Source organism: Zingiber officinale, chromosome 7A, assembly GCF_018446385.1.
Source record: "Zingiber officinale cultivar Zhangliang chromosome 7A, Zo_v1.1, whole genome shotgun sequence".
In the NCBI taxonomy this organism is placed as follows: Eukaryota; Viridiplantae; Streptophyta; class Magnoliopsida; order Zingiberales; family Zingiberaceae; genus Zingiber; species Zingiber officinale.
In genome coordinates this window covers 67,726,890-67,798,978 of record NC_055998.1, presented here as the reverse complement: position 1 = coordinate 67,798,978, position 72,089 = coordinate 67,726,890, and the positions used below count along the sequence as shown (strand labels likewise).

The window sequence follows — 72,089 nt, the reverse complement described above, 5'->3', positions numbered from 1 at the left end:
CATATTGTCCTCACGCTTCCAAATGACTTCCTTGTGCTTCTAGTTCTGCCAGATGACTTTCACTAGTGGCACTTCTTTATTTCTTAGTCTCTTGACTGCTCTGTCCACTATCTGTGTAGGTCTGCTCTCATAACTAAGATCTTCTTGGATCTGCACTGACTGAGGCTGAATCACTTGGCTTGGGTCGTGGAGACACTTCTTTAGCATAGAGACATGCAATACATTATGTATTGCTGACATGTCTTGTGGTAAGTCCAGCTTGTAAGCTACTTTCCCAATCCTTTCTGTGATCAGGTAAGGTCCTCCATAACGAGGATTAATTTACCCTTCTTGCCAAATCTCATCACTCCTTTCATAGGAGTGACCTTGAGAAAGACTGAATCCCCTACTTTGAATTTGAGTGGCCTACGGCGTGTGTCAGCATAACTCTTCTATCTACTCTGGGCAGTCTCAATTCTCTTTCTGATTTTCTAGATCGCCCGAGTAGTCTCATCTATCAGCTCTGTCTGAATGCCCAACTCTACCTCCATTTCTTTTCTCTCACCTGCTTCTTGCCAGCAAATGGGTGATCTGCACTTCCTGCCATACAACGCCTCATAAGGTGCCATCTTGATGGTAGCCTGATAACTATTATTGTAGGCAAACTCAGCTAAGCATAGATACTTGCACCAACTTCCCTTGAAATCTAATGTACAAGCCCTGAGCATATCTTCTAAAATCTGATTTACTCACTTTGTCTGTCCATCAGTCTGAGGATGGATGTGCTGAACATGAGTTTGGTGCCTAGTGCAGTCTGAACACACTCCCAAAAGTGTGAGGTGAAACGCCCATCTCTATCAGAAACGATAGATTTAGGAACTCCGTGAAGTCTGATCACCTCCTTAACGTATAGTTGTGCCAACTACTCTATGGAGTGAGACACCTTGATGGCTAGAAAATGAGCAGACTTGGTCAATCGGTCTACTATTACCCATATCGCATCATATCCATTCGTGGTTCTTGGGAGACCTGTTATGAAGTCCATGGATATGTCTTCCCACTTCCACTCTGGTATAGGAAGAGGCTGTGGAACTCCTCCTGGTCTCTGATGTTCTACTTTGACCCTCTGACATGTCAGGCAGGTACTGACATACTTAGCTACTTCTCTTTTGAGTCCAAACCACCAGAATCTCTGTTTCACGTCTTGGTACATCTTGGTAGAACCAGGATGCATGGAGGAGGGTGTGCTATTTGCTTCCTCTAAAATTTTATTTCTCAGCTCTTCATCATTGGGGACACAAAGGCAGCTCCCCTGATAAAGAATTCCACTGTCTGATACTCGAAGCTCCGAATTTTCTTCTTTCTGTATCCCTTGCTTGATCTTCTGGATATCTGGATCTTCACTTTGCTTTCTCTATATATCCTCAAGCAAGGTAGACTCTAGGGTCATTGCAGAGAGTTGCCCATATATAATTTCCATTCCAAAGTCTGACAACTCCTTCTACAGTGGTAGGGCTAATGATGACAAAAACATCTGGGATGCACTGGATTTTCTGCTTAGTGCATCTGCCACTTTATTAGCTTTGCCTGGATGGTAGAGGATTTCACAGTTATAATCTTTGACCAACTCTAGCCACCTACGTTGTCTCATGTTTAAGTCCTTCTGAGTGAAGAAGTACTTAAGACTCTGATGGTCTGTGAAAATTCTGCACTGAACGCCATACAAATAATGTCGCCAGAGTTTTTGTGCAAAGACCATAGCTGCCAGCTCAAGATCATGAGTGGGGTAGTTCTTTTCATAGTCTTTGAGTTGTCTGGAAGCATAAGCTATCACTTTTCCTTCCTGCATGAGTATAACTCCTAAGCCCATCTTGAAAGCATCACTGTAGATGTCAAAACTCCTGTCACTTTCTGGAACTGTAAGGATAGGAGCACTGGTCTGTCTCTTCTTGAGCTCTTGGAAACTCTACTCATATTTATCTGACCATTCAAACTTCTTGTTCTTCCTGGTGAGGGCTGTTAGTGGAGAGTCTATCCTGGAAAAGTCTTCCACGAATTTCCTGTAGTACCCAGCTAAACCAAGGAAGCTTCTGATCTCGCTGGCGTTCTTGGGTCTACTCCAGTTGTTGACCGCTTCTATTTTGGCTGGATCCACCTGAATGCCTTCTTTAGAAATGATGTGACCTAGAAATGCCACCTGATCTAACCAGAATTCGCACTTTGAGAATTTAGCATAAAGTTGTTTCTGCGGTAGGGTCTGCAGTACTATTCTCAAGTGTGTGTCATGCTCCTCTGGGGTCCTTGAATAGACTAGAATGTCGTCGATGAATCCGATGACAAATTTGTCAAGGTATGCTCTGAACACTCTGTTCATTAAGTCCATGAACACTGCAGGTGCATTAGTCACTCCAAAAGGCATGACTACAAATTTGTAGTCTCCAGATCTGGTCCTGGAAACTATTCTGGGTGTATCACTTTCTTTCACTTCCAACTGATGATACCCAGAGCGCAGGTCTATTTTAGAGAACACTATTGCCCTTTTTAGCTGATCATATAGATCATCTCTTCTAGGAAGAGGGTACTTGTCCTTAACTGTTTCTCTGTTCAGCGTTCTAAAATCCATGCATATCCGCATATATCTGTCTTTCGCCTTAACGAACAACACTGGAGCTCCCCTGGGTGAATGACTAGGGCGGATGAAACCCTTGTCAAGTAGCTCATGAAATTGTTCTTGTAACTCTTTTAGCTCTGCTAGAGAAATTTGGTACAGAGCTTTTGAAATTGGGCTGGCGTCAGGAACCAATTCAATTTCAAACTCTGCTTCTCTTTTGGGAGGTAGTCCAGGTAGCTCTTCTAGAAATACCTCTGGATATTCACAGACTACCCGAACATCTTCCTGCTTGGGTCTTTCTTGTTATCTTTGTCCTTCCAGTTCTGATAACTTGACTGGGGTCTCTGCTTCCCCATTGTCTTGTATTCGATCTTGACTGACTTGTGTTGCGTTTGTTGTGCCTTGATACTGTTCAGATAGTGCTCACTAATACCCTGCTGACCAACTCTTCACCAATCTGTGGTCGGTGAGTTTCATTACTTACATTAAGTGCTATTTCTGGCCTCAGCCTTCGGAGCATCAGTCTGACTCGTTCTTTCTCTGTACTTACTAACTCTAGGCAAAGACGAGCTAGCCCGTTGAATCATTTGACCGCTTCTTCTACTGGTAGGTCACTTGGTCTAAATTCTATAAACTCCTCATAATGTTTATTGATGATCCCTTGGCGGAAGAACTCTTCATAAAACCCTGTCTCAAAGTTAGCCCAGCTCATCTGGTTGACTGCTCTCTTACTCTTAACTCGCTCCCACCACATACAAGCATCTCTAGATAGGTAGAAAGAGGCACACTTAACTTTCTCGACTTCTGGCCAGTCAAAAAGCTCCATTGTGCTCTCAAGTGTCTTGAACCAAGCCTGGGCATCCCAGGGCTCAGTAGTGCCTGAGAAGCTCTCTGGTTTCAGCTTTAGCCATTGTATCAGGTATGCTTCTTGTCTTCTAGGTGCTGTGGAGACTTCCAGGGCAGCTGATGGGACTTCAGTCACCACTGGGGTCTCCACATTGATGGTTGGGGGAGTGGGAGGAACTGGCTGTTGATTGGTCATCAAGTTAGCAATCACTTGTTGCTGCTCTACTACTTGTCTTTGGAGTTGAGCAACAACTTTAGAGAGATTGGGCTCAGTTGATCTAAGCTCTTCGTTACCAGGATTCATAAACTCTAGTACTTAAGCCTGGACGTTTAGAGTTCGAATCCTGGGGGAGGCAAAAATCCACTGACCAGGGGTGGAAAGTCCTAGTGAGTAACGGCATGGCTAAGGGTCGTCGGTCGACGACATTAGAGGTCGCCAAATGGGCCGACGACATAAGGGTTGACGGTCGATGACATGAGAGGTCGCCAAATGGTCCGCCAAATGGGCCAAGAGGGCCGGGTCGTTACAATAAAAATGCACCTTTTTATTGTAACGACCCGTCCCTTTGGCCTCTTGGGCAGCCCTTGCGGCAGCCCACTGGCGGCCCCTTATGTCGTCGGCCCATTTGTTGACTTCTAATGTCGTCGACCGAGGCGCTCACTTGGCTACCAGGATTCATAAACTCTAGTACTTAAGCCTGGAGGTCTAGAGTTCGAATCCTGGGGGAGGCAAAAATCCACTCGCCAAGGGTGGAAAGTCCTAGTGAGTAACGACACGACCAAGGATCGTCGGTCGACGACATTAGAGGTCGCCAAATGGGTCGAGGACATAAGGGGCCGCCAGTGGGCCGCCGCAAGGGCTGCCCAAGAGGCCAAAGGGTTGGGTCGTTACATGAAATGCATCAAGGTTGCTATCCTCTCTTGAAATAGTCCCTATATATTTTTGAATACATTTATGTTATTCTGAAAACCCATATTAAGAAAAGCAAGTTCAATTTAAGATGCTATCATCAGCATAATCAGACTTGTAAATCTACTAGATATAATACTCAATTTAGGATGTCATCAAGGAATTAGTTAATTAATTTTTCTTTATTATAGAATCGTTAATTTTCTTCTTTTTAAAACAAGACAATTTGTAACATGTTAGTTGCTTAAGTTTTAGATGTCTTATTTTAATATGATATCATTGATATGTTTTAGATATATATATATTTTTTATAAATGTTAGTTATTATTCATTTGTAATTTGATGCAGGAAAAGGAGAACGAAAAATGGAAGAAGGTGCATGAAGCTCCCGAAGTATGACGATTAGTATTTTATTTTATGCTTTAGATGCTTTGATGTATCTGCTATTTGGATTATGAGTTTTTGAACCAAATTAGTTCTTGTTTTCATGTGAAAATATGATGTTTGTTGAATTGACATATTTGAATGTAAGATATGGGATGTGTGGTTTTGTTTTTTGGATGTGTATAAATATGATGCATGTTGAAGTTTGGTTAATATATTTTGAATTTGAATGTATTTGATATGTAAAATAGGATAAAGAAAATAAAAATGTATGGGTTCTGGTTTAATATATTTTGGTATAAAATTTGGGACGAACTAGGGTTCGTCCCAAATTAGGGGGAAGCGCTTGATAAGCTATGAATTGACATATTAATTTTAGGTTAATATTTGGTGTTCCTTACACATTTGCACATTTTAATTTCCAATTTTAATCATATTCTTCAAACAAAGTCTTTTAGGAGCTTTATGTTATTTTTCCTTTTAAATGCATGTTTATTTCTCATTATGTGAATTTGGTCTTGTAGGGTACACATGGACTCATGAATCAAGTGGAGGCTTGGTTCACTCAACCAAATGGACTCCAAAACCCTAATTGACCAAGTGAACTCAGACTCGAGTTACACATGAGCTGGACATGAACTTAGGTCTCAATTGGAAAAAAACCCTAGGTATAAAATCAGAGTTTGGCACGGTGAACAGTGAGCTCACGCTACTGTTCATCGTGCCAGCTTGTGTGACGGCGCGGACGCGGCTCCCTTCCTTCTTCCAAATCATCGAGCAAGCTTGTCCTCATCGGCGTGGAGTTCCTCATCTTCCAGCAACCGGGTTCCGACCTTCAGCGCCTCTCCAGCGAGCATTTTTGCAGGCGAAGTACTGTAGCTGTGGGGCGCGATTTCCAGCTCGGACCAGCGGTGTTCTTCTGGTCTGGGTTTCCATTTCTTCACGGGATTATCGACGGTGGTCCTCCGGTGATTCTGAGCCTTCTCCGATAGCACCTCAACGTTCCTAGCTTCATTTCTCAGCTCGCGACTCCAGATCAGGAAATGCAGAAGCGTGCAACAGAGAACCATTTCAGAAACTGACTTCGTTGAGTATTTGTGAGCTGGTACAAGGAATCTGAGATTGTCTTGAAGCTTGAGAACACCAGATCGATTTCTGTTGGAGTGTTCTCTGCAGATTCCTTGTGTGACGGCAAGGAGAAGACAAGTTTGGTTTAAGATTTGGTGTAGGGATGTTAGATTTTCTTTACAGTTTGTTTCTAGTTTAGGTTTACTTGTTTCTGCACCCTTGTTTCTGAATCTGGAAGTTTATAGATTAGATTTATTTGCAGTTTAAATTGTTAAACAAATCTGTTCTTTCTTTTGTTCTGTTTTCGTATTTTGTTAGCCTCGTTTTGTTCTTGTGTTCTGCTTAGTTCGATAGACTCAACTGTGTTTTTGTTTAAGTCATTCTTTATTTGATAGATAAGTTCGTAGATTGAGTAATTAATTTCTAGTATGCATATTTAGAGGTAATGCTAGAATTTGGTTAAGTTGCAGTTTTAAATGAATAAGCTAGAATTCTGTGTTGTTGATGTCCAATTGGTGAATTGAGTTGGTTAAGTAGATTGAAATTTTGCATTTAATTCAGTAGTTGAAGAGTCGTTTTCTAGTTGTTCTCTCTTAATTTAGAATTAGGAAGATTTAATAATTGCAATTAGGGTGAGTATCATTTAGTGCAAGTTTTATTTGTAGTTTGGTTCTTTTGGATTATTCAGAATTATTTCTGCAGTAGGATAATTGTAGAGCTTGCAATTTATTTCTTGGTCTAATATTCCAGTTTTACTACAAAACCCCATTTCATAACTTGAAAACCCAAAAAGAGTGTTCGTAATCCAAGACAAGCATGTTTCTAGCATAATCCTTGAAAAATTCGACTCGGGCCTTATACTAGAACAATTCTTTGTGTAGTTGTGGTTTTTCGATCATAAATTAATTTGGGAGTTTATTTGTGACATCTACTTAGAGAGCTTACCAAATTTTGGCGCCGTTGCCGGGGAGACACTAAAACTTTGCTAGAATTGTTTGTTTGTTTTGGATTGTGAATAATTTTCTCAGCTTTAGTTTGCTGATTTTATTGAATATTTACTGAATTTTGATTGTTTATTGGCTTGCATGACTAGGTCTTCCTTTGCAACATTGCTTGAACTAGACCCGGAGATTGAAAGAACCTTTTGGGCTTTAAGGGGACAAGCTAAGTCAGCAGCAACTTGTGAGAGTAGAATTTCAGAGATGGATAATCAGATAACAGAAGGGGATCGAACTATGAAAGAGCTTGCAGCACCAGATGTGGCTTATAAGTACTCATGTATCACTTATCCAGATTTGGCAGGAGATTTTGAACTCAGATCAGGACTTATTCATCTGCTTCCCAAATTTCAAGACTTATCAGGAGAGGATCCCAACCGCCATCTACATGAATTCCATGTGGTTTGTTCCACCATGAAGCCACAAGGGATTTCAGAAGAAGACATTAAGTTGAGGGCTTTTCCATTCTCTTTGACGGGAGCAGCTAAAGACTGGTTATATTGCCTTCCAGCTGGATACATTACGAGTTGGATTGATATGAAGAGAGCCTTTTTGGAGAAATTTTTCCCAGCTTCTAGGACTGCAACTATCAGGAAGAGCATTTGTGGTATTCAACAAGTAGTGGGAGAGACTCTTTATGATTATTGGGAGAGATTCAAGAAGCTGTGTTCGAGTTGTCCACAACATCAAATTAGTGACCAGCTCCTTGTTCAATATTTTTATGAGGGCTTACTTCCCATGGATAGGAGCATGATAGATGCAGCAGCTGGAGGAGCTTTGGTGAATAAGACTCCAAATCAAGCAAGAGAGCTAATTTCAAATATGGCGGAAAATTCACAACAATTTGGGAGTAGAGCTCTTGGTACTAGAGTGGTTAATGAAACTCATTTAGTTTCAACTGAGCAACAAGAAATTAGGAGCAATTTGCAAGAATTAACTTCTCTAGTAAAGCAAATGGCGTTGCAAAATTCGAGTCATGTTTCAAATTTTCCTTTACCAATGATGAAGTTGTGTGGAATTTGTTCAAGTCAAGATCACTCTTCGGATCATTGTCCTAATCTACATCAAGATGAATCAGTTGCAGCCATTTCCAGACCTCAATTTCAGCAACATAAATATGATCCCAACTCTTCAACTTACAATCTGGGATGGAGGGATCATCCAAATTTGAGGTATGGGAACACATTTTATCAGCAGCCAACACAAACTCAGATTCATCAGCCATATTACCAGAATTCACAGAATCAGCATCATTACCAGAATCATCCAGCAAGTCATTCTCAGCAATTTTAGCAATATAAGCAGCCTCAATTTCAGCAAAATTTCAGCCAAAATCAGCAATTTCAACCATTCCAGAATTTCCAGCATGTTCAGCAACCTGTGCAGAATTTCCACCAGCCAAATAGTACAAATCAGCACCAATCTCAGCTTGCACTGCCTTCTTCTACAAGCCCAAGATCAATGCAACCTCAGCAGAATTTTAGCCGCTCAAAAATTGAGGATTTGATGCAGTAAGTGCTACAACAGCAACAGCAAATGATGCAACAGCAGCAACATCAGCAGAGGACTGATACAACATTGCAAAGCATTGAAAGGCAGATTGGGCAGCTTGCTAGCAACATTAATCAGATGCAAAATCAAGGATAATTACCATCACAACTGACTCCAAATCCTAAAGGAAATGTGAGTGCATTAACTCTTCGAAGTGGTAAAACAATTTCAGACCCAAATTCGAATTTTTCAGCTAGATCACAGCAGGGCATATCCAGGACAGCTTCAGATTTGACTCAACAGAAATTCCAGAATTTTCCAGCAAATTCAGAGCAACCAGATTCTGCACAGCAAGGGATTGCTGGAGCTGATCAGCAACATTTCAATCAGCCTGCAACTTCAGATTATTATCAAATTGATGGAGAAGATTTCGGCTTGGATTTTACTCCAACAGCAGCTCCAAATTCAGCTCAAAATTCAGCACAGGACCTGGGAAATTCTGGGCAGAATCGGGACAGAACTTTTAACCAGTAAGAAACCGAGCATTCCACTCCATTACCTTTCCCTCAAAGAAGTGTACAACCAAGAAAAGAAATGGAGGAAGAAAAGGCTAGGGAATATCAAGAATTGGTGAAATTATTCAGCAAGGTTGAAGTGAATGTGCCTTTGCTTACCATGATTAAGCAAATTCCAAAATATGCCAAATTCCTAAAGGATCTTTGTGTTCACAAAAAGAAATTAAAGGGGAATAAATTGATAAGTATGGGAAAGAATGTCTCAGCATTACTTCAGCCAGTTCCTCAGAAGTGTGAAGATCCAGGAGTTTTCACCGTGCCTTGTGTTATAGGAGATTGTATTTTTGAGGATGCGATGTTAGATCTTGGAGCTTCTATTAATGTGATGCCTAAATCAGTTTTTCAGTCATTAAGAATTGAACCTTTGCAGCCTACAGGTGTAGTGATTCAGTTGGCCAATAGAAGTCAAGCACACTCAGCTGGAGTGATAGAAGATGTATTGGTAAAAGTGAGGGAGTTAATTTTTCCTGCAGATTTTTACATCTTAGACATGGAGGGTGATGTGCTTGCAAAAAGGGCTCCGCTTATTCTTGAACGTCCATTCTTGAAGACTGCTAGAACGAAGATTGATGTGCATGCTAGAACTCTTTCTATGGAGATAGGAGACACAGTGGTTAGATTCAGCATTTTTGAGGCTATGAAGCATCCTAGAGAGGATCATTCTATTCTTAGCGTGGATATCTCAGAGGAGTTGGATGGCATGGAGTTCCTGTCAGATATTGATTCAGACTTAGAGGTTTCTGATTTTGGTCAAGAGAATGAATTTGTTTCTTTGTTGGAGGATATTTTAGAGGTGGAAGAGGTATGCGTAGGGGATTGCTTAGGAGAAGCATTACCCCTAGGATCGCTCAGAGAGGAAGAGGTATGCGTAGGGGATTGCTTAGGAGAAGCTCTACCCCTAGGATCGCCTACAGTTGACCCGACACAGGAGGAATTGAAGCCATTGCCTCAATATTTGAAGTATGCCTATTTGGGAGAGAATCAGCAGCTACCTGTCATCATAGCTCAGAATTTGGAACCAGATCAGGAGGAACGATTGTTAGAGATTCTGAGACAGCATAGGAAGGCGATTGGATGGACTCTGGCAGATATTCCTGGGATCAGTCCTTCCATTTGTATGCATAGGATCTATTTAGAGGAGGATGTGAGGCCAGTGAGACAGCCACAGAGACGACTAAACCCATTGATTTTGGATGTTGTAAAGAAGGAGGTGACTAGACTTGTACAGGCTGGCATCATTTATCCGATTTCTGACAGTAAATGGGTCAGTCCCATCCATGTGGTTCCGAAGAAGTCAGGGGTGACAGTGGTAGCTAATGAAGAGAACGAATTGGTGCCCACGAGGGTGAAGAATTCCTGGAGAGTATGTGTGGACTATAGAAAGTTGAACCAAGCAAGCCGAAAGGATCATTATCCACTTCCTTTTATTGATCAGATGTTAGAGCGGCTGGCAGGTAAATCCCATTATTGTTTTCTTGACGGTTATACTGGTTATTTTTAGATTTGCATCGACCCAGAGGACTAGGAGAAGACTACCTTCACCTGCCCTTTCGGTACATTCGCATATCGTAGGATGCCATTTGGATTGTGCAATGCTCCAGGTACTTTTCAGCGATGCATGGTGAGTATTTTTGGTGATTTATTAGAGCATTGCATGGAAGTATTCATGGATGATTTTTCTGTTTATGGCTCTTCTTTTGATGCATGTTTGGAAAACTTGTCTCGAGTTTTGAGTAGATGTATCGACACGGATTTGGTTTTAAATTTTGAAAAGTGTCACTTTATGGTAGAGCATGGCATTGTTTTAGGTCATATAGTCTCTAGGAAAGGCATTGAAGTAGATCCTGCTAAAGTTAGCGCTATATCTTCTTTATCTTACCCCGCATGCGTGCGGGAGGTGCGAGCTTTTCTTGGTCATGCAGGATTCTACAGGAGATTTATTAGAGACTTCAGTAAGATTGCTTTACCATTGTCTCAGCTACTTCAGAAGGATGTTTTGTTTGATTTCGATCAGAGCTGCAGAGAGGCTTTTGACAGATTGAAGGAGGTTCTTACTTCAGCACCGATTATCAGACCCCCAGATTGGTCCTTACCCTTCGAGTTGATGTGTGATGCTTCAGATTATACAGTGGGAGCTGTACTAGCACAGAGAGTGGATGGAGCACCACATGTTATTTGCTATGCTTCCAAGACTTTGGACTCAGCTCAAGCAAACTACACAACAACAGAAAAAGAGCTTCTTTCTATTGTTTTTGCTTTAGATAAGTTCAGATCATATCTTCTTTGTTCTCATGTGATTATTTTTTCTGATCATGTAGCTTTGAAGTATCTCCTCAAGAAGCCTGATGCAAAGCCTAGATTAATCAGATGGATGCTTCTGCTTCAAGAATTCGACGTAGAGATACGTGATAGGAGCGGGAAGGAGAACTTGGTTGCAGATCATTTGAGCAGGATTGAAGGAGATTTGGACAATTCGGCTATTGATGATGATTTCAGAGATGAGCAGCTTCTACAGCTGCAGGGTGAGTCTCCATGGTATGCAGATCTAGTGAACTTCTTAGTTGCACATGTTTATCCCAAACAATTTTCGAAATCTCAAAGAGATAAATTAAAAAGTGATTCAAAATTCTATGTTTGGGATGATCCTTATTTGTGGAAGTTTTGTAGTGATCAGATCATTAGGAGATGCATACCTGACTCTAAGTTTCAGTCTGTACTTACTTTTTGTCATTCTTTTGAGTGTGGAGGACATTTTGGACCACAAAGAACTGCTAGGAAAATATTAGAATGTGGTTTGTATTGGCCTACCCTTTTTCGTGATGCTTATGCTTTTTATCGATCATGTGATAGGTGTCAACGAACTGGGAACATAGGACTTAGAAATGAAATGCCTCAACAATTCATATTATTTTGTGAGATTTTTGATGTTTGGGGTATTGACTTTATGGGTCCATTTCCTGCCTCTTTTGGTTTTGTTTACATTTTATTGGCAGTTGATTATGTTTCCAAATGGGTGGAGGTCATTCCCACTCGGACTGATGACTCTTCTGTTGTTGTTAGTTTTGTCAGGTCTCACATATTTTGTAGGTTTGGAATACCCAGGGCGATCATAAGTGATCAAGGTTCTCATTTTTGTAACAGACACATGAAGGCTTTGTTACATAAGTATGGGGTTACACATAAAGTTTCTACATCCTATCATCCTCAAACAAATGGGCAAGCAGAAGTGTCTAACAGGGAGGTGAAATCAATTCTTGAAAAGACTGTGAGATCAGATAGGAAGGATTGGAGCAAAAGACTTGAAGATGCACTATGGGCTTATAGGACCGCTTTCAAGACCCCTATAGGAATGTCTCCATACAGGATTGTGTATGGAAAAGCTTGCCATTTACCCGTGGAGATTGAGCATAGGGCGTATTGGGCGGTTAAAGCATACAATCTTGATAGTGATACGGTTGGAGAAGAAAGAAAACTGCAATTGCAAGAACTTGAAGAGATTAGATTGGAAGCCTTTGAGAACTCACGGATTTATAAAGAAAAGGCCAAGAGATTTCATGACAAACAAATTGAGGTGAAAGATTTCCAAATTGGTGACAAAGTACTTCTATATCGATCTCGTCTCAAATTGATTAAAGGTAAGTTGAGATCTAGATGGGAAGGACCTTATTGTGTTACTAATGTTTTCTTTTATGGAGTGGTTGAGATTCAGGATATGTCTACTGGCCGGATTTTTAAAGTTAATGGACAAAGGCTTAAAAAGTTTCATGAAGAAATGAAGGGCTTGGTGGTGGAGGAAATGGAACATGTTGATGCTATCTATCCAAGTTAGAGGGGAGTTTCACTTTATCTTTTGTTTCTTTGCAAATTAATAAATTTTAGGTGTAGGTAGTTTTCTTATTTGTTTAGGTAAAATTTCGGTTTCATTTAGAATTTTCTTGTATAAATAAATTTTGAGTTACATTAGTAGTTTTTATTTTTGCATAGTTATAGTTTTGCACTTTAGGTGCATGATAGTTACCATTTCTTTAAGCTTGATAGTCTTTGTTTTAGGAATAAATGGTACTTCCTTCTTTTGACATTTCCTTGTATCATTTTAAAGGATTTGAAAAGGGATGTTAAATTTGATTATCTTGTTTAAAGACTTTATTGCATGAATGAACTCTAGGATTGCAAGAGGTTGATACTAGTGATGGATTCTTGATTGATGAAATGGTATGATAACTTTTATTTACCTAGTGAGGTTTGAGCCTATTTGAGTGATGCACTTGTAGCTTATTTCACTCTAGAACTTGCTTTAAATCTATTTACTACCACTAGAAAAATATTAAGTCATTTTCATGAAGGTTACTCCATTGTCACATTGCCCTCACCTATTTTTGCTATTTCTCTTGTCATAAATCATCATTTCTTTATTCTTTTCTCATGTTTTATTTCTTTGGATGTGGTTATCTTGGATGATATGTGATGATTTTATTTTGGCCGGGACGGACAAAAGAGTAGGTGTGGGGGAGGTGTTTAGTTCGAATAGGTGCTGGAATTCTGTGTTTGAGGAAGCAGTAAAGGATGATGCTGGAATGACAGAAATGAATAAGTGCAGAATTCAAGCATGGCAGATTTTGAAGAGAAATGTGGAAATTTTGTGCCATTGCAAGGGCAGCAAGAGAAGAGGTTAAGTGTTAATGTTAGAGAATAGATTGGAATTCGGATGCATGGGCAGTTTAAAGAACAGAATTCTGAAGTGCAGTGCTGAATTTGTATCAGTTTTGTATCAAAAACAAGAATGCAGGATTCAAAGTGAAGAAAGTTTAGTTGGAATTTGAGAAGATGTGGTAACAAATGGTATGCAAGAATTTGGTGTATTAAACAGTGAGAAGAATGCCAGGAACAGAATCAAGCAGCAATTGTGGCAGCACTCTCAACCGGCTGGAAGAATTTTGGTAGCAGTAACTTGCTGAAATTGTCAATTTCAGCAACCTTCTTAGTGATGTTATGGGCTAAAACAAGATGGAAATCAAGCTATTGTTTGATTAAGTGATTGTGAAGCTTTATGGAAATAATTGTTGAAGCTTGAAAACAGCTGAAAAGCAGTAATAACAGAAGTTATAACAAGTAACCAATCTGAAATGCAGAACATGGAAAATTTGGCAGAATTGAAAGTGTGCAGTTTGGAATGAATGGAGTATCAAGATTTCAAGGCTTATCAAGGAGAAGAAAAGCTTACATGAAGCTTTGTAATGTGAAGAAACAAATGGAATGTTAGCATGAACAACTTCTACAAATATTGCAAGTCAATTACTGAAATTTGGAAATAGTATGACACTTGATGGTATTTGCAAGGCTGCATTTGGTTGAATGAGAAGAGTGAAAGAATACATTGATGGTTGTTGGTTTGTAAAGTGATAATCAATCCAAGAAATAGAGTGTCAAATCTGAAATTGAGCAAGGAGAACAAAGAGGAGGATTGCTGAAATGACAGGAATAAGTATAGTGCAGAAATCCAGGAAATGGCAGTTTTGTGCCAATTTGGAATGAGAATTGTGATGAGCTAGGGCTGCTGAAAAAATGGAAGGTCTTTGGATATGCATTGTAAAGGTTTTGAAGAGGCAAGATGAAGAAGTGTTGGAAATTCTTAAGGCTTAACAGGGGCAAGTTGGTACGAAGTGCAACATTGAAGATAAAACTGAAATCAGTATTGGCTGTGCAGAAATGAGTTCAAGGGTTACTGGAATATGGAAAAATCTAGAATCCAGCTATTACTTAGTGGTGATAAATGGATAGCTTTCTTCTCCAGGGTTTACAAGACTTTGGACAAGAAATCTAATACCTAACAGAGAACAAAGTTGGAGCTGGAAACTGAACCATAATTGCAGCCTGAAATTCGGACTGTTATTGCAGTAAGAAAAAGTAAATCCAAACTGAAATTTTTGTGCTATTGCAGGGAAAGAAAGTAAGCTTTACTACCTGTCAAATGCAGAAGAGAGTGTTAATAAAAAAAAAGTGAACATCTGCAAAAGAATTGCATCCGGATCTGCTGAGTAAAGGCAAACCAGTTTTGTGCCAAAGACAATTTGTTGAATTGTGCCAAGTTTCCTTGCTATCTAGATCTGAAGTGAATGGAATTTGAGTTATCTTGATTCATCGCTATATGTGACGTCTTCCAAGGTTTACTAGCTGGGGAGAATTGGCTGAAATGTATTGGAACGAAAAATAGCAAATTGAGGAACAGATTCATAATCTTGCTGTGCAGAAGTTAAAAAAATTATCAGAACTTAGACATTTCTGATCATAAATGTTGAACTCAGAACATGTGATGAATCAAATCAAAGAATTTCTGATTCAATTGGGAATTTTGAAGAATGTGCAGCTAAGAATTGGCAAAAGCAGAGTTTAGTTTCTATTTTCAGAATCCGAAACTTGAGGATGAGAAACTATATAATCTGCACTGGGAATAGAGTGAAGTTAAAGGAAGATTGCAGATTGGTGTGTTTACAAAATCAAATCAGTAACAAGAAGCAATGGGATGAAGAAATGCAGAATTTGGTGCTTGGCCGAAATTGAACATCACATAGCATTCTAGTTCCATGTCTTCCACTTCAATGTGAAATTTATTTTCTTCCTTACTTGATCAGAATTAATTCTTCCATTTACATCCTAATTTGCTCTTCCTTCCAATGGTTGTGAATTTTCATGATTTTGCATCTTAATATCTGTGATGGAGGTTGAATTAGATGAAAAGCAAGCTTATGGTAGTGGATTTGCTATGAGTAGCTTGAGTGATCTCCACCTTTGCAAGATTTGAGATTATTAGATAGCCACCTCAAATTACCTTGGGAGAATTAGAATGTTATCATTTTCACTTTATTCATGATGGATGAAATTTACTAAGTATCGAACCAAGGTGAAAATAGAGGTCATGAATGTGTGAGTCTTTGGAACTTGATACTTACTTGTAACTTCCTTTTATTTTCTTTTAGATATGATCAAGAATAGTTAGGAGAAGGAGGTATCATCTTAGTTGATATTTTAGTGGGCTCACTTGCACGAGGCGTGCAAGAATAAGTGTGGGGGATTTGATAAGCTATGAATTGACATATTAATTTTGGGTTAATATTTGGTGTTCCTTACACATTTGCACATTTTAATTTCCAATTTTAATCATATTCTTCAAACAAGGTCTTTTAGGAGCTTTATGTTATTTTTCCTTTTAAATGCATGTTTATTTCTCATTATGTGAATTTGGTCTTGTAGGGTACACATGGACTCATGAATCAAGTGGAGGCTTGGTTCACTCAACCAAATGGACTCCAAAACCCTAATTGACCAAGTGAACTCAGACTCGAGTTACACATGAGCTGGACATGAACTTAGGTCTCAATTGGAAAAAAACCCTAAGTATAAATTCAGAGTTTGGCACGGTGAACAGTGAGCTCGCGCTACTGTTCATCGTGCCAGCTTGTGTGACGGCGCGGACGCGGCTCCCTTCCTTCTTCCAAATCATCGAGCAAGCTTGTCCTCATCGGCGTGGAGTTCCTCATCTTCCAGCAACCGGGTTCCGACCTTCAGCGCCTCTCCAGCGAGCGTTTTTGCAGGCGAAGTACTGTAGCTGTGGGGCGCGATTTCCAGCTTGGACCAGCGGTATTCTTCTGGTCTGGGTTTCCATTTCTTCACGGGATTATCGGCGGTGGTCCTCCGGTGATTCTGAGCCTTCTCCGACAGCACCTCAACGTTCCTAGCTTCATTTCTCAGCTCGCGACTCCAGTTCAGGAAATGCAGAAGCGTGCAGCAGAGAACCATTTCAGAAACTGACTTCGTTGAGTATTTGTGAGCTGGTACAAGGAATCTGAGATTGTCTTGAAGCTTGAGAACACCAGATCGATTTCTGTTGGAGTGTTCTCTGCAGATTCCTTGTGTGACGGCAAGGAGAAGACAAGTTTGGTTTAAGATTTGGTGTAGGGATGTTAGATTTTCTTTACAGTTTGTTTCTAGTTTAGGTTTACTTGTTTCTGCACCCTTGTTTCTGAATCTAGAAGTTTATAGATTAGATTTATTTGCAGTTTAAATTGTTAAACAAATCTGTTCTTTCTTTTGTTCTGTTTTCGTATTTTGTTAGCCTCGTTTTGTTCTTGTGTTCTTGTTAGTTCGATAGACTCAACTGTGTTTTTGTTTAAGTCATTCTTTATTTGATAGATATGTTCGTAGATTGAGTAATTAATTTCTAGTATGCATATTTAGAGGTAATGCTAGAATTTGGTTAAGTTGCAGTTTTAAATGAATAAGCTAGAATTCTGTGTTGTTGATGTCCAGTTGGTGAATTGAGTTGGTTAAGTAGATTGAAATTTTGCATTTAATTCAGTAGTTGAAGAGCCGTTTTCTAGTTGTTCTCTCTTAATTTAGAATTAAGAAGATTTAATAATTGCAATTAGGGTGAGTATCATTTAGTGCAAGTTTTATTTGTAGTTTGGTTCTTTTGGATTATTCAGAATTATTTCTGCAGTAGGATAATTGTAGAGCTTGCAATTTATTTCTTGGTCTAATATTCCAGTTTTACTACAAAACCCCATTTCATAACTTGAAAACCCAAAAAGAGTGTTCGTAATCCAAGACAAGCATGTTTCTAGCATAATCCTTGAAAAATTCGACTTGGGCCTTATACTAGAACAATTCTTTGTGTAGTTGTGGGTTTTCGATCATAAATTAAGTTGGGAGTTTATTTGTGACATCTACTTAGAGAGCTTACCAGCGCTCCTTAGTGATATGATAGAAAAGTCAATAAAGTTATTTTCTTCTTAATCTCTCCCCCTCGCTATCTCTCGTCTCTCTAGCTCGGTTATTTAGCCGAGGCATCGACATCCACCTCCCTCGTGGGCAACCTCTACGCTTGTAGGCATAACAAATATGACAACGGAAAAAGCATGGCCTATTGACAATTAGAATACTCCGTATACAGCCTAACATATTGCATCAAAATGGTTCAAAAACGAAAGACTTCTCCGGTTACCGGTTTATAGATTGTGAAATAATTGCAAAGGTCATCAAGGACAGTGGCATACCTCACGATTGTCGGTGACCTTAGGGACCAGCTTCCCATCGCAGTGCCTGTTCTTCATGACATACCTCGACTTTCCGACCAATCAACTCCAAACAGTTCAGTCCAAAAAGTATGCAAAAGTAGGGGGAAAAGGGAAGAGAAAGAGCTTACGGATTGGGGATTAGCGCGGAAGAGTGTAACGATCAATCCACGAACTCCTCCCAGCCTCCCAGGGCTCGATGTAAACCATGTCGGAGATGAAAGTGAACGGGACGAAAGGAAGAGATCGAGAGAGGAGGAGCCTCCCGGCATTGCCCCTTTCCGACGAAGAACTGCAGTCTTTAAAAGTTAAACCTGGCAGAGAGAGAGGGGACTAAAATAAATCCAACGATCATTATCATGTGACATTAAAAAATAAATCCAAAAGAATATTTATATTTAAAAATACCTTAAAGTATGGATAGAATCTTCCTTCACTGTTGAGTATTTGTGGTGAGACAGTAGAATCATTTAGTTGGATTAAAAATTGATCTTAAAGTGTTATTAAAACTCTAAGAACATTGTGGAAATGACGACTAATGGTCTCAGTAGATCGACGAAAGAAAAATCTTTCTGATTGAACACGTCCTTGACCACTTAAAATATGTAGAAACTTAGCAACTTGTTCCGCAACAAAATTGTATTGATTATCCCTCAGAAGTCCTCTTCCACGAAGTATTGCAACTAATCGAGTGAAAGCATCGTAACTCATGTGTATTACAGAGCGTGAGTTATAATGGGCTTCTAATTGAACCATCAATTCTCGGCGCACTTGATTTCCATTACATCGTTGTGATTGGGTAGTTGGTCTTTCAATACGAGACACATGTCGAGTCATATATTGCATGCAAGCTAAATAACCAACATAAGCAACTATGGCTAAGATTGCATTTCTATCAAATTGCCTCATATTACGTACAATGTAAGTGTCTTTCAATTATCCAATCTTGGCTCACTTATAGTCATATTGAATGCTAACTCTGGATTTACCAATCTTTGCTTGAACAAAGTACCAACTTCCATGTAGTAGACAATAGTTTGGAAAGAAACAAATAACAAGATAAGTTGTACCACACAAACAAGCAGTATAGTTTGTACCTTCTATATTTTGTACCACACAAACAAATAACAAGATAAATACCATCTTCAATACAGAATAGTTTAGGCACAAAACCAAAACTAAACAAAGCCACAAAGACACGGAACAAAACCAAACAAAGGCAAAACCAATAAAGCACAAAACAAAAAAAGGGCCAAAACCAACGAAGCACAAAATCAACAACATCCATACCTCCAATTGATGATGCAGTGGTGGCGACGGGAAGAAGGTGGCGCACGGGAAGAAGGTGGCCGACAGCAGTATGAAGAAGGTGGCGCACGGGAGAAATGGTGCAAGGAGAAGTTTTTGGCGCAAGGAGAAACGGCGCACGGGAGAAAGGCAGGAGAAAACAAGAGAGTCGGTAGATAGAAAAAAGGTTTTTAAGTTAAAAGGACAATTAAGTAATTTTAGTTGTCCATGGTAAATTCTCTATCCAAATCTGACCATTTGAGGTCTGATTTACTGTTCACATTTTGAATGGAATTGGAATTGACTTCCATATCAAATCCATCTAAAAAATTCATTCCAAATTATGGAATTGAATTCCAATTACCATAGAAATTCAATTCCATAGGATTCCAAACAGGGTGTAAAAGTTAGACCTGGCAGAGAGAGAGAGAGGGGAATTCGATCCGATCCAACAACCCCTTGCACGAAGAAGAAACGAATGACTGAGATGGAAAACGGACCCTCCTGTGCGGCTGTGCTAGTCAAGACTTGCTAACTCGTGGTCTGGTTCAAGTCGGAAGTTAATTTTTTTTTCCAAAAATAAAAAAATAAAATAGAAAAAATTAAGAAAAGGGCATATAAATAAAAAAAACAAATTACTCATCGAATTTCCTTAGTTTTCTCCCTCTTCAATCGTCATGTTGTTGTATAATTTGCAGTGAAAAATCAAGGCAGACAGCACAAATATATTTGTTCTTCTAAGTTTTGAGCAAATACTAACCAGTGTGTGTATTCATCATGCTCCTCAGAGTTCTGAGCTAATTATATATGCTCTGGGTGTGAGAAAAACAGGTACAATCACAGAATTCAAGTAAGGCTTCCTCCTTGCCGATGTCTCATTACACTTCCTCACCTCAATGGAGATTATTCGACCAAAGTTTACACTCATTCTTATCTATTTTCATAGTAACTGATAAGATGATGCTTTAAACGTTTGGCAATGGAGGAATCATGCAGCGCAGGGACTGGGACTCATCTTTTGCCTCCTCTCATCGATGCCAAAACTTTGCAGGCTCGGCAAGCAGCAATGCCCAGTTTTCCATGCCTTGTCCTTCCTGCTCGTGCGATCGCTACTCGGTGTCACCTCAGCGCTGCAAGCTGAGCTTGCTCCGGAGCGATACGACGTTGCGTTCAATGAGTTTGGTGTCGGAGCGGGGCTTGTTTTGTAGATGTCTGATTTCTCATTAGCATCTTCTTTCACTTCCGTAATATTTGAGGAATCGAGTTTTTCGATCTGCGAGGTCTCACGTAGCAGCTCAGCGAGCTTCTTCCTACCAGTAGGAGAAGGTTCATCAGATTTTGAATATGGAGATTTGTCGAACAAAAAATGGTTGTCCAGTTTAGGAGTTGATGGTGTGCTCGAAGGATGAATCGGGGTACTGCCTCGCGAAGGAGTGAACTCTGTACAGCAAAAGCGATTTATCATAATATATATATCAATTGGTGTTAGGAATACAGGAATCATACCTCCATTCACACTGAAGAAATCATCGTCGCAGTCTGAATCAAACCACGCTTGTGTATCGAAGAAGATCTTGTTCTTGCTCCCTGAAGTTAAAATATACACATCCAGCAATAGAAGAACAAAGAGATCGATTTTTCATTCGATAACTAGTCAAAATTGTTAGGGTTTTCCTTGCCGAATGATCTCTTGAAAGTTTTAGAATCAAACATCATTCATAGAAACTAAATTAGTAGACCTAGCGAACAATCCAAAATCTCGCAGTTGGGCAAACCATTACGTCTACTCTAAGAAGGAAGCGCAATCAATAAATTATCAAAATCTCCATAACACTAATCGCTTTTGTGATTAATTCAGAAGGAACATGTTCAAGTTAATCAGTGTTCCGCCGAAACAGAGTGGTTGAGACAGTCGAAAATGACAAGCACTAAAATGTAGAAGAGCTTAAAGAATTATATAACATGAAGAGATTTGGTGGCAAGAGCTAAAGAAAGGGAAAGAAAGAGTCACAAACCGTCACGCCACAAATTGAAATTTATGATCCAAATCTTACAGTTCTGCGAAGAACTCCATCTACTTTGAGAAGAAAGCAGAATCGACAAAGTATTTAATTTCTCTAAGACCGCAATCTCAAGAACACTGTTTACTTTCAAATTTGCACACAAAAAGGTTAGTGATGGATGCGATTGACGTACCGAACTCGGGAGTCTGCGAACCGAATCCATGAACTGGATTCGCCCCATCCAAAGCCTTCTCTTTTGCGGGCGACGGGAGGAAGAGCCTCTTAGCCTTGGAAGTTAAACCCAATCGATACCTCATCGACGACGCATCTGAATCTTTCGGTATTGAAGTGCACACCCCCATCTTCAAGATTGGATTTTTCTGAACAAAAGCCTGGAAGAAAACAAAAAGAGCACAAAAAGTGAAGAAATGGAAAGAAAAAAGCCGTAAATAGAACGGCGAGGATGCAAAGGGAAGTAAATAATTACTTGCATAAAGAAGACAAAACCAAAAGGATCATATTTTTATGGTAAAACAACCCATGGGAATCTACAAAAAAGGCTTCAAGACTGCTGCTTCTTTTTTTTCACTTCGGCTTCGTTGATTTCCCAGCTGAACAAAAAATGGAAGAATAAAGAGGAGGAAGAAGAATTGGTTTGTTCTTTCTTCTTGGAGCTAGTGAGGGAGCCAAAAAAAGAAAGTCCTGTTGAAAGTTAGGTTGCACAAGAGAGAGTGGAATCAATGCCATGCCATGCCATGCCATTGCCATGCACTAACATGCCATCAATCTTTTTCGCGTGATGGATGATACATGATAATTGTTGGAGTTTGTCCCTTGAGCTTCGCATGGGACCATGAATTCCATCATTTATTTTATTTTGAAGAAGAAGACCTTATTTTCTCCTTTTTATTTTTAATGGGTAATTTATCAAAATATATTTTTTATAATTGAGAATTATTGAGAGTTTAGCTCTTATAATTATTTTTTATAAAATAGTTTTTTCTGTTTTTATAGTAAACTAATAACTTATGGATATTTTTTTAGAGAATCTTTTTAAATACAATACAACACAATGCCAATATTTAACTTAGCACGCCTAAAGATTTATACTGATTTTTTTACACTTTAAAAAATAATAAAATAATGGTCAACTATTTTAGACATAAGAAAAATTAATGTGTTATATTTTAGAACATTATTAACATCTATACAAATTAACTAGATTTTTTTTTAATTTTAGAAAGTTTATTTTGAATAAAAATCAAAATTAGAAGGTGAATTTATAATCAATTTATGTCTATCTTTATTAATCTATTAGGGATGATTTGCTAACTATCTTATTTTTTAAAATTAATTTTTTTTAATCATTAAATAGAACATATTAAATTTATTTATATCTAAAAAACATTTTTATAAATAACTTGATTAAAGTTAATTTTTAATTCATTTTATGTCTTATTATTAATTTTATTTGTTCAAATAAAGTTGATTAAATAGGAGTTAATTTGTAAATTATTTTGCGCTTTAAAATTTTGAATTATTATAAACTTCTAGATACCTTAAATTGCATATGAATATTTTTTCGTAAAAAAGATATTTTAAGAAACATTGGATCATTAACTATTTTATAAATGTTTTTAGTAAAAAAAATAATTATAGGGTGACTTTGGTAATTCTCAATTACATGATAATTTTCCTTTTGAAAAAAATAAGAGACTCTAATGGATATTTGGATACATTAATAATTGTTAAAATTAAAATTTTTAGTAGATAATGATTTTTTTTTATATATATTTTTTTAATAACTTGATTAATTAGTTCTCAAATAATGTAGTTATTATTCGGGTTTCGTTATTAAATTCATATGGATTTGGATTTGATTTTGTGTTAGTTGATGTAGTGTTAATTTTATTTTGGCTCATATGTTATTATTATTATTTTTCTTGGTTATAGGTCGATGTTTATTATTATTCTTTTCATTTGAACTTTGACAATTCAATGGGACTCTTATTCGCATTGGAAATGTGAATGAAAATAAGATGGATGAAAAGATTTTCCCTGTGTATAAGAGTTTAGTGCCAAAGAGATGAATGACTATGAGGTTGGTTTATATGAAATCAATGCTTATAATTGTGAACATGTATAAAATCAATGCTTGAAACTATGTCAAACGTAGGCTTGGTGTCTCAGTAACCCACTCAGACTCGACAACTATGTGATGAGCTTAAGCAATCAGTAGCTTGGACAACCAAACATCTCGACAATAACCCACTTGGGCTCGACGAACAATTATGTTGCATCTCTATGAATATCTTCGCGCCGGCAAGGGTCTTTGTTCTATATAATGCTACTACAACCATAGGCAGATGTAATACACACAAATGCAGAAGCACATAATCCTTTCTTTGTCGTTCCCCTTATTTTATGTCTCTGTACCCTCTGCTCGACGAATTTTTCTATGATAGCACTTGAGTACTAGCTCAGATCATTTGTTTTAAAGGAACTATGTCAAACACATGCTTGGCGTCTCAATAACCCATTCGAACGTGCTGACTATGCGATCGACTTGAGCACTTGGCAACTTGGACAATCATCTTGAGCACTCGATAGTTTAGACAACCAAATAGCTCGCCCTAACTAGGTCAGCCTAACATTTTGATATCATTAGGTCATCTTAACAAATAGGTCTGATTTATATTTATAATTTCAGATAATTTTGTTGTATCTTGGGTAATATCTCTAATAATTCTCTCAATGAAAATGATGTTATATATATATAGGGATTTGATATGTCAATACCTCATGAGCACTTAAATTTTTTTTTTATGTTAATACTATAATTTAACCCTTAAATCCTAAAAGAAAATTTTGATTGACATAACCGGTTGTTTAAAAAATATAAGAAAATAAATTAAATAAAAGGTTATGTTGTGCACGGGTGCACTATACTTAAGCAGTAGTACAATGTAAGGGTAACGATCGAGAGCTCCCTGTAAATTTAATTTTTTTATATCAAATATTAAACCGATAAGAATAGAAATTATACATGATTTTAGCCAAAAGGCCAAGAAAGGTATGCTTTCTAATATCATCAGGCCAATATATTTATAGAAGTTTTTCTGTTCACGGTGTTACCAATTCTAAGATGTGAGACTAAAGAGAATTATATCAGTGCATATTTTTTATATTAAAATAACGAGAGAAAATTAGGCTTAAATTTGTTTTCAATGTGAAAAGGAAAAAATATTAACATAATGTAATTTAATTTTGAATTTTATTAAAATCATTTAGTAAATGGGACAAATTCTTAATCAAATAATAACATACTAATAATATATATTATTACTATTTTATTAAGAATTTGTACCCTTTACTAATTAAATTTGGTGAAGCCCAAAATGAAATTACGTTAATATCATTTTTTCTTTTCAAACCAAAAATAATTTCAAGTTTTATTAGTAATTTCCATAAGCACATCAATCAGAGATCTAGAGTTCAAGCCTCTGCTACGGTATATTATTGAAATATTTTCTCATTAATCAATCAGTGGTCTAGAATTTGAGACTTAGTTGTGGTGTATTATAAGAAACTTTTCTCATTAATCAATCAGGGATCTAGAGTTCGAGACTCAGCTGCGGCGTATTATTGAGAATTTTCTCATTAATCAATTAGAAGTCTAGAGTTCTCTTTAGTCTCACATCTTATAATTTGCAACACTGCAAATAGAGAAGCTTCTATAAATACCTTTGGTCGGTGATGTTAAAAAGCATAGGGTGCGTTTGGTTTGTGTATTTTTCATTTTTATTTTTTGAAAAACACACGTTTCTGAAAATGGTGTTTGGTTTGCATTTTCCGTGTCTATTTTCTAAAAAAATAGCTTGCATTTTCTAGAAAAATAGAGAATGACAAAAAGTCATTTTTTGTTTTTTAGAAAATGCGCGTTTTCTAGAAAATGAAAATGGAAAACGTGTAAACCAAACACACCCATACTTTTCCCAGTTTTTTGACTAAGATCAAGTATGATATTAAATTAATTTTTATATGGGGGAGCCTATTATAGTAGCTTGCTGCTGGGATTCTTGGGCATCACCCTAGCACTGTATTATTGTATGGGTCTGGCGCACCCTTACCCATTTATGGGCGGCCTTTTAGCTAAGATTAAGTGTAGAATTTATTCTTATCAGTTTAATATCTGATATAAAGAATTAAATTAATTTTTTTATGAAATAGAGTCCATTACTCACACAATTTTTTATAATTACCCTAGAAGTATATAAAATTACAAAAATATTAGAGTTTTACCCCACTAAAAAAAATAAAAGTAGGGACAACACTTAAAAATTAAACAGCTTTTTACCGAACTTAGTAGATACGTTTTCAAAATACCTAAATCACGTATCATAGTTTCAAAATACCTAAATCACGTATCATAGTTTCAAAATTACCAAATCACGTACACACTTCCCATTTTACCCTTATCCTTAAATCAAATTCGATTGGAAAAATTTTTCAGTTGAATTAATTTCTTTCTATGTGTTTGAAAAAAATCATTAGCCAGTTTCAGCCAAAACCGGCTAATAGAACTAGAGACCTCGAAATGATATAAAAATTCATTAGTCTATCTGTTCGTCTAATTCTCATGATTATAAAAATTCTATCAAATATTAATTTGACCCAATATAGTGAGAGTAATAATTTTTTTAAATACGAATATATTTAAAAAACTAATTCATGTTTAAAAAATTATTGCTCTCAATATATTCGGTCAAATTGATGTTTGATAGTATTTTTACAATCAAGAGAACTAGACGAACATATATAAACTAGTTTCCTGTCATTTCGAGGTCTTTATACCCATCAACCAATTTTGATTGAAACCGATTGATGGACTTAGAGACCTCAAAATGACATGAAACCAGTTCTTATATGTTCATATAGTTCTCCTGATTGTAAAAATACTATCAAACATCAATTTGATCCAATATATTAAGAGAAATAATTTTTTAAATATGAATATATTTAAAAAATTAATTCATGTTCAAAAAATCACTACTTTCAATATATTGGGTCAAATTGATGTTTGAGAGAATTGATATAATCATAGGAACTAGAAGAACTCATAGGATTTAGTTTCACTTCATTCCGAGCTCTCTAAATCGATCAACCAATTTTAGCCGAATGAACCTACATTGATTTTATTTAGGTTTATTTGACCATAGTTTAAAAAAAAATCACTACTCTCAATATATTATGTCAAATTGATATTTGATAGTATTTTTTATAATTAGGAGAACTAGACAAATACATAGAAACTGATTTTATATCGTTTTAAGGTCTCTAAGTCCATCAACCGATTTTTGCCAAAATCGGTTGATGGACCTAGAGACCTTGAAATGTTATAAAATCAGTTTCTTTGTATTTGTCTAATTCTCCTGATTGTAAAAATACTATCAAATATCAATTTGACACAATATATTGAGAGCGGTGATTTTTTGAACATGAATATATCTAAAAAATTAATTTATGTTCAAAAAATCACTACTCAATATATTAAGCCAAATTGATGTTCGATAGCATTTTTACAATCAGGAGAATTAGGTTAACATATAGGAATTAATTTTATATACTTCCGAGGTATCTAGGTCCATCAGCAAATTTTGGTTGAAATCGATTGATGGATTTTTCAAACAGAATGAAATCGATTCAACTGATTTATTTTTCCAATTGAATTGATTTGAGGATAAGGGTAAAATGAGAAGTGGGTACGTGATTTGGTAATTTTGAAACTATGATTTGTGATTTGGGTATTTTAAAAACTTATCTACTGGGATAGGTAAAAAATTGAAAATTAAAACTATTTTCTATAACTCAAATACCCCTAGAAGTATATAAAATTATAGAAATATTAGAGTCTACCCCACTAAAAAAAATAAAAATAGGGGCAATACTTAAAAACTAAAATATTTATTAAGAATTTGTCCCCTTTACTAACTAATTTTGGTAAAATCTAAAATAAAATTATGTTAATATTCTTTTTTCATTTTATACCAAAAATAATTTCAAGATTTATTAGTAATTTCCACAAACATATCAATCAGGAATCTAGAGTTTAAGACTCAGCTGCGATATATTATTGAAAAATTTTCTCATTATTCAATTAGTGATTAAGAGTTCAAGACTTAGTTGTTGCGTACTATTGGGATTTGCTGTGATGTATTATTAAAAATTTTCTCATTAATCGATTAGAAATCTAGAGTTCTCTTTAGTCCCGCATCTTATAATTGGCAATACTGCGAGTAGAGAAACTTTATAAATACCTTCGGTCGGCGATGTTAGAAAGTATACTTTTCTCGACTTTTTATATAAGATCAAGTATAATATTAAATTAATTTTTTATATGGGGGTGTCAATTACAATAGCTTGCTGGGATTCTCGGGTGTCACCCTAGCATTGTATTATTGTATAAGTCTTGCACACTCTTACTCATTTATGAGCATCCTTTTGGTATTTATTCTTATTTAATATCTGATATAAATATTTAAATTAATTTTTTATGAAGGAGAGTCCATTATCCGCATGGGTTCATACATTATTTTACACATACAACTACGGGCGGAGCCACGTATAGCTTTGGTGGGGCAACTGCCCCACCTCAATTTTTTTTTAAGTATCCCTAGAAGTATATAAAATTGTAAAAATATTAGAGTCTTAAACAACTTACTACACTAAAAAAAAATAAAAAAAAGTAGGAGCAATAATTAAAAATTAAAACTATTCTTTATAGGTCAAGTATATAAAATTATAAAAATATTAAAGTTTGTTCTACTAAAAAAAAAATAAAAGTAGGGGCAATATTTAAAAATTAAAATTATTTTATTAAGAATCTATCCCCTTTACTAACTAATTTTGATGAAGCTCAAAATGAAATTACGTTAATATTCTTTTTTCTTTTCATATCAAAAATAATTTTAAAGTTTATTAGTAATTTCCACAAAATCTAGAGTTTGAGACTGACATATTATTATAAAATTTTCTCATTAATCAATCAGGAATCTAAAGTTCGAGACTCAGTTGCGGTATATTATTGAGAATTTTCTCATTAATCAATTAGAAATCTAGAATTTTCTTTAGTCTCACATCTTATAATTGACATCACTGCGAGCAAAGAAGTTTCTATTAATACCTTGGGTCGACGATATTTGAAAGCATAGTTTTCTCGGTTTTTTGGCTAAGATCAAGTATGATATTAAATTAATTTTTTATATAGGTGAGTCTATTAAAGTAGCTTGTTGCTAGGATTCTCAGACGTCATCCTAACATTGCATTATTTTGTGGGTCTGACGCACCCTTACCCAATTTATGGGCGGCCTTTTGGCTAAGATTAAGTGTAGTATTTATTCTTATCAGTTTAATATCTGATATAAAGAATTAAATTAATTTTTTATGAAGTAGTTGTTGGACCGTGGCGGTCGGCTAGAAGGGAGGTTGAATAGCCTGCAAAAATAAAAAACACAACCCTTCTCGACTTCTTAAACTAACACTTGCATATAAAGAGTAAGTAAATAAAACAGAAAGGACGAGGCTCACAATTTACTTGGTTACAACCGGGGAGGTTGTTAATCCAAGGCAGATAAAAAGCGTACTAACAAATCTCCTTTAGGCGGAGAAGCCTCTTACAACGTTGTCGTACAAAAAATATAAGCTTAACTCTAAAAAGAAGCGCATAAGTGTCTGAAATGAATTGCTTGGAATTGTTAAAAAGCTTCTGGACCAAGACTGTATTTATAGCCTTGGTCGGGGTGCCCCGAAGGGGTTCCGGGTGCCCTGGGGGGATAAAACTTTATCCCCCAACGTTTAGATCACGATTGACACGTTTTGGTCAAAAAGTCAACTCCGGGCGCTTGGAAGGGTTCCGGGCGCCCCAGACAGTTCCGGGCGCCCCGGACTATTCCGAGCGCCTGGAGGGAAAAGTCAACCCTGTTGACTTTTTCTAGCCAGGGTCTTCTGCTCCGACTCCGTTTGCCTCAGACCGAGTCTTCCGCTCGCTTGGGTGATCTCTTCCATCCGGAATAGGGCTCACCTGAACCCAACTTCTAGTTTTCTCGAGCAGGCTTCCGCTCTAGCTTCTCGTCCCTCAGAATCGCCGCGTGGTTCCTTCTCGTCCACCAGCGTACTCATCCGTAGTCTTCGTCCCTCTGTCGCACCCCGTGCCGACCTTGTCGCTAGCTGCGTCTCTTGCTCCTCGAGCAGTCTTCCGCTCTGGCTTCTCGTCCCTCGGAACCACCGCACGCTTCCTTCTCGTCCGCCGGTGTACTCTTCCACAGTGCCTCATCCCTCGGATGCACCGCGTACCGTCCTTCTCGCTAGCTGCGTCTTCCGCTCGACTACCTGTGCTCCGAAGCTCCTGCACACTTAGACATAAGGTTAAAAACACACAGAACCTAACTTAACTTGTTGATTACACCAAAAAACCTTGGGGTTCCAACAGTAGTATCCATTACCCGCACACGTTCATGTGTTATTTTACACACTCAACCAGGAGCGGAGCCACGTATAGTTTTGGTGGGGCAACTACCCCAACTTAATTTTTTTCTAAGTACCCCAAGAAGTATATAAAATTATAAAAATATTAGACTCTTGCCCACTAAAAAAAATAAAGTAGGGGCAATACTAAAAAATTAAAACTATTTTCTATAGGTCAAGTATCCCTAGAAGTATATAAAATTATAAAAATATTAGAGTAAGCTCTACTATAAAAAATAAAAGTAGGGGGCAATACTTAAAAATTAAAACTATTTTATTAAGAATCTGTCTCCTTTATTAACTAATTTAGTGAAGCCCAAAATGAAATTACGTTAATGTTCTTTTTTCTCTTCATACTAAAAATAATTTCAAGGTTTATTAGTAATTTCCACAAACACATTAATCAGGGATCTAGAGTTTAAGAGCCAGCAAAGGTATATTATCGGAAAATTTTATTATTAATTAATCAATGATTTAGAGTTTGAGACTCACTTGTGGCATATTATTGAAAAATTTTCTTATTAAACAATCAGGGATTAAGAGTTCGAGACTCAACTATGGTGTATTATTGAAAATTTTCTGTCAATCAATTTGAAATCTAGAGTCCTCTTTAGTCCCACATCATATAATTAGCAATATTGTGAGTAGAGAAATTTCTATAAATATCTTAAGTTGATGATGCTAGAAAATATACTTTTCTTGACTTTTTAGCTAAGTTCAAGTATGATATTAAATTAATTTTATATAAGGGGAGATTATTATAGTAATTTATTGTTGAAATTCTCATATGTCACCCTAACAAATAAATATAAAGATAATACTTAAAAATTAAAATTATTTTCTATAGATTAATTTATTTTTCCTTTGTATATCTTTTTGTATTATCCTACCTAATATAAGGGGGCTAATTCACTCAACGGGTATTGAAATTATCAATCAATAACGGGCAAAAAGAGTAATCTGATTTTTTTATATAAAAAATAGAAGCATTTGGGAAAAAAAGTCAAGATCGTTGAAGATAAATCGGTGAAAAATTATTTGAAATGACATGAACTTTTGTCTGGTTATTAATTGTTGGAATTAGATAAGGTGATGGTCGGCTGTCCTAACTAGAAATTTTAATCTCAGTTGTCTCAATCAATTTCAATCAACATCCGTTCCATGTATCCATCATCAATGTCTCATAATTATATTATCGCCATTACGTCTCAATTATTGATGTTTTTTTATTTCCTGGTTAAGTTTGCTCCACGCATTTTTTGTTTCTTTTACAAAATTAGGTAGAATCCATAGCAAAATTTAGACAATAAAAACATTTCAGTTGAACTAAAAAAGTTTAATTATATCTTTATATAATTAAACTTGATTGAGATGATGTATTTAAATATATTATATTTATTATCAATAGTGCCTCGTGGATAAGAGAGAATTAATGAAAATTACTAAAATAATTCTAAAAAGTAAATGTAAGTATCCTATATTAGTTTTGATATGATCAACCAAATCAAATTAGACTCTGTGTTATTTGATGTCTTGCGTCTGATTGTGCAGGGACTTAAGAACGTAAGAAGTCGAGCAGAAGACGCGATGGACGAGAATAATGACACGGGAATTGAGTTGACAGACTTGGTGCATCTGAGTGATGAGAAGTTGTGTAAGAGTACACCAGTGGAGCGAGAACGATGCGCATGACACTTCCGAAGGACGAGAAGCCGGAGTGAAAGTCTGCTTGATGAGAAGACCAGAGTTGGATTCAAGTGAGCTCAACTCTGGAAGACTAGATTATCACACACACAAAGAAAATCAGCTAAAGAGCTGATCTACCTCAAGAAAGGCACCTTCAATGGCTTGGAAGACACCTTCCATGAATAGTATCGAATGCGCCTTTCAGCTTGTTGGAGGCACCTTTAAATGATTGTTGGCCAAAGATAAAGTTTTATCTTCAATGATAAAACTTGTCTCATTGAAGGCGCCTTAAACCCAATTAAAGGCACCTTAAACCTAATTGAAGGCACCTTCAAGTTTCGGATAGAGTTTTCCATGGACTATAAAAAAACCCCTAGAGATAGGAAATAAACAATAACTTCTGTATTAACTTTCCTAGTGATTTCTAAGCTGTCAACATGTGTAAAAGGCTTTTCTACCTTCAACGAAGGAGTTCTTTAGTAAGCTTTTCAATGCATTGGATTAACAACCACCTACATTATAACCAAGTAAAACTCTGACCTTTTACATACTCTTTTAAGTTGTTATTTCTTTAATCTTAATTGTTTTTGCTTAATTAAATTGTACATCCTTGCTAAATAAAAGTAAAAGATTTCTTTTTAACTCTGATCGCAGGCTATTTACCCCCTCTAGCTGGTCACATTGAGACCACCAGGAAATTCTCGAGCCTCTTGGCTCTACATCCCACTTGGGCCTTTCGGCTCCACAACCTTCTCAGGCCTCCTGGCTCTATAGCCTACTCGGACCTCTCGGCTGCACAGTCTCCCGACCTCCTGGCTCAACAGTCTCCTAGCCTCCCAGCTCTATAGTCTCTTGGCCTCTCAGACCTTTCGCTCCTAAATTATATAGGATGAAGGACCATTTTAGAAAAAAAAAATAATAATCATCATGTAAATCTCGGATTATTATGAGAAAAAAATAACAAGGGTAATAAATCTTACATTATTGAAAGAATTAAATAATGACAGCATAAGGATCGAAACAAAAGGAAAAAGTCTATAAATCTAAATTAGTATAGGAAAAAGATAGTAGAGAGAATAAATCTTACAATATTTATGTAATTAAATAATAATAATATGAGGATTGGAACAGAAGGAAAATGTCTACTTTCCTTCTATAAAGGATAACCCTTTCTGACATCTAAGGTATGCATACACACACCCACGCACATCAAAACTCACTACAACAAAAACCCTCATAGACATCAGTGGAACAACAATGGTTTTAAGAAAAAATCGATGTCTTTGAGTATTTTACACCGGATTTTCCAAAAATCGGTGTCTATGAGCGCAGATTTTAGCTCATAGACATCGGTTTTTAGGCGATGTCTATGAACGCCCTTTTTTTCGTTAATAGACACCGATTTTAACAGCGGTTTTTAAAACCCGGTGTTAATGAACCAAAATAAAATATTTTAATTTTTCCACCAGCTAAAATTTGCAACACTGTGAAGTTCCCTCCAAACCTAAATCTATATCGCGCCCCTTCCTCCGCGCGACCATCTCTCTCGCCTAAACCTAAACCTAAACCTCCGACCATCTCTCTCAGTCTAAACCTAAACCTAAACCTCCGACCATCTCTCTCAACCTCATCTCCCTCTTCCCCCTTCCTAGATCGACGCCCCTTCCTCTCCCGATCAGGATCAAGACACGATGCCCTTGCTTCTCCATCCAACCACACCGCATCTCCTCCAACTCCACCCTTGTTGGTTAGTCCTAGGAAAACGTACCGATTCCACTGTACAAAATTTTTTTGTACAAGTGTCGAACCTTTCCTTAAATAACCTATTGTGTTCTTTAGAAATTAAATTAGGAATCGCAGACGGAACTTAACATCATTGATTCCAAATTTAACTTATCTGTTCTTAATGGTTTAGATTTGAATCGCAAGCGGAACTTAACCCTATTGATTCAAATCTACCTAGATTATTAATTCCATAAATATTAATTTTCAAAATTGGCTTCCAGGATTGCATGGTGAGGCACATGACCTTTTTGGATATGGGAGCAACCACCACCGTCTAGGCAAAGCCTTTTAAGGAAAGCTAATATTTATTTCCTTAAATAACTCTAGGTTAACCAAAAAGAACAATCGAATCAGAAATTCGAAAAAGAAGAAAACACAAAATCAAAAAATAAATTCGATAAACTAGATCTAATTGTCTCTTGTATTTAGAATTCTTACAAAGAAAATAACTAGTATGATGCGGAAAAAAAACTACTAGTTATACCTTCTCTTTGTAAGCTAAAAACCTCGAGATCTTCTGCCGTATTCCTCGCCTCACCTTGGACATCGTGTGGGCGAAGATCCTCCAAGATGAACACCACCCAAAAGAGTCCTTCCTCTTCCTCTAGAATTCGGCCACCACCACTACCAAGGAGAAGAGAGCAAAGGGAAAGGGAGAAGGAAGAGGGTCGGCCACCAAAAGACCTCCAAGTAATAGAATAAGAGTTGTGTCTCATGAAGCCCCCTCACTCCTTCTTTTATATTACTTTCCCAAGGCAAATAAGGAAAAACTTTTTACACAAAATAAAATCATCCAAGAGTTTTTCCTTTTCCCTTTTAATTTTTCGTTTTCCCTTTTAATTTTCCCTTTTCTTTCCTCTTGATTGAATCAATCATCAATTTTAATTTGTGATGATTTTAATTAATTTTATGATGGTCGGCCACTTGCTTGGGCACCAAGCAAGGTGGTCGGCCACCTCATCAAGAGAATAAAGGAAATATATTTTTATAAAATTTTACAAGAAAAACTCTTATAAAATTTTATAGGCTCTCTTTCCTAAATTAGGAGTTAAAAAAAAGGAAAGTTTCTAAAAAATTAAAACCATGTTTTAAAATTAAAAAACTCTCTTATAAATTTCCTTTTTTAAAATGATGATAGAAAGTTTTAATTTTAAAACTTATCTCCCTTTTTTCTTAAACCATGAGGATGGTTAAAAAAGGAAAGTTTTAAAACTTTTAAAACTCTCTATTAAAACATGTGGCCTAATTTAAATAAGGAAAGGTTTTTAAATTAAAATCTCTCTTTTAAAACTTATAGTTTTCTACAAAGAGAAGATTTTAAAAATTCAAAAACAACCCTCCTTGTTTGAATATTGTGGCCAGCCCCTTCATGCTTGGTCACCAAGCAAAGGCCCGACCCCTATAGGAGAGGATGTGGCCGACCCTTGCTTGGTCATCAAGCATTGGACTGGCCCACTTCTTGGACACCAAGAAGAGCCTTACATTTGGATGGACTTGAGGCTATAATGAGGCTACGACAGGGACCTAGAGGAGAAATTGGTTTTGGCCTTCCGATGAGCTTGAGTATCCCGTGTTCGCCCCGAACACACAACTCAAGTTCATCGATAATAACTCATTCCACTAGAGAGTTATTACTGCACTACCGCACCAATCCCAAATTACATTATGGGCTCCTTCTTATCATGAGTGTGTTAGTCTTCCTGTGTTTAAGATTATGAATGTCCACTAATTAAGTAAGTTACTGACAACTCACTTAATTAATATCTAGCTCCAAGAGTAGTACCACTCAACTTTAATTATTGTCATGTCGGATTAGGTCCACCTGTAGGGTTTAACATGACAATCCTTATGAGCTCCTATTGGGGACATTCTCAACCTAGATAATTAGGACACAGATTCCTTCTATAATCAACAACACACATTCTAAGTAATATCATTTCCCAACTTATCGGATATTTTGATTTTTCGAGCTAAACCTCACCCTTTGATAAGTCAAAGAAATAAATATTAAATATATGTGCTTGTTATTATATTAGGATTAAGAGCACACACTTCCATAATAACTAAGGTCTAGTTCTTTTACTAAGTCAGTACAAAAAGAACTTACCTAAATGATTCTACTCAATACACTTAAAGTGTATCAGTGTAATTTATTAGTCAAGATAAACTAATACTTAATTACACTACGACTATTCTGATGGTTTGTTCCTTTCCATTTTAGTCGCGAGCAACTGTTTATAATTTATAGAGAACCGACAACATGATCTTCTGAGTGTGACACCACACTCCATGTTATCTACTATATAAATTAATTAAACAATTATATTTAATAAATAAATGCAAATATTGACCAATGTGATTCTTTTATTTCAACTAATAAATGTTTACAAAAGCTAGACTTTTAGTATACACTTTTATAATCTCCCACTTATACTAAAAGACTAAGCTGCCATATCTGTTGCCTTACATCTGATTCCCATCCCCTCCACATGCCGATCAAAAGCTTTCGCCGGAAGGGCCTTTGTGAAAGGATCTGCTAGGTTATCTTCTGATGCAATCTTGGCGATGACAACTTCTCCTCGCTTGACGATGTCTCGTATCAGGTGATACTTGCGCTCTATATGTTTACTTGCCTTATGAGCTCGTGGTTCCTTTGAGTTTGCAACTGCACCGCTATTATCACAATAAATTGTGATGATCTTGGGCAAACCAGGAATCACATCTAAGTCCATTAGAAAGTTCCTGAGCCATACAACTTCTTTGGTTGCCTCAGAGGCTTCCATATACTCAGCTTCCATGGTTGAGTCCGAGACGTATTTCTGCTTAACACTCCTCCATCCAATGGCTCCACCTCCTAGAGTAAACACATAGGCTGACATAGACTTACTATTGTCCCTATCTGATTGGAAATCTGAATCCGTGTAACCTATAGGGAGCAAATCGTCTGCTTGGTAGACTAGCATATAATCTCTAGTCCTTCTGAGGTACTTTAAAATATGCTTTACAGCAGTCCAATGTCCTTGTCCAAGGTTACTTTGATATCTGCTAACCATGCCCACGGAAAAACAGATATCAGGTCTCGTACACAGCATTGCATACATAAGGCTTCCTACAGCCGAAGCATAAGGAACTGCCTTCATGTCCTCAATCTCCTTTGATGTCTTCGGGGACATCTCTTTAGATAAGGCTACTCCATGCCTAAAAGGTAAGAAACCTTTCTTGGAGTTTTGCATGCTAAAACGAGCAAGGATTGTATCTATATATAAGGCTTGGGATAGGCACAACATTCTTTTCTTGCGATCCCTTATAACTTTGATCCCAAGAATGTGTGCACATTCTCCTAAGTCTTTCATATCAAATTGTTTAGACAACCATACCCTTACGTCCGATAATACCTTGACATTGTTGCCAATTAACAAAATATCATCTACGTATAGTACAAGAAATACCACCACATTTCCGTTACACTTCTTGTATACACAAGACTCATTCGGACATTGAATAAATCTATATGACTGGATTATTTCATTAAACCGGATGTTCCAAGATCTTGAAGTTTGATTCAGTCCATAAATGGACCGATTGAGCTTGCACACTAGATGCTCTTTGCCCTTTTCAATGAACCCTTCTGGTTGCTTCATATGGATGTTTTCTTCAAGACTTCCATTAAGGAAAGCTGTCTTGACATCCATTTGCCAAATTTCATAATCCATATGAGCGGCAATGGATAAGAGTATCCGGATAGACTTAAGCATAACTACCGGCGAAAAAGTTGTAATACCCACTAAGCTTGTAAGATAAATATATGAATATGGGATTTTTGCCTTAGAAAAATAATAAGAAGTGAGTTGAAGCAAAAAGAAATAAAATGAAATAAAAAGAAGAGGAAGTCAAGGATTGAACCTTGAACCTTTTATATGATAATTCATAGAATTAACTAGTAGAAACCAATTGGGATAGAGAGAAGATATTGATAGCAAGGAAAGGGAATGCATGATAAAGATAGGAGTAAAGATCTAAGAAGAGAAAGCAAGAAAAGAACAAGAGAAAGGCAACTTGCCTTCCTCCCTTTCTCTCCCTCTTCCTCTTTGATTTTTGCCGAAAACTTAAAGTGAAATTAAGGGGATTCATTCCCCCTTAGTTTATCATGAATGGTGAGAATAAATAGAAAATAAAATAAATGTAAGAAAAATAGAAAATGGGTTAAGGGAGAAGGAAAGCAAAAATCAATTTTGCTACTTCTTCCCCCTTAACATAAAAGGGAGCAAGAAAAGAGAAAATTATTTTTCTCTTATTCATCCTCTCCCTCACCGAGAACACCACAGTCCCCTCTCCTCCATCTTCAGCCCCAAAACCAAGTTTGTTCCCTAAGAAAGCCTAAGATACAAGGAGTACTTAGCAAAGGAATCAAGGGAAAGGAACTAGAAGAAGAGGCTACTTCTTCTCCACCATACCTTAGATCCACAAGCGAAAAGGATGTAAGCTTCCCCTCACCTATGGTACAAGGCTTTTATGTGATTTTCGGATTCTATAAGGATTAGAAAACCTAGAAAAGAATTTAAGAAAATTCGGCTAAAGAAAGGGTTTTCAAATCTAGGATGGTTTAAACAAGTCCTTATTTCATGATATTCTTTCTATGCTATGTAGGAAGGATTTTCGTCATGTTTTTATACTTAAATGATTCTTGATCATAGGAGTACCTAACCCTAGAATTTCGGCCAAAAATATGTTAAGGAGGTTAGGGAAAAATATTGTTTAACTAAACTAGTACAAAATTTCTCCCATGAACTACTAAGGGTTTTTATTGGTTTTCTTGCTTGAAGGTTACTTAGAACCAAAGAAATCCATTTATATGTTTCGGCCAAGAAAAGGGCTTAGGGTTAGGAAGACCTTTAAATTTAAATAACCATGTTTGTATGATAGAATATAGAGTTCTCTTAAAGAATTGCATGTTGTACATTGCTAGAAATTCATGAACTCTTGTTTTAGATTTTCGGCCATGATAAGATGGATAGTTTAGAAAAGCTTGAACAAAATTCTAATATGCTCAAGACCTCTGTGATATTATGATATGAAAGTTGTTTAATGCTCTTATGTTTAAATTGAGTATAGAAAATTAGTTACATGATATATGACATGTAAGTTCACAAGGGTCCTAGCTTGTTTATGAACCAACTTTGTATATGATGTTCTTAGTAATTTTTGCCATTAAACTTACTTAGGTTTTCCATGCTTTAGGCCACTTAAAACCTAGTTTAGAGATTGGTAGGTTTCGGCCATAAGGAAAAATAAAAGAAAAAGGGAAAGAAACCTAGGAAGCCTAAGACACAATTCACATGTATGTTTATTATGCTTGTCTTTATATACATGCTATGAAACTTGTATAATTTTTCATGCTTTTAGGCTATTTGAAGCAAGTTTATATTCTGTGAGTTTCGGCCAAGTAGGGTTTAAAAGACCTAGAGGCCTTAGAAATGAAACCAAATGTGTTAAAAGTGCTTCTTATGAAAATATGATAATGTGTTGATTGTGTCACATATTTGTATAATTTTTCCATGACCTAAATGGATCATTGTGTGTTTCGTCCATGAAGGGATAAATGCCCTAGAAACCCTAGAACAAAAATTAAATATGCTTATGTCACTCTACATGAAATATGATAAGTAGAAAACCAAAGTTCTCATACTATATGTTGTTTAGTGACCTAAATGAGGCTAGGGTAAGTTTCGGCCATACCTATTGTATGATGTCTTGTTATGAATTTATACATGATGTTAGTTCAAGTTCACATGCTTGTATATTTGTTTTTAGCCCTAATGAATACTTGTTAAAAGATTGACCAAGACATACGTTAAGGGCTTGAAGGACTTAGGAACTAGCTCAATATGCTTACTATGCTATTTGGAAAAAATGCTATAAATATGGTTTAAGGTTTCCATGCTTTCATGACATTTGGGACCTTGTTTATATACTGATAGGGTTTGGCCACATGAGTTTAAGGACTTGGAGAACTTAGAAACCAAGTTAATCATGCTTATAATGCTTCCTATGAAATTTATGTGATGATGATTTAGGGTTCACATGCTTGGAGGTTGTTTTTACCTAAATTGAGACCTAAGGGGGTTCGGCCATGATAGGAACCCAAGGGTTTAGGAAGCTTAGAACCCAAGTTAACTATGTTACCATGTTTCTTATGATAGTATAATCACATGATATACCCTTATGCTTAACCATGTATGCTTGTGATTTATACCTTTTTATGATATGATATGTGGATAGGGATATGCATGTTTTAATAATATGCTATGTGCTTAGAATATGCATGCTTTTATGATATGCTATGTGAGTAGAAATATGCATGCTTTAATGATATGCTATGTACTTAGAATATGCATATTTTTATGATGTGCTATGTGTTTAAAATATGCCTACTTTTTCTTATGACATGATGTATGCCTAAGTGATGCATACTTTTTATGATATGATGTATGCCTAAGTGATGCATACTTTCTTATGTCATGATGTATGCCTAAGTGATGCATACTTTTTATGATATGATGTATGCCTAAGTGATGCATACTTTTTATGATATGATGTATGCCTAAGTGATGCATACTTTTATGACATAATGTATGCCTAAGTGATGCATACTTTTATGCTATGCTATGTGACTAAATGATGCATTTTTATACATGCTATTTTACTTTGTAAGGCTTGTACCAAGGGTGGACTCCTAATCAGTCCCTAGGCCTTGCTTTGTGATCTAGGCTAAGCCTTGCTTTGTGATCTAGGCTAATAAGGGATGGGCTCCTTAGTACACCCCCAGGCCTTGCTTTGTGATCTAGGCCAAGCCTTGCTTTGTGATCTAGGCTAATAAGGGATGGACTCTTCAAATACGCCCCTAGGCCATGCTTTGTGATCTTGACCTAGTTCCTAGTATGATTCAAGACTTGCTACCTTGGATATACTTAGGACGCGCGCATCTATGTTATGTATGTATGGTACAAGCCGGGGCCCTAAATATGTTGATATTATGTTCAAGTATATATATGTAAGAAGGAAATGGTTTTAAAAGATCATGAGACATACACATGTTTTTCGGATACATGTTTTTAAAATCATGATGCATATAATCTATGATTATGTTGTGTTGAGGCTATGATTTAAGATATGCCATGATATGTTTATGTTATGTTTCATGCTATGTTTTAAGAGATGATATGCCATGATAAGATTATGTTATGTTTCATGCTATGTTTTAAGAGATGATATGCCATGATAAGATTATGTTATGTTTCATGCTATGTTTTAAGATATGATATGCCATGATATGATTATGTTATGTTTCATGCTATCCTTTAAGAGATGATATGCCATGACTAGTTATAATGTTTGTTATGTTGCATGATATGCTTAAAGAGTATGATATGTTATGCCATGACTAGTTGAGATCATGTTAAGTTGAGACATTATTTGATTATGTACTGATTGTTGGTTTTAGTGAGTAGGAAAGGAACTTACTGAGCCATGAGTGCTCATAGCTTACTTTCCTTGTACCACAGATAAAGGAAAAAGCTAGAAGAGTTAAAGGAGCAGCAGGAGGGGCAACGAAGATGTGTGTGGCGGTGGCTAGGCAACTAATTAAGAACCTGCTTTAAAACCTTTAAGAACTATGCTTTGGTTTTGTGAAATGTAATACAATATGGGTGACTTGATGTTAAGTTTTTATTTATTTTGTTATCATGTTATGAAACCATGTTAGTGTAGTTCGATTTTAATTAAGTTAAGAAAAATAATTTTAAGTCTTCCGCTGTAATACGTACGTAGAGTATCGTAGCCCCGTCCCTTGTTGATAGCAGGGAGGGCGGCGTTACAAAAGTCTCCTCATAATCGATTCCCTCTTTCTGAGTGTACCCTTTCGCAACAAGCCTTGCTTTGAAGGTTTCTACCTTCCCATCTATCCCTCTTTTCCTTTTGTAGATCCACTTGCATCCAATGGCTTTTACACCATCAGGTGGTTCTACAAGCTCCCAGACCTTATTAGAATACATAGATTCTATTTCGGAATTCATTGCTTTTTGCCAAGATACTGCATCTATATCTTGGAGTGCTTCATCATATGTCTGGGGATTAGGTTCATGTTTACCCGGGATCAAGTCCGAAGACTCTCTCAAAAACATGAATCTATCAGGCTGCCTAACAACCCTCCCACTACGATGAGGCACCGTCTGTGGTTATGTATCAAGTGTAACACGTGTTGCAGTCTCTTGTAGTACTTCATCTTGTACTGTTGGTACTAAAGTAGACGTGTCCTCTCTAATTTCTTCTAGAACTATTTCACTCATGGGCTTATGGTTCATTACATAATCTTCTTCTAAAAATCGAGCATTGGTGCTAACAATGATCTTCTGATTTTTAGGATTATAAAACAAACCACCTTTCGTTCCCTTAGGATCTACAAACAGACAAACTTCTGTACGTGATTCCAACTTGTCAGTATCTCCCTTCAGCACATGTACTGGACTACCCCATATCCGGATATGATTCAGACTAGGCTTACGCCCATTCCATAATTCCATGGGAGTAGAAGGAACTGTTTTAGAAGGTACCATATTCAGAATGTACACTGCTGTTTCTAAAGCATATCCCCAAAACAAATTTGGTAATTCTGAATAACTCATCATCGATCTAACCATTTCCATAAGAGTCCTATTCCTTCGTTCTGCCACACCATTATGAATAACTCATCCCGACTTCTGATAAGTAATTCCTAAACTCTCCAAAGAGGTATTCGTCACCACGGTCAGACCGTAGTGTCTTGATACTTTTACCAAGACGTTTCTCCACATCAGCCATATATTCTTTGAACTTGTCAAAGCATTCAGACTTGCGGCGCATCCGTATCTTGAATAATCGTCTATAAAGGAGACGAAGTATTCATAACCACCTCTTGCTTGGATAGACATAGGACCACACAAATCAGAATGAACCAGTTCTAACGCATCTTTGGCTCTATACCCCTTGGCCTTAAAAGGTCTCTTGGTCATTTTTCCTTCCAAGCAAGATTCACATGTTGGAAAGTTTTCCAACTCTAATGAACCCAAGAGTCCATCGGCTACAAGCCTTTGAATCCTACTTAAGTTAATATGTCCAAGCCTTAGATGCCAAAGATACGTTTGGTTCATCTCCGAAGGTTATTTTCTCTTATTAGAGTTAGAAGATGTGTTATTAATTTCTATATTTTACTTTGTGGGAGAAATTGGATTTAAAGTGTATAAATTGCCAACCAATACACCAGAACAGATAATCGCCTTATTTCTCTTTATAACAACATTGTTACTAAAGGAAACTGAATATCCATCCAAATATAGTTTAGAAACTGAAATTAAATTCTTTCTAAAACTGGGTACATAAAGACAATTTCTTAAAATCAAATTTCTATTCCTATCAAAAGATAAGTAGACATCTCCCACTGCAACAGCCGCCACCTTAGTAGCATTGCCCATGTAGACAATTATCTCTCCATCAAATAGTCGCCAGGTTTCCTGGAACCCTACAAAGAATTGCAGACATGATCAGTGGCTCCCGTATCTACACACCAGGTACTGGTAGATAACACCGCTAAACATGTTTCAACTACTAGAGTATGAGATATACCTTTATTGTTCTGGTTCCTATGAGGATAGTCCGCTTTCCAATGTCCAGACTGCTTGTAGATGAAGCATTTGTCCTTCGGCTTCTTCATTCCAACTTTCTGTCCTGTACTCTGAGGTTTATTCACGTTCTTTGCTGAAAAGACCTGTTTCTTCTTCTTCTTTCCTTTTGACTTAGAAGTAGAACCATTTTCAGCATAGTGAATCTGAGAACTGTGACGAAATATTCCTTCTGCTGCCTGTAGTTCTGTCAGAAGTTCCGCCAACGTATACTCTCTTTTGTTCATGTTATAGTTCAGGCGGAACTGCTCAAAACTTCTGGGTAGCGTTTGGAGAATTATATCGACCTGGGTTTCCCCATCAATTTCTCCTCCAAGGACTTGTATTTCATTCAGATAAGCCATCATTTTGAGGATATGATCCCTTACGGGTGTCCCCTCAGACATGGTGGATGTCATTAGCTTCCTCATTGCCTCTTGCCTAGCAGTCCAACTCTGGTGCCCAAAGAGTTCTTTGAGATTGTTCATTATATCATAAGCTGTTGGTAAATCTTGATGTTGATGTTGCAATACATTTGACATTGATGCCAAAATGTAACACCGCGCCATCTCATCAGCTTTTACCCATTTCTTATGATACTCAATCTCCTCTAGGGTAGAGTTACCGTCAGGTGCATCAGGGCAAGCCTCAGTCAGTACAAACTTATAGCTTTCAGCAGTAAGAACAATGTCCAGGTTTCTTTTCCAATCAATATAGTTGGGACCAGTAAGTTTGTTCTCTTTCAGTATAATGGCTAGTGGGTTGAAAGTCATCCTAAGAATCATAAAAATAAACTTTGGTCAAGACTCTAAATTTAGAATAATATTGATTCCTCAAACAATACTATTTTAAATTAACCAACACCTCAAATCACCGTGAATATTGCATGCCACGTTAGTGTGGACGTATACAAATTCAACATTTGTAAGAGGAGGGTGTGACCCATTAATTTTATTATCTTGTCATCCTAACTTTATGACAAATAAAATTAATAGTTGGTTTCACTTTGGTCACACAATGCAATAGCAGTGACTCCGTTGGGGAGGATACTATTGAATGCGTCTAAGTGTATACCATTACTTGATACTAAGTCCATTAAATAGGATTGTGCCCCTTCAGTTTGAGAAGATCACACGCTCCTAAATAATTTCCTATAACCATCCATAAAAGGAAGTTTGATCTAGTGATCCGCAACAAATCCATCCGTTGTGGAGGGAGGCACTCAGAGCCAACACGCAAGCTTGTTGCATCACTTACAAACCAGTAATGGAGACTATGAGATTTATTAAAATAAATCCCTCTCCCACTTAGTTATTTAAAATGAGGAATTTTAAACTATCCTAGCATACATCACATGCATATAAACATCACAGTAAATAAAAGCAATAAATTTGGAAATTAATTTTCCAACTATTATGGCCTTTTCCATCACTGTCTTTAGTATGCTCCAACCCTAGCTGCTGCCATCTTTAGCCACCGCCATCGGGTCGAGTTGTCGCATCCATCTTGCTTCTTATTCCGCTGCTCCTCTGGTGCTCCAAAAGTATCACGCCTCGCAAGAATCCGATCCGCAACAAAAATAGAATTTTTACATATATCGATCCTATATTCCACGAGGGAATGTACATGTATTCTAGATCAAAAAAAAAATTCTAAAAATAATACAACTCCTGTTGTATTTTATACATACAATCATGCACACAAATAATGCCCTTGACATGTCCAAGGGTCCAATCACACACAATATCAATAAGCCATAATAGTTGGAGCCTGTAACCAAAGAGTTAGCACATCCTACTATTTTCTTGCCTAAATTATGTATGACATGTGCATAACCTATTTGAATTCTAAACACATAGAGGCAAACCCTAGCTCTGATACCAATTGTTGGTTAGTCCTAGGAAAACGTATCGATTCCACTGTACAAATTCTTTTTGTACAAGTGTCGAACCTTTCCTTAAATAACCTATTTTGATCTTTAGAAATTAAATTAGGAATCGCAGATGAAACTTAACATCATTGATTCCAAATTTAACTTATCTGTTCTTAATGGTTTAGATTTGAATCGCAAGCGGAACTTAACACTATTGATTCAAATCTACCTAGATTATTAATTCCATAAATATTAATTTCCAAAATTGACTTCCAGGATTGCATGGCGAGGCACATGGCTTTCTTGGATATGGGAGCAACCACCACCGCCTAGGCAAAGCCTTTTAAGGAAAGCTAATATTTATTTCCTTAAATAACTCTAGGTTAACCAAAAAGAACAATCGAATCACAAATTCAAAAAAGAAGAAAACACAAAATTGAAAAATAATTCGATAAACTAGATCTAATTGCCTCTTGTATTTAGAATTCTTACAAAGAAAATAACTAGTATGATGCGGAAAAAAATTACTAGTTATATCTTCTCTTTGTAAGCTAATAACCTCGAGATCTTCTGCCGTATTCCTCGCCTCGCCTTAGACGTCGTGTGGGCGACGATCCTCCAAGATGAACACCACCCAAAAGAGTCCTTCCTCTTCCTCTAGAATTCGGCCACCACCACTACCAAGGAGAAGAGAGCAAAAGGAAAGGGAGAAGGAAGAGGGCCGGCTACCAAAAGACCTCCAAGCAATAGAATAAGAGTTGTGTCTCATGAAGCCTCCTCACCCCTTCTTTTATATAACTTGCCCAAGGCAAATAAGGAAAAACTTTTTACAAAAAATAAAATCATCCAAGAGTTTTTCCTTTTCCCTTTTAATTTTTTCTTTTCTTTCCTCTTGATTGAATCAATCACCAATTTTAATTTGTGATGATTTTAATTAATTTTATGATGGCCGGCCACTTGCTTGGGCACCAAGCAAGGTGGCCGGCCACCTCATCAAGAGAATAAAGGAAATATATTTTTATAAAATTTTACAAGAAAAACTCTTATAAAATTTTACAAGCTCTCTTTCCTAAAGTAGGAGTTAAAAAAGGAAAGTTTCTAAAAAATTAAAACTATGTTTTAAAATTTAAAAACTCTCTTATAAAATTTCCTTTTTTAACATGATGATAGAAAATTTTAATTTTAAAACTTATATCCCTTTTTTCTTAAACCATGAGGATGGTTAAAAAAGGAAAGTTTTAAAACTTTTAAAACTCTCTATTAAAACATGTGGCCTAATTTAAATAAGGAAAAGTTTTAAAATTAAAATCTCTCTTTTAAAACTTATAGTTTTCTACAAAGAGAAGATTTTAAAAATTCAAAAATAACCCTCCTTGTTTGAATATTGTGGCCGGCCCCTTCATGCTTGGTCACCAAGCAAAGGGTCGGCCCCTATAGGAGAGGATGTGGCCGGCCCTTGCTTGGTCACCAAGCATTGGACCGGCCCACTTCTTGGACACCAAGAAGAGCCTTACATTTGGATGGACTTGAGGCTATAATGAGGCTACAACAGGGACCTAGAGGAGAAATTGGTTTTAGCCTTCCGATGAGCTTGAGTATCCCGTGTTCGCTCCAAACACACAACTCAAGTTCATCGATAATAACTCATTCCACTAGAGAGTTATTACCGCACTACCGCACCAATCCCAAATTACATTATGGGCTCCTTCTTATCCTGAGTGTGTTAGTCTCCCTGTTTTTAAGATTACGGATGTCCACTAATTAAGTAAGTTACTAACAACTCACTTAATTAATATCTAGCTCCAAGAGTAGTACCACTCAACTTTATTGTCATGTCGGACTAGGTCCACCTGCAGGGTTTAACATGGCAATCCTTATGAGCTCCTCTTGGGGACATTCTCAACCTAGATAACTAGCACACAGATTCCTTCTATAATCAACAACACACACTATAAGTAATATCATTTCCTAACTTATCGGGCATATTGATTTATCTAGCTAAATCTCACCCTTTGATAAGTCAAAGAAATAAATATTAAATATATATGCTTGTTATTATATTAGGATTAAGAGCACACACTTCCATAATAACTAAGGTCTAGTTCTTTTACTAAGTCAGTACAAAAAGAACTTACCTAAATGATCCTACTCAATACACTTAAAGTGTATCAGTGTAATTTATTAGTCAAGATAAACTAATACTTAATTACACTACGACTATTCTGATGATTTGTTCCTTTCCATCTTAGTCGCGAGCAACTGTTTATAATTTATAGAGAACCGACAACATGATCTTCTGAGTGTGACACCACACTCCATGTTGTCTACTATATAAATTAATTGAACAATTATATTTAATAAATAAATGCAGATATTGACCGATGTGATTCTTTTATTTCAACAAATAAATGTTTACCTAAACCTAAACCTCCAACCATCTCTCTCAACCTCATCTCCCTCTTCCCCCTTCCTAGATCGACGCCCCTTCCTCTCCCGATCAGGATCAAGACACGACGCCCTTGCTTCTCTGTCCAACCACACCGCATCTCCTCTAACTCCTCCCTTTGGTTGAGAAGAGGAGGTCTTCTTCACATTCCAATAGTTTTTCCTTCATCCATCTCCGGTCCAGCATTCACTGCCACCGCTCGAGTCCTTCTTCACATTCCGGTAATTTTCCTTTATGCATCGTCACTACTGAAGTTCTTCCTCATCTTTGACAATTTCATCTTCTTGATCTCTTGTTTGTAAGTATTAATTGATTGATGCATGCAATGTGTTTGATGAATTCCCTCAAACACTACCTTGAGTTGATTTTATCATTTTTGTTTGATAGATTGAGGAGTTGTTAGTTCCTGTTGCTAAGTTGGTTTTATGTAATCCTTGAACTATCAAGTTTCTTTTATGTCTATGCTAATTCTTTTCACTGATATGTCATGGTTTCTGGTTTAGAAATTTATTGGTATAATGATGAAGTAGTTGGTTTCTGGTTTATGAAATTTATTCGTATCCTTTTCTTGGTAAGCGTAGTTGGTTTCTTGGAGGACCCACATAGTTAATTTATTTGTATAATGATGGATTAAGAATTTTGGCTCATTGTTGTAATTGTCTTGATATTTTTGATTGATTTTAGATTCATTAGTACAACAAAATGGACAAGGCATGGATGGAAAAGGATATATTATCACATGAGTTTGAACTTGGACTAGAATCTTTCTTGCAATTTGCACTGCAACATGCTACTAATCCTACTAGTATACCTTGTCCTTGTACGAAATATGGCAATCTATGGAACAATAATATTAACAGCATAAGGGCACATGTGTACTGTAATGGTATAGACTTAACTTACAAAAAATGGATATGGCATGGGGAGGAATCTGTATTAGGAGATTTAAAGAAAGAGAATGATGCAGCTGGAGAAAGTGAAAACTATTTTGCTGATAAACCTATAGATATGGTACACGCTGCATATGAAAGTTTAGAGAATCCAGATCAATTTATAAAATTACTTGAGGATGCTGAGAAACCCTTGTATGTTGGGTGTACTAAATTTACAAAGTTATCTGCAATTGTGCAATTATATAACTTGAAAGCGAAATACAGCTGGAGTGATAATAGTTTTACTAAACTACTTGTCTTGTTTGGAGAAATGCTTCTCGTTGACAATGAATTGCCTTTATCTTTATATGATGCAAAGAAAAGCTTATGTGCAATGGGGATGACTTATAAGAAAATACATGCTTGCCCTAATGATTGTGTCTTATACTGGAAGGAGTATGAGGATTTTACCGATTGTCCTACTTGTGGGTTGTCAAGGTGGAAGTTGGCCAAGAATTCTAGGATAATTGAAGGAGTCCCTGCAAAAATTTTATGGTACTTTCCTCCTATTCCTAGATTTCAAAGAATGTTTCGGAGCAAGGAAATATCTAAGGAGTTAATTTGGCATGCTAATAAAAGAGTATGTGATGCTTATATGCGACATCCAGCTAATCCACCTTGTTGGAGACTTGTGGATCATAATTGGCCAGATTTTGCTTCTGAGATAAGAAATCTAAGGTTGGCCATAGCAGCTGATGGGATCAATCCTCATAGTTTGATGAGTTCTACATATAGTTGTTGGCCAGTTATAATGATCACCTATAACCTTCCTCCATGGTTGTGTATGAAGAGAAAATATATGATGCTCACGTTGTTGATTTCTGGTCCTAAACAGCCGAGAAATGACATTGATGTGTACTTGGCGCCTTTGATTGATGATTTAAAAGAATTATGGGAAGTTGGTGTTGAAGCATATGATGCACACCGAGAAGAAAGATTCTTGCTTAGAGCTGTCCTATTGTGGACAATTAATGATTTTCCGGCATATGGAAACCTGGCAGGATGCACTGTAAAAGGATATCAAGCATGCCCTATCTGTGGTGAGAAAACTTGTGTAAAAAGGTTGAAGCATAGTAAAAAAATGTCATTTACAGGTCATAGACGGTTTTTTCGTAGAGATCATCCTTATCGAAGGCAGAAGAAGGCATTTGATGGGACACAAGACTTTACTATGGCCCCAAAACCACTAAGCGGTGATGAAGTTTTAAAAAAAGTAGAAGGAATTACATGCCGATGGGGAAAAATTAGAGCAAATCTTCAATCAAAGGAAAATGATGGTAAGTCCTGCTGGAAAAAGAAATCGATATTCTTTGAACTTGAGTATTGGAAAGATCTGTATGTTTGACATGTTCTTGATGTGATGCACATAGAGAAAAACATTTGCGATAATTGATTGGTACATTACTTGATATGCCAGGAAAGATAAAAGATGGAATTGCAGCAAGAAACGACCTAGTGGATATGAAAATTAGTGGAGAATTAGCACCACAAAAAGGGGAGAAAAGGACATTTTTGCCCCCAGCATGTTATACATTAAGCAAGGATGAGAAAAGAAGACTTTGTAATTCATTGTTCGGAATTAAGGTTCCCACGGGTTACTCCTCCAACATCAAAAACCTTGTCTCAATGAAGGGCCTAAAACTGGTTGGTCTTAAATCACATGACTGCCACACCTTAATGCAACATTTGCTTCCAATTGTCATCCGTGGTGTTCTACCCAAGCATGTCAGAAATGCTCACAAGGTTTTTTTTTCTTATTCAATGTGTTATGTAACAAAGTAATTGATGCCTCAAAGTTGGATAATGTACAAATAGAAATTATGACGACGTTGTGTCTGTTTGAAAAGTATTTTCCACCTTCATTTTTTGATATAATGGTTCACTTAACAGTTCATCTCGTGCGTGAGGTCAAGTTGTGTGGACCAGTTTGGTATAGATGGATGTTTCCATTTGAAAGATATATGAAAACATTGAAAGGTTATGTGTGGAATACAAATCGACCAGAAGGATGCATGGTTGAATGTTATATTGCTGAAGAAGCTATAGAGTTTTGCTCAGAATTTCTATCTAATATGAACACGATAGGGATTCCATCAAAGCATCGTGAAACAATACTCACTAAGTCCTTGTCAGGTGCCAAGGTGCACTTCTGTTGTCACGATGAGTGGGAACAAGCACATCGTTATGTATTGGAAAATGAAGCTGAGGTTGATCCTTGCATTGTGTAAGCCCTCTAGTTCAGTAATAATCTCCTAAAATTGTTTAAAAAAATATCTGATTAATCTCTTCAAAATTTTTTGATTAGGGAACATATGACACACTTGAAGCAAAAATTTCCTATTAAAGGTGCAAAGTGGTTACAAGATAAGCACCACAGAAGTTTTATTTCTTGGTTCCATGAACATGTAAGTACCATAAATATTAGCATGTTTATTATTGAACACAAGAACTTTAAGGATTTTAATAATTAAATCCCCTTATGATGAATTGTAGGTTACAAATACAACATCATCTTCCTCCAATCAATTATCAGAAAAAGTGAAGCTGTTGGAAAATGGACCTAGCAAGCAAGTGCTAAAATACTCTAGTTATATGATCGATGGGGTCACTTATTACACGAAAGAACATGTTAATGTTACAATTGTTCAAAACTCGAGTGTAAGCTTGCTCGCACAAACAATGCAAGTTGCAAGTTCAAAGGATAAGAATCCAATTATAACAGACATGATGTATTATGGTGTAATACAAGAAATATGGGAGCTCAATTACCATGATTTTTGAGTTCCAATGTTTAAGTGTGATTGGGTAGAGAATAACACTGGTATTAGAGTACATGATAATGGTTTCACCTTGGTAAATCTTAAGAGAATGGGATTCAAATCCAACCCATTTATCTTGGGCACTCAAGCGAAGCAAGTATTTTATGTAGAAGACCCTCAAGATCCCACATGGTCTATTGTACTTTCAACTACAAATAGAGAGTATTTTGAATACATCACTGATGATAAGTTGGGAGATCCTTCAATCCACTACCAATGCTTCACAAAAGGGATGCCATCAATGGATATTGACGAAATGGATGACAATGAACCATCCTGTATTCGTGGAGATTGTGATGGGATTTGGGTTGACAATGAGAATTTTTAGTTTGGTAACTTTATTTATGGTTTATATATGTGACTATTTACTTTATTTTGGTAACTTTGGTTCATTTTCGGTAGTAGTTTTTTTTAAAAAATATACGAATGTTTACTTTGTCATGATTTTGAATGATATGCTCTACCCTATTTCAAATTCTCACTGTTATGACTAGGTTTTTGACACTATGAACACTAGAAAAAAGGTCCATTTAGCACGTGATGATGATAAGTATTCACACACAAATGTAAAAGACAAAGAACAAGATCAAAAAGAGGGTGCTGAGGATAGCCAGGACACAGGATCAGACGGGGCGGCCCAAACAACAAGATCAAAAAGAGGTCGTACACAAATGAATAAGCTTGTTGTTCAAAGGGTTCAGGGAGTCAAACAAAGTGTCAAATTTAATGAGTATGGACAGCCAGTTGGCCAAAAGGCTTCTGAATTGCAAAGTTTTATTGGTGTGCTTGCTTGGGAAAAAGTTAATATTAATTACCACTCTTGGAAGCAAGTGCCAAATGAAGTTAAGAACATGGTATGGGAATCCGTCAATGTAAGTAACATGATACTTTCTTATGTAATGCATTTTTTTCTTTTCTTTTATTTATTTACTTAAGATATTTGTTTGTGTAGTTGACATACCAACTGGACCCAAAATGGAGGAATGGGTGTTTGATCTCTGCAAACACCAAGTGGCGTCAGTATAAAACTCACCTCACCAGGACATTCATCCAGCTAAATAGAAATAATCCGAAGCTTCTCAATAAGGTACCTCAAGGGCATTGCATTTCACGTGAAGATTGGAGTAGTTTTGTGATTAATCGGATGTCTGAAGACTTTATAGTAAGTTGTTTAAGGTGATCTTTTTAAATTCTAGTTGATATATGTGGTTATAATTCATCTATCACTATGTAGAGGAAAAGTGAATTACAAAGTCAAAGAAGCAAGGCAAACTTATACCCTCATTATCTTTCTCGAAAAGGATATGCGGGTTTGTCTGAAGAAATAGTAAGTATTTAGTTAACATTAAATTCCTACTTATGGTTGTCATAGTTGGTGTTGAGTACGTTGACTTCATGTGGTTTTTTGCTTATAGTCCAGTGTTTTATGTGATGACGATGAGATAAACAAAGCCATCCTCTGGAAGAGAGGGCAGCTCAACAAAGCTGGGGAATTTGTTGGCGATGAGTTGAAGCAAATAGTGAATAAGATTGTAAGCAAAAGTATACATAAATTGCTTATTTTGTACATATATGATATATGTATATATTTAAAGTTATTGTATTTGGATGCATGACAGGATGATTATATTGTCCAAAAGAAGGATGGTAAGATGTCCTTTACCAAACCATTTGAAGATATTCTCACGAAGGCCTTGAATTCTAACGAACATGGTGGACGTGTGAGAGGCATAGGAGCAAATGTCACTCCATCATCCTTCTTCAAGGTTGCTAGAGGGAAGGTGAAAATTGATAAGGATGCCTATGAAAGGCAACATAAAGAGTTTAAGGAGGCAAAAGCTATGCTTTCTGACCAAGGTGAAAGAATAGAAAAATTGGAAGCAATGGTGTTGAAACTATCTGGTTGAGAATTTGAGAGTGAGGAAAAGGGTAGCTGCTCAATTAAACCACAATGCCTCCTCGATATAAAACCTGAAGTTGAACGTCATAGGGGCCTCTCAAATGAAGGCCTAGAAGAACATGATGATGATGATGTGAAATTTATTGAGAAGGATTCAGCTTTATAGGTTAAATATATATTTCAAGTTGATATTATTATCCCATCGTTAGTATCTAATGAGGCTTGTAAAGCACTATATGTTGAAGATTCATGAATTGTTTGTCTTATAGGGAAAAATAGTGATGTTGTTATTGCAGCCTAACGACAAGACTGTTGCATATGGGACAATTGTCTCTGTTAATGGACCTGGCAACTTTATTGATGATGTTCCATTACCCGTGAATTGCATGAGGATTGCCATTGATAAAGCAATTGATCAATCAACACCATTGCCTGTTGCAATCCCGTCTGCATGTCAGAGTATTGGGGATGCTGTAAGTGGCCATGTGGCTTGGCCTGTGCACTTAATCAGCATGCGGGATGAGGAAAATGTGATAAAGTGTTGTCTAAATTTTGTGTACATTTAAAGTATGTCACATATCTAATATATATATGGTTGCATCTACATATGTAGAAGACCAGGAAGAAAAAAGTTGACAACAGACAAGAGAAGTCTAAGTTACAATCGTCCAATGTGCCAAGACCCTTACACATCTTATATAGTTATTTTCAGCGTCTTGATGAAACACAGAATTTGATTTTGGAATTAGTTCCTGATGTATTTGGCATGGAGCGCACAATCCATGTTAATTGCGATGACATATTTCCCTTTTGTGAATTGAAGCCAATCACAGACACTTGCATAGTTGTGTATATGTGGTAAGCTTTCAATTGAATTGGACTTTATTTATGTGTTTCATTAATTTAGATTTCATCATTTTTTTGGGATATTTTCCAATTGTAGGCATCTATATAGAAAGATGCAGGAAAAGATGTTGCTGCAGGATTTCAGATTGGTGGATCCAGTGCCTGTGGAGTATGTACCATCAAGAAATCAGAATAGAGATTTCATCCAAGAATAGTTGAATAAAAGGGCTTGTTACTTAAGCAGTAGGCTAATTGGTACCTCATCTGGTCAATTGGTTGTTGTATCATGCAATGTTGGGTGAGTAAGAATAACATTATATATCACTCTCACTTGCATATTTTGAGAACTTGCAAGATGCATATATACACCAATTATATTTCTTTGTGTAGTTTTCACTAGATTTTGACTATCATCAATGTTGAGAAGGAGATTATTTTTTTGTTGGATCCTCTTAGTCATCGCATTCGTGATCAAGATTGGAAATATGTTGTCAACATGTAAGTTTTTTGGCTTCTTTTCTTACCTTTGTTGAAACATGTATATATTTTGATGTGGCAATACAATTCCCACGGGTTATATGCATGAAGGGCCTTGAAAATGTATAATGCGGAGGCTGGAAGGAAAGGGAAAAACAACCAACATGGGTAGTTGTCAAGGTATGCCCTTTTGATTAGCAACTGTTTCACTATCCTTGAAGGAGTTATTCCAATATTTCTTTTCTATCATATGCTCCTCAACAACCGGATGCGGAACAATGTGGTTTTTATATAATGCGATATATGAAAGATATAATTGAAAATTTAGGAGTTGACCACAAGGATTCACTTCTAGCAATGGTAATAATACAATATCTTCCATTTTGCATATAAGCCCTAAAGATAATTTGTTGCATTTTCCAACACTGTTTCAGTATCATAATTGATACAAACTCATTGATTTTGATTGATTATGAACGTCTCTTAGCTTTTCCCTCATTATATCAGATCTTGCTGCTGCTATGCTTTTCCCTTGGTGCTTGATATGTTGATATGTAGTCTTTGAACTTCTCTATTTCAATTTTGGCAGCTATGTGCTCGTCTATGATTAATAGTTCAATAGAATTCAGGGTCACTGATTTGTTATATGATGCTCTTGGTCCTTCCATGATTTTTGAATTCAACCATTATCATGCCTAGTAATTTGTTGTATGATGTTGTCAGTTCTTATCAATCTCTACACTTTAATTAGAAGGAGAAAATTATCTATGTTATATTCTAAGCAGCATATACTAAGTGTCATATATGAAAGTTTTAGATTTTACAATGATTTTTTTTGTGCTAAATTGCATGTGTATATGTGTATCGGTGTGTATGCGGATGCACGCAATTATCCTTCAATGAATTAAGCATTATGAACAATAGTCTTCCACAGCAGCCTTTAAAAACTTAGTATTCTATTTTATTTGATACATGTACACATTTGTTTTAGTTATTTGACATATGGAGGATTATTGGGTCCTGATCATGAATTAATTTTGTATAAAGTATTGTAGATTATCTTTGTTGCAAGTATCAATTAGAAAGGGACTTTCTTTGGTTTAGATATTTTGCATTCCAAATTTAGTTTATTGGTAGTTCTCATTGCAAAACTAGACTGAAAAGCTTTCAAAATGCTTGATTTGAAGTGTTAGAAGGATAGAGATCAGAAAAACTAGACTGGCCTCGTTAGAGCTAGAGCAGATATTTGGAAATAAATAAATAAATCAAAATTGCATCTTTACCATTTCCAGCTTTCAAAATTGCATCTTTACCATTTACAACTTTCAAAATTACATCTTTACTAATATATTATTTATGTATTTTTACAGTTTACAAATCTCAAGTACTCCAGAGTTGAAATTAATGAAGTGTGGTTCGAGTGGGCTGAATGCATGCTATATTACATTTGAAGTGCGGTTCTACCTTGATGTGTTGTTAAAAGAATGTTCTACCTTGATTCTGATATCTATTAGCTTTTGATGTAAAAAGAATGTTTGTGTATTTTATGGATATTGTTGTAAGAAGATTATTTATGTAATTTGTGAATATTTATGTATTTTATGGACACTGTTGAATGAAGAATATTTGTGTAATTTGTGAATATTTGTGTATTTTTTTTGGTTACTGTCGGTTTTTCATTGTTTCGGAAATCAAATTTGTGCTGTTAAAAAATGCCGATATTACATCGGTTTCCCACCACTACAAAACACGTGTTATTAACTAATATTACATCGGTCGTATACCGCTGCCAAAACTGGTGTTATTAACATATAATATTACATCGATTTTACACCATTGATGAAACGGTGTCGTTAAGTGATACTACTCTGGTTAATAACCGATTCGAACACTGGTGTCGTTAAGTGATACTACACCGATTTTAACCCGATGTCTAAAATGACAGACCTTTTACATCAGTTTCATAGACATCGGTCGAAAATGTAATAGATACCGGTGGAAAACGATGTCTATGAGGGTTTTTGTTGTAGTGACTCTAGGGTTTATCTTCTTTCTCCTCCTCTAACTTGAGCGTCGGAGTGGCTATACCGGGGAATCCCCTATTGTCATTCTAACTCTCTTCTCTTTTTTGTTTGTCTCTATCTAGGCTCCTAACCACATCATGCATTATCCTTGTTGTCATTCGGCGATTAGTCATTAAGTTGGAAACAACGCCAACTCACCAATGATTCATCCATCGACGTTTGCGGGTAGGATCAAATTGGCACAGTATGTGGGAAAACTGAGTTGAGACCTGAACCAAAATGTAAAGATGGATGATGCCAGAAGACCTAATGTCATTACCATGGTAATAGAGGATTTTGAAAAATTAGTAGTAGCGACGGTGCAAGCGATGTTAAAGGGGCAACGCTCACATCCTACAACAATCAATCCTTCACTGAACCATCGGCCTAGTCAGTTGAAGCCACACTAACACATCAGAAGGTGCCTAGGCTTACAAGATGTTACGCTACCGCAAGCGCACAATTGTTGTCAATTAATAAAAATATTGATCTCACAAGGACTGTTGATTAAACACTAGTTAATTTTGCATGATGAATTATCTAAATAATCACAGGTTAGTTGGAAAGTTGAGAACTAAAGCTGACAAAGAGAGGGAGAAAGAGAGAGAGTGATTAGGGAAATGATTCTAGGAGTTCGGTTTCATTATGATACTATTTAATGTCCCTATACATTGTTCATCTCCTTACCTCCATACCTACACATTGTAGAATTTCTAACTAAAGTTTGGCTCAACCCCGCGAAGACCCCACTAGAGAGTTTACCCAAGTTCTAATGCCATTAAGTAAAAAAGTTGTTGGTGTAGTTTGCACTAACGGTCTGACTCAGGTTTTGATGAATGACAAGTGCGTTAAGTTAGGTGTTTTTATGATCTGATTACTTTACCAAGTGTGCAGGAATTGATGGTCTAAAGGACCGAACACCAGGCAAAAATCTAGTTAGGTCCGAGGGACCGAATAGTTGGTGTGAAGTCCATATAGGTCAACGGACCGACAGGATATCTAGCAGAAAGACCGGTTGGGTCTGCAGGACCGGACAATCGGCAGAAGTCCAGTTGGGTCTACGGACCGGACAACTGACATGAAGACCTGGTGAGTTAAGAGGTTAGTCAACCAACAGTAAATTGGTAAGTAAAGGTAAGTCACTAGAGGAGAGTGACTAAGTGAGGACGCATCCCAGTTAAGGGATAGTAGGTATCGGTCCAAGTTATGTCCATTTTGGATCCCTAATCTGAGACCTTGACTAGTTCCTAGTCCTGGGAGGATAGGAGCTAATTACTATTTCTTATTGTCATTGTGCTAACTTTGTTTTGTAGGTTAGATGTTTTAGATTTGGACTAACACAACTTGCAGAGCAAAAGGATCAAAAATCCTTCGAATGAATAGTACCTGAAGGCACCTTCATACTTTTCATGGAAGGCGCCTTCTAAGGGATAAATTTTAGACCCAATTGTAGATAAGGAATAGCGAAGTCAGGATTAGATTTACCATGTTGAAGGTGCCTTTAATGGCTATGGAAGGTGCCTTCCATGCCCTTTTTAAGGCAGTCTCAACTAAGCTTCATAACACAACTAATATACGAGCTACTGCGCATCCATTTGAGGTTCCAATTGCTCCAACTTCCTATTGTGACTCTGCTGTAAAGCTATTGCACATGACTACTACTCTGAGGACTTCTGATTGTGGTCAACAGACCAACACTGACACACGAGCATTTTTCACTTCAAGAACTATGTGTCGGTAACAAAGTTATTTCCTTGTACTTAATTATTGAAAAAGGGAAGTGTAGCATGTTACACTTCGCCTATCTTATTTGTACTCAATCCCCTCTTCTGGAGGTACTGAAAGAGGTATTTTAGTAGATTACCCATCGATAGGTCCACGGGACCTGGGTCTTAGAGTAGGAGTTGCCGAAGGCTCTAAACCAAGTAAAACAAACCGTATTTTATTATGTTCATTTTCTTAGTTTTCCGCCACATACTCATCTTTTAAAATTCAAAAAGAAAAAGGTTTCAAAACTACATAATTCACCCTCCCCTCTCATGTGTGACTCAATCCAATAAGTGGTATTAGAGCTAGGTTTTGCTCTGAATTGGTGCAACCACCAATCAAGCCAGGGGGAATTATTTTATTTTCTTTTCGAATTTTAGTTTTTCGTATTCAATTTGAATTGGTAGAACTTACCCTGTTAAATAATGATTTCTTATTCAGTTTTTAACTTAAAGTTGGTGCAACACCACTCGAGTTCTTTCAAAGTTCTTATTCTTCTTCTCAAACTCTGCTAATCCAAGACCAAGTCTTGGTACATTTCTTTAGTTTTCTATCTATAGCTCTAAATGACCCAAAATGAGGGGTACAATACCGTTGATCCCCCATTCTTCTATTAGTATTAGCCCCAGTACCAATTGTGAGATGATTGACAAGGACATTTTTTGTATCATATTTCACTTATTAATAAAAGGTAAAATTGGTTATTATATTTACTTTAGTTTAGTGTTGAATAAATAAGTATAATAATTTCTAGGGTAGTAGGTTCTAGTCTACAATATATCAATTGGTTGAATTGATAGTGGGATATTGTAGATATATAGAACACTACTCTTAACTATTTCTAGTCAAGCATTAATATACAAGGATAATATTAATGCGTTGAGACTAGCTTGTAGGTCAACAGATGACTTAATCTTATAAGTCATGGATATGAGATATCAAGTTGACACATGAGTATATATTAAAGAATATGTACTGAATGACCCACCATGAGAATATTTCATGGATCGTTATATGAGTGTCATAAACATTCTCATGTGACTATTAGTATGAATATTCTTAGACCTGAAGTCACTACAGTTCTGTAACGCCCGCCCTCCCGGCTAACCCTAAGGGACGGAGCTACGATACTCTATGTACAAATAACAGCGGAAGACTTAAAATAATTTTCTTAGTTTAATAAAAACTTTTCTTTTGTTTTCCTTTTTATCAAATCCGAACTACACTATCAGTGCCTCAATAACATGATAACAAATTTAGTAGAAACATAACATCAAGTCACACATATGGTACTACAATTCATGATACCAAAGCGTAGTTCTTTAAAAGTTTTAAAGCAGGTTCTTATTTGGTTGCCTAGCCACCGCCACACACATCTCCTTGCCTCTCCTGCAGCTCCTCTAGCTCATCCAGTTTTTTCCTTTATCTGTGGTACAAGGACAGTAAGCTGTGAGCACTCATGGCTCAGTAAGTTCCTTTCCTACTCACTAAAACCGAAAATCATAATATAATCAAAGAATGTCTCAACATGGCATCACTTCAACTAGTCATGACATAATGTAACATACTCTTTTAAGCATATCATGCAACATGAAGAAATCATAACTAGTCATGGCATATCATAGCGTAAAGCATAGCATGAAGCATAACATAATCGTATCTAATCATGGCATATCATCATAAGGAGTCATGGCATATCATACACATGAGCATATCATGGAACATAACGTAATCATATCTAACCATGGCATATAAATCATGATAAGGTATATGCATATGATTTTGAAAAACATGTATCCGAAAAACATGTGTATGTCTCAAGATCTTTAAAACCATTTCTTCTTACATATATATATACTTGAACATAATCTCAACTTAAAGGGGATCCCGGCTATGTACCACTTACATATTGCGCGCAACCTATGTAGGTCCAAGGTAGCAAGTTTTAAACCTTACAAGGCAAACATACTAGGCCCGAGTCTTACTCCATCGACCTAGGGGCACTTAGGAGTCCATCCCTAACGAGGCCCGAGTCTTATTCCATCGACCCCGGGGCGCTTATGGAGCCCACCCTTGGTACAAGCCATATAAAGTAAAGTACATGTCATACTTATATATATCATACATCATAAAAGCATGCATCACTTAGGCACGCATCATATCATAAAAGTATGCATCACTTAGGCATACATCATGTCATAAAAGTATACATCACTTAGGTATACATCATATCATAAAGGTATGCATCACTTAGGCATACATCATACCATAAAAGTATGCATCACTTAGGCATACATCATATCATAACAATATGCATCACTTAGGCATACATCCTATCATAACAATATGCATCACTTAGGCATGGATCATAAAAATATGCATATTTTAAGCATAAAGCATATCATCAAGCATGCATAATTTAACCACATAGCATATCATGAAAGCATGCATATTTTAAGCACTAAACATAGCATCAAAGCATGCATAATTTAACCACATATCATAACATAAGCATGCATATTTTCAGCTCATATCAATCGCCAAAGCATGTAAGATTTACCCACATATCATAACATAAAACATGCATATTTTGAACTCATAACATATCGTAGAAATTCTCATCTGGTATAGCTCACAAGCATACATGTCTAAGCATAAAAGTATATCATGTGCTTATCCAATCATAAGGAACAATGTAACATGATTAATTTGGGTACTAAGCTTCCTAATCCTTTGGGTTCTTATCATGGCCGAAACCCTCTTAGGTGCCCATTTAGGTTTTAAACACATCCAAGCATGTAGAACCTAATTCATTCACATATCATTTTCATAGGAAGTATCATAACCAAGATTTACTTGGACTCTAAGTTCTCCAAGTCCTTAAACCTCATTTGGACGAATCTTAACAAGTGTGAAATAAGGTTCTAAAGGACATAAAGTATGGAACTTTAACCATATTTATAGCATTCATTTCAAGAAATATGGTAAGCACCATTGAGTTAGTTCCTAGATTCTTTAAGCCCTTAAATTTATGTCTTGGCCGAAACTTACAAGTACTCATTTAGGTTTTCAAGCAAGCATACAAGCATGTGAACTTACTCTAACATCATGTATAAATTCATAAATGGCATCATACAAGTGGTCATGGCCGAAACTTCCCTTAGCATCAATTTAGGTCACTAACAACATATAGCATGTGAATTTTTAGTTTTCTACATTTCATATTTCATGGAGAGTGACATGAGCATGTTCAATGTAAGTTCTAGGGTTTCTAGGGCATGTATCCCTTCATGGCCGAGACCTTAAGGTGTCCATTTGAATCATAGTTAAATATATAAGCATGTGAACACAACAACATGTTATCTCAATTTCTTAAGAAGCATCTTTAACACATGAGGTCTAAATTTTGAGGGTTTCTGGGTCTTTAAACCCTACATGGCCGAACCTCATCAAGCATAGAATTTGTTCAAATGGCATAAAAGCATAGAAATTCATAACACATTTCATAACATGTATAAAAGTCAAGCACTATAAGCATACATTTAAATTGTGTCTTAGGTTTCCTAGGTTTTTCCTTTCTTTATCTCATAGCATATGTTTGGCCGAAACCTTCCAAGTCTTTAAACTAGGTTTTAGGTGGCCTAAAGTATGGAAAACCTAAACAAGTTTTATGGCAAAAATATCAAAGAACTATACATATAAATTTGGTTCACAACAAGCTAGGACCCTTGTGGTCATAATTATCATATATCATGCAACCAATTTTCCTATACTCTAATTAAGCATGGGAGCATTAAACAACTTTCATATCTTATTGTCATGGAGGTTTTGAGCATGTTAAAAAATCTGTTTAAGATATTCTAAGCCATCCACCTTACCATGGCCGAAATATTAAGAGTGGTGTTCATGAGTTTCTATCAACATACAAGCAAGCAACTTCTTTAAGAAACTCTATATTCTATCATATAAACATGGTGAGTTTAAATTCAAAGTATTACTAACCCTAAACCCTTCCTTGGCCGAAACTTGTGAGTGGGATACTTTTGGTTCCAAGTAACCTTCAAGTATGAAAACAATAATGGATCCTTAACCATTTATTTAGAGGGTTTTGTGCAAGTTAGGTAAACAAATAAATTCCCTAGCCCTTATAAAACCTTTTTGGCCAAAACTCTAGGGTTAGATACATCTCTAATCCAACATCACATATATATAAAAATATGATAGAAAACCTTCTTACAAAGCATAGAAAAATTATCATGAATCAAGGCTTATTTTAAACATTCCTAGGATCACAAGTCCTTCCTTTGGCCGAATTTTTCACAACTTTGTTCTTGGTTTTAAAATCCTCATAAAATCCAAAAACACATCAAAACTACTTGTACCATAGGTGAGGGGATACTTACATCCTTTTCGCTTGTGGTTCTCAAGTGTGGTGATGGAAGAAAGGGTCTCTTCTTCTTGTTCTCCTCCTTTGATTTCCTTTGGTAGCCCTCCTTTGTATCCTAGGAGGAACTTTGTTTTGGGGGCCGAAAATGGAGGAGAGGGGGCTGAGGTTCTCGGTGATGGAGAGGGGAGAATGAGAGAAATGAGAGAAAAATCAAATCTTCTCTTCACATGCTCCCTTTTATGTTAAGGGGGAAGAGGTAGCAAAATTGGTTTTTGCTTTCCTTCTCCCTTAGCCCTTTTTTTCATTTTCTTTTTATTTTATTTATTTATTTGTTCTCATCATTCATGATGAAACAAGGGGGAATGAATCCCCTTAATGGTCCTCTTTAAGTCACGGCAAAAAGAGAGAGGAAGAGGGAGAGAAAAGAAGGAAGGCAAGTTGCCTTTCTCTTGTTCTTTTCTTGTTTTCTTTTGGCTAGCTTTTACTCTCATCCTTATCATGAGTTTCCCTCCTTTGCTATCAATATATTATTCCTATCCCAACTGGTTATTACCCATTAATCCTATCATTTACATCATGAGAGGTTCAAGGTTCAATCCTTGACCACTCCCTATTTTTATTTCTTTTTATTTCTTTTTGGTTCAACATTCTACTAATATTTTTCTAAGGCAATTTCATCATTCTCATATTTATCTTAAAAGCTTAGTGGGTGTTACAGTACCCCGTACCTTATAAAAAGTTCGTCCTCGAACTTTAAAATAGCTCCGGGTACTTTTGTTTCATATCGTCCTCGCGTTCCCAGGTGGCTTCTTCAAATCGTTGATTCCGCCATAGAACCTTTACTAAGGGTATTTCTTTGTTCCTTAACTCTTGACTTCTCGGTCCAAGATCTGAATAGGTCTACTTTCGTAACTTAGGTCCTCTTGAACCTGTACCGACTGTGGCTCAATTACTTGATCTGTGCTGGGAGTACACTTCTTGAGCAACGATACATGGAACACATTGTGAATGACTGCCATGTCTGGAGGTAATTCTAGTCTGTATGCGACTTGGCCCACTCTTTCTACAATCCGGTACGGTCCTACGTATCGTGGGCTTAACTTGCTCCTCTTTCCGAACCTCATTATCCCTTTCATGGGGGATACCTTAAGGAATACCAAATCTCCGATGTTGAATTCTAGCGGCATGCGCCGTTTATCGGCATAATTCTTCTGCCGACTCTGAGCAGTTTCTATTCGTTGGTGGATCTTCTGTATAGCTCGGGTGGTGTCATCAATAAGTTCCGTTCGGAACCCCATTTCCTTCTTTTCACCACTTTCATACCAGCATATAGGGGATCTACACTTCCTCCCATACAGAGCTTCGTAAGGTGCCATTTTAATAGTAGCTTGGTAACTATTATTGTAGGCGAATTCTGCCAGGTATAGATATCGACACCAGCTTCCCTTGAAGTCCAGGGCACAAGCTCTTAACATATCTTCTAATATTTGGTTCACTCTTTCAGTTTGCCCATCGGTCTGCGGGTGGAAAGCTGTACTAAATAACAACTTCGTGCCGAGGGTCTTCTGAACGCACTCCCAAAAGTGTGAAACAAAGCGACCGTCTCTATCAGAAATAATGGTCTTAGGAACACCATGTAGTCGAATGATTTCCTTAACATATAACTGAGCTAGCTGTTCAGTTGAATAAGTCATTTTGATCGCCAAAAAGTGTGCGGACTTCGTTAATCTGTCTACAATCACCCATATAGCGTCATATCCGTTTGTCGTCCTGGGAAGACCCGAAATGAAATCCATAGAGATTTCTTCCCATTTCCATTCTGGAATTTGGACAGGCTGTAGTAATCCGCCCGGTCTCTAGTGTTCAGCTTTTACCCTTTGGCAGGTCAGGCAAGTACTGACATACTGAGCCACTTCTCTTTTCATACCAGACCACCAAAATTTCTTTTTCAGGTCCTGGTACATCTTAGTGGAGCCCGGGTGTATTACATAGGGTGTTGTATGAGCTTCTTCCAGCATTTTCCTTCACAACTCTGGGTCTTCTGGAATGCATAACCGATCCCTGAGGTATAATATCCCGTTGTCCTCGATATGGAACCCGTCATTCTTCCCTTCCAAAGTCTCTTGTTTGATTCTCTGGAGGTTTTGGTCACTGGTTTGCTTTTCCAGTATACTCTCAAATAACGTCGGTGTTATGGTGAGGGTAGAAAGTCGCCCGGACATAGTTTCGACCCAAGGATACGAAACACGTCTCGGTTCCTCGATGGGTTCCCATATTGGTTCGTTTCCAGCATTAAGTAAAACTTTAGCATATTGATTGAAATTAGGTAGCTGACCTGAGACGATGGCAGAGGCGTTCGCCACGTCATCCTGAGCGAGAGAGTAGACTCTGGCATTGGTCATAGTGGGAGGGGCCTCCAATCTTCCTTGGCTGATTGAAGTCCCTTCTATGGCAGTATGCATTTGGTGAAGCTGTGCAGGGGTACTCCTATTCTGGTTGTTCTGCGGAGGTAGTGCCTGAGACTGAGTAGGGCAATTTCTTGCCAAATGTCCTTCCTTTCCGCAGTTGTAGCACTTTCCGGTGCTTAGGAGACATACTCCAGAATGCATCTTTCCACATGTGGCACACTGAGGGTACTTGGTTTGCTTATTGGTCGGACCACCTTTTGTGTTGTTCCACTGTTTCCTCTTTCCACCTGAGTTTCCTTTCCAGCCGGTTCTGGTATTGTGCGATCTTTGTCCTCCGGTCAGTGCTTGGTTCTTGCCCTCGTTCATTGCTTTCTGGTAGTGCTCGGTAATCAGGGCACTACTGACTAGCTCCTCTGCTGTCTGCGGTCTATTAACTCCGCCGGCTACGTTCAAAGCTATCTCAGGTCGGAACATCTTTAACATTAACCGGGCCCTTTCTTTTTCAGTACTGATCAGTTCTGGGCACAGACGTGCTAGGCGGTTGAACTTCTTGACGGCTTCGTTAACTGACAAATCACCTTGCCGGAACTCAGTGAACTCGTCATAGTGCTTCTTGGTCAGTTGCATATGGAAGAATTCTTCTAAGAACTCTGTCTCAAAATCCGTCCACCGTATCTGGTTTATTTGTCTTTTCGCCTTTACTCTGTCCCACCACATCCGGGCATTTCCGGTAAGGCAGAACGACGCGCATTTGACCTTCTCGTGTTCAGGCCAGTCCAGTAGTTCTATTATGCTCTCCATGGTCTTGAGCCAGGCTTGCACATCCCATGGTTCGCAGTTTCCCGAGAAGGCTTCCGGCTTAAGCCTTTGCCACTGAATCAGATAGGCCTCTTGTCGGACCATCGGAGTAGGGGCTGCCGGGGGCACTGGCGCGACTGTAGGTATAACCGGTAGTGTATTCTGATTTGCCGGTGGGGTAACTGGGTTGTCTTGCTGACCCATTAAGGTAGTGATCAGCGACTGTTGTTCTGTGATCTGACGCTGGAGGTCTGTGACTACCTGTGTCAGGTCTGGTGGAGTCACTGTCCCCTCGGTTCGGCCATTGCGTGTCCTAACCATGTTTATCTAAATAATGACAAATAGACTAGTGTAAGTGGTTATCGTTTTTAGCCAATCTAACGTACTGTTTTGTTTCTATCTATTTGTTTTGGTATTATTCCTAACCTACTAATATGTAATCCTAATCTAAATTATAACTAAAAGCATAGAATAAAGCATCAAACATAAGCAAGCAAAACATGAAACTAAAGCATAAGCAACATAAGGAAAAATAAAGAATAGAGTGACAAACAATATAACATAAGGAAATAAATCATAAGCAATATAGCAAAGAAAATAAAGCATAGGCAATATAACAAGGAAGAAAAATAAAGCATAAGTCATATAACATGAAACTAAGCATAAGCATATAACAAATAAATTAAGCATAAACATTCTAACTTGGAGCGGCAAGTCGGAGGCTTGATGTGCGTGTAGTGAGCTGGCAAAAACTTTGGCTCTGATACCAACCTGTAACGCTCGCCCTCCCTGCTAACCCTAAGGGACGGGGCTACGATACTCTATGTACAAATAACAGCGGAAGACTTAAAATAATTTTCTTAGTTTAATAAAAACTTTTCTTTTGTTTTCCTTTTTATCAAATCCGAACTACACTATCAGTGCCTCAATAACATGATAACAAATTTAGTAGAAACATAACATCAAGTCACACATATGGTACTACAATTCATGATACCAAAGCGTAGTTCTTTAAAAGTTTTAAAGCAGGTTCTTATTTGGTTGCCTAGCCACCGCCACACACATCTCCTTGCCTCTCCTGCTGCTCCTCTAGCTCATCCAGCTTTTTCCTTTATCTGTGGTACAAGGACAGTAAGCTGTGAGCACTCATGGCTCAGTAAGTTCCTTTCCTGCACACTAAAACCGAAAATCATAATATAATCAAAGAATGTCTCAACATGGCATCACTTCAACTAGTCATGACATAATGTAACATACTCTTTTAAGCATATCATGCAACATGAAGAAATCATAACTAGTCATGGCATATCATAGCGTAAAGCATAGCATGAAGCATAACATAATCGTATCTAATCATGGCATATCATCATAAGGAGTCATGGCATATCATACACATGAGCATATCATGGAACATAACGTAATCATATCTAACCATGGCATATAAATCATCATAAGGTATATGCATATGATTTTGAAAAACATGTATCCGAAAAACATGTGTATGTCTCATGATCTTTAAAACCATTTCTTCTTACATATATATATACTTGAACATAATCTCAACTTAAAGGGGATCCCGGCTATGTATCACTTACATATTGCGCGCAACCTATGTAGGTCCAAGGTAGCAAGTCTTGAACCCTACAAGGCAAACATACTAGGCCCGAGTCTTACTCCATCGACCTAGGAGCACTTAGGAGCCCATCCCTAACGAGGCCCGAGTCTTATTCCATCGACGCCGGGGCGCTTATGGAGCCCACCCTTGGTACAAGCCATATAAAGTAAAGTACATGTCATACTTATACATATCATACATCATAAAAGCATGCATCACTTAGGCACGCATCATATCATAAAAGTATGCATCACTTAGGCATACATCATGTCATAAAAGTATGCATCACTTAGGCATACATCATATCATAAAGGTATGCATCACTTAGGCATACATCATACCATAAAAGTATGCATCACTTAGGCATACATCATATCATAACAATATGCATCACTTAGGCATACATCCTATCATAACAATATGCATCACTTAGGCATGGATCATAAAAACATGCATATTTTAAGCATAAAGCATATTATCAAGCATGCATAATTTAACCACATAGCATATCATGAAAGCATGCATATTTTAAGCACTAAACATAGCATCAAAGCATGCATAATTTAACCACATATCATAACATAAGCATGCATATTTTCAGCTCATATCATATCGCCAAAGCATGTAAGATTTACCCACATATCATAACATAAAACATGCATATTTTGAACTCATAACATATCGTAGAAATTCTCATCTGGTATAGCTCACAAGCATACATGTCTAAGCATAAAAGTATATCATGTGCTTATCCAATCATAAGAAACAATGTAACATGATTAATTTGGGTACTAAGCTTCCTAATCCTTTGGGTTCTTATCATGGCCGAAACCCTCTTAGGTGCCCATTTAGGTTTTAAACACATCCAAGCATGTAGAACCTAATTCATTCACATATCATTTTCATAGGAAGTATCATAACCAAGATTTACTTGGACTCTAAGTTCTCCAAGTCCTTAAACCTCATTTGGCCGAATCTTAACAAGTGTGAAACAAGGTTCTAAAGGACATAAAGCATGGAACTTTAACCATATTTATAGCATTCATTTCAAGAAATATGGTAAGCACCATTGAGTTAGTTCCTAAATTCTTTAAGCCCTTAAATTTATGTCTTGGCCGAAACTTACAAGTACTCATTTAGGTTTTCAAGCAAGCATACAAGCATGTGAACTTACTCTAACATCATGTATAAATTCATAAATGGCATCATACAAGTGGTCATGGCCGAAACTTCCCTTAGCATCAATTTAGGTCACTAACAACATATAGCATGTGAATTTTTAGCTTTCTAAATTTCATATTTCATGGAGAGTGACATGAGCATGTTCAATGTAAGTTCTAGGGTTTCTAGGGCATGTATCCCTTCATGGCCGAGACCTTAAGGTGTCCATTTGAATCATAGTTAAATATATAAGCATGTGAACACAACAACATGTTATCTCAATTTCTTAAGAAGCATCTTTAACACATGAGGTCTAAATTTTGAGGGTTTCTAGGTCTTTAAACCCTATATGGCCGAACCTCATCAAGCATAGAATTTGTTCAAATGGCATAAAAGCATAGAAAGTTATAACACATTTCATAACATGTATAAAAGTCAAGCACTATAAGCATACATTTAAATTGTGTCTTAGGTTTCCTAGGTTTTTCCTTTCTTTATCTCATAGCATATGTTTGGCCGAAACCTTCCAAGTCTTTAAACTAGGTTTTAGGTGGCCTAAAGTATGGAAAACCTAAACAAGTTTTATGGCAAAAATATCAAAGAACTATACATATAAATTTGGTTCACAACAAGCTAGGACCCTTGTGGTCATAATTATCATATATCATGCAACCAATTTTCCTATACTCTAATTAAGCATGGGAGCATTAAACAACTTTCATATCTTATTGTCATGGAGGTTTTGAGCACGTTAAAAAATCTGTTTAAGATATTCTAAGCCATCCACCTTACCATGGCCGAAATATTAAGAGTGGTGTTCATGAGTTTCTATCAACATACAAGCATGCAACTTCTTTAAGAAACTCTATATTCTATCATATAAACATGGTGAGTTTAAATTCAAAGTATTCCTAACCCTAAACCCTTCCTTGGCCGAAACTTGTGAGTGGGATACTTTTGGTTCCAAGTAACCTTCAAGTATGAAAACAATAATGGATCCTTAACCATTTATTTAGAGAGTTTTGTGCAAGTTAGGTAAACAAATAAATTCCCTAGCCCTTATAAAACCTTTTTGGCCAAAACTCTAGGGTTAGATACATCTCTAATCCAACATCACATATATATAAAAATATGATAGAAAACCTTCTTACAAAGCATAGAAAAATTATCATGAATCAAGGCTTATTTTAAACATTCCTAGGATCACAAGTCCTTCCTTTGGCCGAATTTTTCACAACTTTGTTCTAGGTTTTAAAATCCTCATAAAATCCAAAAACACATCAAAACTACTTGTACCACAGGTGAGGGGATACTTACATCCTTTTCGCTTGTGGTTCTAAAGTGTGGTGATGGAAGAAAGGGTCTCTTCTTCTTGTTCTCCTCCTTTGATTTCCTTTGGTAGCCCTCCTTTGTATCCTAGGAGGAACTTTGTTTTGGGGGCTGAAAATGGAGGAGAGGGGGCTGAGGTTCTCGGTGATGGAGAGGGGAGAATGAGAGAAATGAGAGAAAAATCAAATCTTCTCTTCACATGCTCCCTTTTATGTTAAGGGGGAAGAGGTAGCAAAATTGGTTTTTGCTTTCCTTCTCCCTTAGCCCTTTTTTTCATTTTCTTTTTATTTTATTTATTTATTTGTTCTCATCATTCATGATGAAACAAGGGGGAATGAATCCCCTTAATGGTCCTCTTTAAGTCACGGCAAAAAGAGAGAGGAAGAGGGAGAGAAAAGAAGGAAGGCAAGTTGCCTTTCTCTTGTTCTTTTCTTTTTTTCTTTTGGCTAGCTTTTACTCTCATCCTTATCATTAGTTTCCCTCCTTTGCTATCAATATATTATTCCTATCCCAACTGGTTATTACCCATTAATCCTATCATTTACATCATGAGAGGTTCAAGGTTCAATCCTTGACGACTCCCTATTTTTATTTCTTTTTGGTTCAACATTCTACTAATATTTTTCTAAGGCAATTTCATCATCATTCTCATATTTATCTTAAAAGCTTAGTGGGTGTTACAGTACCCCGTACCTTATAAAAAGTTCGTCCTCGAACTTTAAAATAGCTCCGGGTACTTTTGTTTCATATCGTCCTCGCGTTCCCAGGTGGCTTCTTCAAATCGTTGATTCCGCCATAGAACCTTTACTAAGGGTATTTCTTTGTTCCTTAACCTCTTGACTTCTCGGTCCAAGATCTGAATAGGTCTACTTTCGTAACTTAGGTCCTCTTGAACCTGTACCGAATGTGGCTCAATTACTTGATCTGTGCTGGGAGTACACTTCTTGAGCATCGATACATGGAACACATTGTGAATGGCTGCCATGTCTGGAGGTAATTCTAGTCTGTATGCGACTTGGCCCACTCTTTCTACAATCCGGTACGGTCCTACGTATCGTGGGATTAACTTGCTCCTCTTTCCGAACCTCATTATCCCTTTCATGGGGGATACCTTAAGGAATACCAAATCTCCGATGTTGAATTCTAGCGGCCTGCGCCGTTTATCGGCATAATTCTTCTGTCGACTCTGAGCAGTTTCTATTCGTTGGCGGATCTTCTGTATAGCTCGGGTGGTGTCATCAATAAGTTCCGTTCGGAACCCCATTTCCTTCTTTTCACCACTTTCATACCAGCATATAGGGGATCTACACTTCCTCCCATACAGAGCTTCGTAAGGTGCCATTTTAATAGTAGCTTGGTAACTATTATTGTAGGCGAATTCTGCCAGGTATAGATATCGACACCAGCTTCCCTTGAAGTCCAGGGCACAAGCTCTTAACATATCTTCTAATATTTGGTTCACTCTTTCAGTTTGCCCATCGGTCTGTGGGTGGAAAGCTGTACTAAATAACAACTTCGTGCCGAGGGTCTTCTGAACGCACTCCCAAAAGTGTGAAACAAAGCGACCGTCTCTATCAGAAATAATGGTCTTAGGAACACCATGTAGTCGAATGATTTCCTTAACATATAACTGAGCTAGCTGTTCAGTTGAATAAGTCATTTTGATCGCCAAAAAGTGTGCGGACTTCATTAATCTGTCTACAATCACCCATATAGCGTCATATCCGTTTGTCGTCCTGGGAAGACCCGAAATGAAATCCATAGAGATTTCTTCCCATTTCCCTTCTGGAATTTGGACAGGCTGTAGTAATCCGCCCGGTCTCTAGTGTTCAGCTTTTACCCTTTGGCAGGTCAGGCAAGTACTGACATACTGAGCCACTTCTCTTTTCATACCAGACCACCAAAATTTCTTTTTCAGGTCCTGGTACATCTTAGTGGAGCCCGGGTGTATTACATAGGGTGTTGTATGAGCTTCTTCCAGTATTTTCCTTCGCAACTCTGGGTCCTCTGGAATGCATAACCGATCCCTGAGGTATAATATCCCGTTGTCCGCGATATGGAACCCGTCATTCTTCCCTTCCAAAGTCTCTTGTTTGATTCTCTGGAGGTTTTGGTCACTGGTTTGCTTTTCCAGTATACTCTCAAATAACGTCGGTGTTATGGTGAGGGTAGAAAGTCGCCCAGACATAGTTTCGACCCAAGGATACGAAACACGTCTCGGTTCCTCGATGGGTTCCCATATTGGTTCGTTTCCAGCATTAAGTAAAACTTTAGCATATTGATTGAAATTAGGTAGCTGACCTGAGACGATGGTAGAGGCGTTCGCCACGTCATCCTGAGCGAGAGAGTAGACTCTAGCATT

General features: G+C 37.0%; 2 protein-coding genes and 5 pseudogenes across 2 annotated transcripts; 5 read left to right on the top strand and 2 right to left on the bottom strand.

Annotated features, from left to right (window-relative positions):
* The first annotated feature begins 7,000 nt into the window (after positions 1–7,000).
* Positions 7,001–8,089, top strand: LOC121999411. The gene has a single exon (XM_042554096.1). It carries the CDS (start codon positions 7,001–7,003, stop codon positions 8,087–8,089), a length of 1,089 nt encoding a protein of 362 aa, XP_042410030.1.
* An 11,897-nt stretch (positions 8,090–19,986) lies between these two features.
* On the bottom strand, positions 19,987–21,958 carry LOC122001467 (uncharacterized protein At3g27210-like). Its single transcript, XM_042556224.1, has 4 exons — positions 21,708–21,958; positions 21,414–21,612; positions 20,724–20,804; positions 19,987–20,657 (listed from the first exon to the last, which is right to left on the bottom strand). The coding sequence occupies exons 1-4, from the start codon at positions 21,711–21,713 to the stop codon at positions 20,206–20,208; spliced, it is 738 nt and encodes a 245-aa protein (XP_042412158.1). The 5' UTR covers positions 21,714–21,958; the 3' UTR covers positions 19,987–20,205.
* Positions 21,959–24,153: 2,195 nt separating this feature from the next.
* Positions 24,154–24,297, bottom strand: LOC122003336 (annotated as a pseudogene).
* Positions 24,298–25,206: 909 nt separating this feature from the next.
* LOC122003337 lies at positions 25,207–25,349 on the top strand (annotated as a pseudogene).
* Positions 25,350–25,465, top strand: LOC122003342 (annotated as a pseudogene).
* Positions 25,466–28,427: 2,962 nt separating this feature from the next.
* Positions 28,428–28,571, top strand: LOC122003181 (annotated as a pseudogene).
* A 1-nt stretch (position 28,572) lies between these two features.
* Positions 28,573–28,751, top strand: LOC122003288 (annotated as a pseudogene).
* Positions 28,752–72,089: the final 43,338 nt, after the last annotated feature.

Excerpts from the sequence above, each read along its gene's own strand:
- LOC122001467 (XM_042556224.1), bottom strand. Across the intron at positions 20,805-21,413 it reads TTCGCAGACTCCCGAGTTCG|GGAGCAAGAACAAGATCTTC; the intron begins GTACGTCAATCG and ends TTTTAACTTCAG. Across the intron at positions 20,658-20,723 it reads TTTCTTCAGTGTGAATGGAG|AGTTCACTCCTTCGCGAGGC; the intron begins GTATGATTCCTG and ends TTTGCTGTACAG.
- LOC121999411 (XM_042554096.1), top strand. The coding sequence starts at position 7,001 with ATGGATAATCAGATAACAGAAGGGGATCGAACTATGAAAGAGCTTGCA.